Raw genomic sequence first — 72,089 nt, forward strand, 5'->3', positions numbered from 1 at the left:
TCTCCTTCCACATGGTCAGAGTCATTCTAGTTTGGCCTCAGCCATCAAGCCCTATCCAGCTATCCCTCCTATGCTGCTTCCCCAGTCACCGCTCTTCCATAGCTCACATCACTACAGGTTTCTCTGCTATCGCTGGGCTGGCTCTTCTGTGCTGCATTTCTCAATCTGCCTGGGTCTGTGACACTTCTATATGCGCTGCAGGGCACAAAAAACTTTCCCCTATCAATGGAGCGGATCTACTGGGCGTGACACAATATTCGTGTCACCAGGCAAGACCCCACTCCCAGCCTCATAGAGGCTACTCCAATATGGTGCCGTGTGCCTCCACCTGCACCCCTCCTTGCTCTTGGCTCAGGCTGGCAGGCACTGGCAAGCACCTTCTTCTCCTGGCACTTTGGTGCCTGTCACGGCTCTCCTCTCCCCTTAGCGCTCCCCCAGCTAGGTTCTTGCTTCAGCAAATGGTATTTTGATCATATCTGACATTTTGAGCTCCGACATTTTATTTAGAAAATCCTATATTTCTTATATTTCTGAGCTCTGTCATTGGCTGCAGCAGCCTATAAGCATATCAGCAAGGAAATCCGGCGCTTCCTGCAGGGGACCTGTGGAGAGCAGTACAGATTATAAGCTCTCAATGCGCGTGCCGGCTGTTCCCTACAGCTCTGATAAGCCGCGACACTGATCAGAGCTGTTAACCTTTTAAATGCCCTGACTGATGTTTAGGCGTCCCGTACAGCCCCCCGCGATGAGAACGTGGGTTGCCGTGCAGTTGTCATGGCAGCTGGAGGCCTCCTGAAAGGCCAAAGGCAGCCATTGCAGAGTGCCTATCAAGCCATGCCTGTGGCGTGGCTTGATAGAATGCTTGTCAAATTGCGACATGATCTAATGCAAAGGCATTACATCATACTGCAGGAGTGGTCAAAGCATTGCAAGTTCTTGTTTCCTCTGGAGATTTAAAAAAAAAAAATAATAAAATAAGTTAAAAACTGTTTTACTAATTATTTTTTAAAAAAAGTAAAAGTTTAAAAAAAAAACAAACCTTTCACTATATTTATAATAAAAGAATCTAAATAATAAAACAAAATAACATTTTTGGTATCGCTGTGTGCATAAAAGCACAGCGAATGTCGTCAGAAAAAAAAAATGCCAGGCCCCGTCGCCAAAAAAAAAAAATGTAACAAAAAGCTATCAAAAAGTCGTATGTACTCCCAAATGGTACCAATAGAAACTACAGGGTGTCCTGCAAAAAATGAGCCCTCGCATAACTATGTAGGTGGAAAAAAAAGGTATGGCTTTTAGAAGATGGCGGCAGAAAATAATTTAAAAAAACTAAATATCTTTGAAAAAAATAAAAGTAGTGAAGCAAAAAAGCACCTACATAAATTTGGTATCGCAGTAATCATAATAACCCATAGAATAAAGCTATCAGATCATTTTTGTTGCAGTGTGTACGCCATAAAAACAAGATGCACCCAAAATAATTTTTTAATAATTTTTCAGTACATTATATGGTACATTAAATAGTACCATTGAAAAATACAACTCGTCCCGCAAAAAACAAGTCCTCATACAGCGACGTCGATGGATAAATAAAAGAGTTATGGTTTTTTTTAAAGGGGGGAGGAAAAACCAAAAATGGGGGAAAAAGGGCCTTAAGGGGTTAGGAGGAGTACCATCTCTCCATAGGGAAAGCACTAAGAAAGTGAGTGAGGAGACTTAGGCCTCCTGCACTCAGGCGGATTTGCATTGCGAAATCTGGAGTGGAATTCCGCCTCCAGATTCTGCAGCAAGTCCAGCCCATAGCATGCTATGGCAAATCGCATTTCCTGCCCATGAGCGGAAATTGATTGTGATTTTCTGCTCGTGGGGGAGAATTCGCAGCACGCTGTGATTTTGTGCTGGTCACTCACGGACGACTTCCATTGAAGTCAATGGGAGCCGTCCGTCCCACGGCCATTCTGCAATCATAGCGATGGCGCGGTGTCCTCTGTACTGCACATGTGTGGCGGCATGTTGGCCAACACATCAGCAGCAGAGGAGAAGACAGCGGAGAGGTAAGCTGGGGTCACCGGACAGTCACCAGATTGAACTCCGCTGCAGGAATCCTGCATGCGGGGTCCAACCCACCCATGTGCAGGCGGCCTTATAAGGCCATCCATGCTCCTCTGGATAATGCAAATAAGGAAGATGGAACAATACCTCTGCAGCGCCACCTATTGGATGGCAGCATTCCTTCAAATCAATGCTTGACCCTTTAAACAGGTCAAGCATTGATTTGATTGGGAATTGAAAACCAAGCCAGAATCCATACACAGACAGCTGTTTCAGGGTTTTTGCCCCTCATTAGTGTGTAGTAGGATCCTGGCTTGGCTTAATCGCACACACTAAGGAACTCCGGTGATGAAATTTTACCCACTCACCTACTTCACATAAGCTCCAGCATGTAGCCCCAATAAAATACTCAAACACAGTCTGCATAGAACACCCACCAAAATGTGCGAGTCTTCTCCCATAAAGTTTCAGTCACCTATGTTACACTCCATGCACTACGTAACCCGACAGCCCTGCTACCCTCACAATCCACGACCCTCTCCAGGACTCTGCAGCTCACAATCACGACACCAAAACACCAGGCTCTCCATACATCCACCTTTCAAACCAGATGACTTGTTCTGTCATTAGAAAAACAGAATTCTATACTTACCTATTCCCTTCCCCCGTTAGTCTTCATACCGCATCTTCTCCCCGACGATCTGTTCCTGTCTCCTACAGTCGCCCCGGGTCACTTCAACGCAGGCCGGATGATTATTCGTCTTCCGGTGACAAAGTCTCCATTCTTTGCAGTCTCCTTCCTGCCGGCCAATGTACTCTACATCACTAGTAACGTAGCATTGATAGCCTAGTAGGGAGTGCCGAGCTACTGCCGAGTCTGCGCATGCGCAATATCTCTCTGCAATAGTATATGAACTCTTGCGGTGAGACGGCACACATGTGCCGTCTCGGCAATAGATCGGCATTCCTTCCTAGGCAGTCACCGTTATGTCACTACTGACGTAACCTACACTGACCTGCAGGAAGAAGAATACCAAGAATGGACGCTCCATAACAGGAAGAAGAGGATCTGGACGGCTTGCGGTGAGGTGACCCGGGGGACTGGAGAAGATCAGCGAGGAGAAGATGCTTGAAGAAGGCTGCCTGGGGAGATACAGGTAGGTACTGATTTCTTTAATGACAAAACCCCTTTACAGACATGTCTGCCTTCCTAAGATGTCTGATATAGAATTTGGAGCATCTGTTATTCCTCTTGAGAATGCTAAAAGTATTATGACTAAACTGACACCTGGGTGTTACCATTCTCCTTGTGACTAGTGTGCCCCTACACAGCCCCCTTTCTACCGCGCTTTGAAATGCAACGCTAGTGGCGGTACAACCTAATGTCCGTGAAATACATGGACGGATATGCGCTCCTATTCACACATAGCGTTTTTCTACTGCACTTGAAATACACAACAGAAAATGCCATGTGTGACGCAGCCTTAAGCTCATTGTCCAGGGGCACATTTTAATGCCCCGTGCGCATTGAAGACGCCCACAGGGAGACATGGGCGTCCACAGCTTAATTAAAGCATGTGGATTTGATTTGCAGACCTTCTGGTCTAGAAAACAAAATACAGCATGCTCCATTTTGCTGCGGTTCTTGCACAGACGGCTTCCATTAAAGTCAATGGAAGCTATCTGATTCACGGCCTGCCCTTGTGGACGGGCCACGGATTCCATGGGAAAGCAGTTTTTAAAAAAAAAAAAAAAAAAAATCTCTACTGTGCATGTGCGGCGGCACGACAGCCGGTGCTTCCGCACGCATCTGCAGTACAGACCCGGACAGGTAAGCACAGTCCTTGGCCACGGGCAAGGTCGGATTCCGCTGCGGTATCCAACCCACCCGTGGACATGAGGCCTAAACCCAGCTTCACATTGGTGTAAGCACACTTGCACATGCCTCAGCGCTGTGTTTTTGCGTTCTGAATGAGGCTTTTTTGTGTATTTGCGTATGTTGTTGTACTTTTTCTGCCCACAAGGCATGTTCATTCGCGCACAGCAAACACAACCGATTAAAATGGCTAATTGGTTCCAGATGTTCTTTTCCCAGTGCAATTACACAGCTTTTCACGCATCTCCTTCCATATTGCGTGCGCATTTGTGCACCCCCCATTGACTTCTATGGGAGCCTTTAGTGCACAAATATGCAGATAGAGCATGTTCTGTTTTTTGCAATTAAGAGAGATGGAGCAATACCTCTGCAGCGCCACCTATTGGGGGGCAGCATTCCTGCAAATCAATGTCAGACCCATTAGGCTGATTTCACACAAGCTACCAATCACATGTATGTGACGCCCCTGCTTTCCAATGGATTCCTTCACATGAGTGATGTTTTGTAGGCTGCTACATTGCGAGAATACAAAATTGCGGTTTGTTAAATATTGCCGCGATTTGCCCTGTTTTGTAGCCCATGTTTCCCTATGGAGTTCCTTGTTTATCACATCACATCGCACGAACTTGCGATTTTCGTGCAATGCAACTTCAACATTAAAAAAGTCCTAACTTTCTTGCTATAAAATTGTGTAATTTAATCATGCAAGAAAATCGCGGGCAGCAGCGACGCAACGCTACGTTTCCCAAGAAAAAAGCATCATTGACGCTACAAAATCGCATGTACATCGCAGCGATATTGCGGCCGCCGTGTGAATGAGGCCTAATACAGGTCTGTAGAGCAATGATTGGGAGTTGAAGAACAGACCTGTATAAAAGGTCTGATATTGACTTACAGGAATGCTGCCATCCAGTAGATGGCGCTGCAGAGGGATTGTTCCATCTTCCTTATTTGCATATATTTCCCAGAGGAGCATGCATGGCCTTATAAGTCTCCTCACTCACCTTCTTGGTGCTCTCCCTACGAACAGATGTTACCCCTCTCAACCTATATTTTTGTGCCCAAAATTCTTTTAACCCTTCAAAGTCACCAGTTTCTTATTCAAAAAAAAAGTGGCTAGCTGCGCACTTTCATGCCCAGAATATAGCTAGACTAAGCTAATATTAGTATCATCACCCTGTATGTTGGCATTGGTGGCTCAAACACATTTAACCCTTTGAAAACATGTTACGTATTCAAAACAGTAAAATACGTCTGTCTGCCAACTTTGATGCCACCTTTCATGCGCAGAATGACTTTGGGTCAGGCTGTAATATGTTATGTGGGGTATCACTGGCTGTTGGCTCACAGTCATAGATCAAAGGGTTGAATGGGTTTGGGCCACTAAATCACAATTGTGTGCCCAAAATAATGCCCATTTTGTTTTATGCCATCTTCAGCGGTGTCACCTGAGGACAACTGCCAGCACTATCACTTATTACACCTACTCTTCATTAGTGCACAAGGAAAAACAAACAAAAAGAAATGTATTGCCCATAAGAATCCAAGTTCCTCCCCGTAGCCCACTGGGCTTGGCATGGCACGGCACACTGGCACTGGGCATGCCACACCATACATCACCCCAGTGATCCAGCCACACGTCACCACCCCCTCCCCCGTAGAAGGTATTCGCCCACCGCCGCCCCCAACACTAGTACAGCGCCCCCAGCCGCAGCGGCCATCTCCCCACTACGCGCTTCGGCCTGCAGGCCGCGGACTGAATGCGAAAGGCGAGAGAGCTAGAGAGCCAGCGGAGTCACGTGACCGCGCGCAGAGCACGTGACTCCCCACGTCAGAGCTAGCAGGCGCAACTCCATTCTAGACACGACCGCCGAGTGGCGGTGTGTGAGAGCGAGAGTTTGTGTGTACGAGACGGAGCGGGGTGTGAATATGGCGGACGGGGAGGCCGAGAGGGAGAGCGGCCCCAGCTCCGGCCCCGACGTCTCCGCCGAACTGCCGCACCTGGAGGAGAGGCTGCAGGAGCTGGAGAGCCACTTACGGAGAGTGGGCGGCGCGGGAGAGGACGAGGCCTTGCAGGCGGCCAGCGACTACTGCCAGCGCTTCTGTCAGGTGAGTGCGGGGCTGCGGGAGCAGTGCGGGCGGGGACTGTGCGGCGGCGGCCGCCGGGGCTGTGTGCGCGGAGGCCCCGCAGCGGGAATGGTGGCTCCCGGACTGGGCGGGATCTCGGCTCCTTTGTGTGTTTACATACATGTGCCGCCTGTCACCTCCGCAGCCGCCCGGCTGTAGTGTGTGGGGCCGCCGCGGGAGGGCGCTGCCGCCAGGCCGTGCGGCGGGTACATGACCTCTCCGGCCCGGCGGCCGCGCTGACATCCTCCGTCTCCACGCCCCTCCTGCTGAGCTCCGCGGCCGGCCTTGGCCTGAGTGTCTTCTGCCAGCTGGGGGCGCCGGCACCGGGGATTATGAGGGGAGACTGCCGGCCTCCATCCACCCCTGCACGACTGACACCTGCTGTAGCCAGCAGCTACCTGACACTGTGCACTCTGGACGGCCTCACCTAGTGGGGCAGTCTGAGCATTGGGGAGGATTCAGCCCCATGTGTGCATGACAGCGCTGGCGCAAAGTGACCCGCCGTATGTGTGGTGCGTCGCAATGTATTTTGCGGCGGTCTCGCGTGCTTTCTATTACGGAATCCGTGGCCGCACGGAGGATCCGCGGCCTGCATTGGGAGGTATGTACTTGCGCCTTTTCACGCTTGCAGAAATGAATTACAATTTTCTGCGAGCGGAGGAAAAATTTGCAGCAAGCTCTATTTTACTACGGCCTCCGCGCGGACGGCCTCCATTGACATTGCAGGTAGGTCGCGGGGACCGCATCATCGCCTAGCAACAGCATGGGAAATACAAAGACTTAAATCTACTGCGCACGACCGCCAGCGAGCGGCTGTGGTCATCTGCAGGCAAAGAGGGTATGCGGGGTCACGAGCAGAGCCGCATTCCCCTGCGGGCTCCCACTTGTTTGTAGCCGGCATTAGGCCTCCTGCTCACGGGAGGATGTTTGCTGCAGGCGTCCGCACCGCAGATCCGCAGCAAATATCGCCCATAGCATGCTATGGGAAACTGCTTCTTCCTGCACACTGGCGGATTTGCATCGTGAAATGCGCAGTGGGGTTCCGCCTCCGGATGTCGCAGCAAATCCAGCCCGTAACATGCTATGGCAAAACGCGATTTCCTGCCCACGAGCGGAAATCGATTGTGATAGCATGCTGCAATTTCCTGCGGGCTACGCACGGCCGTCATCCATTGAAGTCAATGATAGCCGTCCGTCCTGTGGCCATTCCACAACCATCATTGCAGAACGTCCGCAGGAGCCGCATCATTGCCATTGCGACGGCACGGCGTCCTCTCAACCACACATACTCCAGTTGGCCCATTCACAGCAGAGGAGGCAGCATCATCATCTCCATAGCGACGGCGCAGCGTCCCCTGTGCCCGGCACATTGGCAGCAGAGGTGAAGACCGCCAGACAGGTAAGCCTGGCACCGGGTCAAACTCTGCTGCGGGAATCCCGCATGTGGGGTCGGACCCAGCTGTGTGCAGGCGGCATGAGGCAGCAGTCATACAGGCCAGCGCCATGTCACGCTGGTCAAAGTGCGTTTATCCCACAGATGCTTCTGGGAAATACCGATCATCACGTGTAATAGCGGATCAGACACGGTTTCCGTTGATTTCATCGCACTCAGCACATCACACGGCACGCAATGTCTTTAAAGGTCCCATCAAAACCAATGGGTGAGGCGTTCAGAGGGGACGCAAGGATAGGACATGCGGGGATTTAAAAAAAAAAAATAGATTTGTTTTTCCTCGCAGCATGGCTCTCGTGTGACCCCGTTCAAAAGAATGGCGCTCATAGTTGTGTGTCTCTCAACGCATAAACCACGTGAGTTTTGCGCTCGTGTGCATGTAGCTGAACACAAAGAGGGGGTTATAAAGAGTCTAACGTGCGCCAAATTTACCACACCAGATACTTGACTGCTGGGCACCTTTCATCTGCCTAACTGTACTGCCAGCCTCACGCCCGGCTCAGAGCCCGCAGCAGATTCCAGACGTGAAGCTGCCCAGTGACCCTGCGTACCTGTGGTTTCTATAATGCGTATGAGAGCAGCGGCTCGCCGTCGGTCATGCTCAGTACAGATTTTATTATTCCAATATTTGTATTTGTCTCGCCGTTACTATGTGATGACACAGGTGTCCGCAATGTTAATTGTGTATGGGCTGCGGGTCGGATGGCCTCCACTGACATCAATGGAAGCTGTTTGTAGCAAAATAGTGTTTGTAGCAAAATAGAGCATGTCGTAATGTTTTGATATTTTTTTCCCTCCGCTTGCGTAATACACAATGCATATTCGCAAGTGTGAGTGAAAAGTCGCTTTTACGTGCCTTTCAATGCATGAAAATTGCTTCAGATTCCGCAATAGGAATCAGGGCCATGTGCCGCCGGCCTCAGGCCGTTTTCACGCAGGCGAGAAAATCACGCAAGAATTGTGCGGCGCACGAATATGAACCCCATTCTTTTGAATGGGGTCATACACAGAAGCTTTCACTTTTCTCGCAGCATGGCCTATCTTTGTGCGCTCCCTCGGAATGCCTCTCCCCGCGTTTTCAATGGGGTCGGGAAAAGTGTCGCACGGTGCGTGAGTTGCATGCTGTGCCAGGTTTTCCCATTGAAAACAATGGGAAACACTTGCGGATCCTACTTCCCTGCAGTAAATTGCACGTTCCTGAGCGTGATATTGGGCCCAGTTTCAGAGTCCGATATCGCGCTCACCAACATGCGATTTCCCCACGGATGCAAGGTGGTGTTGCGTCGAAACCGCCTCACATCACTTTGGTAAAGTATCAAACAATTTTTCAATGGGAGACCACCCGCCCCATTGAAAACAATAGGAGATGCGATGCGAGGGCACACCCGAAGATAGGACGTGCCGCCATATATTTTCACAGTGAGATGCGGGAAAACATCACTCCTGTGTGTAGCCCACATAAGAACCGGCTTCATAGTTGTGCGTCTCTCAATCGTGGGATTTCATTACCTGTGTGAAGGCAGCCTGCACACGGGCGGATTTGCTTTGCGTAATCCGGGATGGACGACCGCCTCTGGGTTCCAAAGCAAATACTGTCCATAACACGCTATGGAAAGTGATTCTTCATGCACACAAGTGGAAACTAATAATGGTTTCTGCTCGAGAAGGAAAAATCGCATGGGGCTCCATTTTTGCGCAGATTTTGCATAGACAGCTTCCATTGACGTCAATAGAAGCCGTCTCATCCGTGGCCCTTCTGCAACTGACATTGCAGAAAGATTGCCAACTCCGCATCATCGCTAAGCGGCGTTTATAAAAAAAAAACAAAAAAAACCTGAACTTCACATGTCTGACGGCGAGCTGTGCAGACATACGCAGTACAGATGAAGAGAGAAAAAAGGTACGCACAGACGCTGCCAGTGTCGGATTCCGCATGCGGAGTCTGACTCGGTCGTGTGCAGGCGGCCTAAGACTGTATTCACACCAGCGATTATATATTTTTTTCTTCTCCCCACATGAGTGTTGTTTGATTACGAGATGGACAGAGCTTGTACAGGAAAACAACCCGTCCATTTCAGGGGGTACATTCACAAGCAATTCTTTTTTCTGTTTGTGTTTTTCAGTCGAACCAATAGTCTGAAAAATCTGCACATCGTATTATTCTTCAAGAAGCGCCCATTATTGTGTATGGGAGCGCTTAAAACAAAAACGCTGCGCACTCGCATACCACACAAGTGTGATCTATTTTTTTAAGCATTTCCGTTGCGGTTCCACACACCGATTTAGCGCTACTAGCAGGCAAGCCCTATGTTGTTTCTTCACACAGATCTGCATGTCCCCAATTCACATGGAAACGTGTCAGAATTCTGCATGCAGATTTTACCCATTGACAGGGCTGAATCAAAATGCAGTCTCACCTCACAACCTGTGGCATGTTCACATGGGGCTGGTTGGTTGCAAATTTTCCATGGAAAATCTACTGCGTTAAGGCTGGGTTCCCACGGGACGTATTCTCGGCAGAAATCTCGCAGTGAAAAAAGCGCACAATTTCCAGCTGAAAGTGCAGCTTCAAAACCAGCGGCACTGAATTGCAGGTTTTGAAGTGGCTTGGCCGTATGCTTTTCCGTTGCAGCCGACTCCTCCATAAAGAGGAGCGCGGCCACAACAGAAAAAAAATAAATGGACATGCTGCAACTGGGAAATCTGCACTGCAGCCCCAGCTTTGCTGTGACGAATTGGCCGTTCCGCGTGGGAGAGATTTTTGACAAATCTTGTCCACATGACCGGCTAATGCGGGATTAGTGGCTGCAGGCGGATTTGCCGCAGCGAAATTCCACACAGAATTTCCGTGGCATATCCGCTCTGTGTGACCCCAACCTTACAATAGCAGCAAAGACAACGAGAATTTACAAATCTTGTCCAAACGCTGCAGAAAAAATCCACACAGAATTTTTAGTCTGCAGCATGTCACTTTTATCACTGTTCTGCAGAATCCGCCGCTTCTATATAAGGCACACCACAATCCATGTTAAGCCCAATGTCCACAGGTGGGTTTGATGCGCGGAAGATCCGCAAATCAAGCAACCCATATGCCTCATGTCCACTGGGTAAATGGAATTGCGGGTTCCACAGCGGATTTTGCCCATAGGGAATCATTGCCATCCGCGGGTCCATTAAATTGATTTTTGCACCCGCGGATGGCATTTTAAAAAAATAGCGTTTTCCATGCGTGGGAGAAAAAACGAGGCATGCTCCATTTGCCGCGGATCAGCAACATTGCTATCACATTGGTAGCAATGTGTGCGGATATCTGTATGCCAAAAAATTCTATTTAAAGCAAATCCGCAGCAGATTCTGCGCGGATTGTATTTTTTGAGTGGACATGAGGCCATAGGAAACCGTGGGCATCCGCAAATTAAATAAAGCATGCAGATTTGATTTGCGGACTGTTTGGTCTGGAAAAAAAATCACAGCATGCTCAATTTCAGTGCGGATTATTGATTGAAGTCAATGGAAGCTGTCTGATCCGCAGCCTGTCTGCGCGGAAAGCAGTTTAAAAAAAACATTTGCGGTGGCGCACCAGCTGGTGCTTCCGCACACATCCACAGTGAAGAAAATGAAGACCCAGATGGGTAAGTAGAAGACTTGCAGTGTCCTCGACCGCCATTTCCGCTGCGGGCTCTCTCCTCTCACAACGGAATACAGGCGGACAAGCCACTTCAATCCTGCGCCGAATGGTGCCGGCTTTGAAGCTGCCTTTCTGCTGCGGAAATCTCGCAGAATTTCCGTGCGGTCCCGCTGTGTACATTCCACGGGATTTCTGTCCTGTGGGAACGCGGCCTTAGGTTTCCATAGGGTGTAGACGCAGTGGAATTTCCGCGTGAAAAGTCTACATCATTAGCAGAGTAGCAGTCATTGGGGCAGACGTATACAAATCTCATCCACACACTAATAAGTATGTATGATAGATTAATAATAGAGATGAGCGAACGTACTCGGATAAGCACTACTCGTCCGAGTAATGTGCCTTATCCGAGTATCGCTGTACTCGGGGCTAAAGATTCGGGACGCGCTGTGGAGCGGGGAGCTGCAGGGGAGAGCGGGGAGGAACGGAGGGGAGATCTTTCTCTTCTTCTCTCCCGCCCGCTCTGCCCCGCTCCCCGCTGCGACTCACCTGTCAGCAGCGGAGCGCCCCGAATCTTTCAGCACGAGTACAGCGGTACTCGGATAAGGCACATTACTCGGACGAGTAGTGCTTATCCGAGTACGTTCGCTCATCTCTAATTAATAACATCTGCACAGAATCCTCCTGGTAATTGATATGTGCTGCACATTTGGACTCTTGTCACTGCACCACTTTTCTATATATTTTTTTTTATGTTCAGTTTTTCATCCTGACTCTTCTGATGACACATCCACGTTATTGCTTTTTTTTTCTTTTTCGGGACGGCTTGTATTTTTCAGTAGTACCATTCTATTATAGAATAAAATGTAACTTAAAAAAAATTAGCTTTATCGCTTTCTTCTGTAGTTTTTATTGGTACTATATTGTGCTAAGTATAAGGCCGAATGCACACAGCCGGATTGGATTCCACATGGGGGCCCCGCGGTGGAATCGTATCTGTCCGGATTCTTCATAAACTGTATTGTGAATGTGCAGCCGGCGCACATGCGCAGTACAGATTATGCCGTGCCGTCGCAATGATTGCGGAAGGGCTTTGTATTGGATGGCTTCAGTTGACTTCAATTGGAAGCCGAGTCCGCGCTGAAATAGAACATGCTGCGATTTTTTTTTTTTTTTTTTTCCCTCCGTGAGTGGAAATGTACAATTGATTTCTGCTCGTGACAGACTCTGTTTTGGTGTTCTGCTTGCGGAGCCAGTCACGGCCCTGGGCTTTAGGCCTAAGAGTCAGTCTCACCCTTTTAACGGGCCTGGTAACCTGACTAAAGATATAAGCCAGAGTCTTGACCGTGTAGAAAAGACCCCTATCTGCAGACAGCTGTTTCAAGGGTCATGAGCCTCGTCAGAGAGTGCTGGTTAGATGGGTGAGACCTTTGTTAAGAATCTTGGCTGTTACTGTTTTTGAGGAGGGTGCACAATTTGCGTAGGGAATTTTATAGACCGTGGGGGGGGGGGGGGGGGTGATGCAAATTGGTTCACCTTCAAGGCAGAAAGAAGACTTTCCAGTACCATTGCAGAGTTATGGAAAGAGTTTTTCATTGTTCAGTGCAATGGCCTGACATGCCTTTAAATGAAGTTCCCCTGCCTTAACGCTGTCTGCATCCATTCACAACCTGTATAAGAAGTAGCGGAGGCTGGCCATACCTAGTATTTGACGATGGTCCGCTTCACTCATTAATGACGTTTGCAATACAAACTTTGCGTTCTATCCAGAGTAGTGTGTGTGTGTATATATTATATATATTACTGTTGGCACACCTCAATACATATTTTTCTTGTAATCTCATATTTGTAATTCCTTTCTGAATCACAGAGGCGCTGTACACTTTAATGTCAGAAGAGGGGGATGTGTCTTAAAAGATGTTTTTTATTTCTTTTTAATGCAGCCGTTTGAGATGTATTATTCTGTTCTCTCCTTTGGCCACGTTCATCCATTAATTTCTAGAATCCTTTCATGGTGCTGAGTGCAGAATTATGTGTAATGACCTAAGTCTTTATTGTATGTTCTTGGAGCCTCATGTTCACACACGTATCGGTAAACGCTGCATTTTACCAGTGTTTGTGATGCCAGCTCCACTGGCAGAGACCACATATGGGCAGCGAGTGTACCACGCATGCCTTGTATCTCACACACAGAGTGACTGTCTTTTTATTTTTGAATTCCTCGCTCTGCTTCATAGTGGGATTGCGTATGACTCGCCGCCCCCACGCAATGTATTGCATATGGACAGCGTTGTATACCCTGCCAATACAAAAATATACAGCACAAGCCGTGTGGTGGAGAAATAGAGAATGCTGCTGTCTCTCTCGGGTGCATGCATTGATGATCCATTTACTGCATGGATCACTTTACTCCGTTCACGGCGTATAACATGGCCGTGCTACGCAAGCATAGTACGTTGTGAAAACTCGCCTGTGGGCGTGAGGCATTAAAAGGTCAGCAACTTTTCAGACAACTTATGCTCATCTAAAAGCCCCATATGTGTCTCATCAAATCTGTAATATACCGTCATTAATTTTTCTTGCTTTCCCACTGTAAATCAAGACTGAAGTGCAGCCCCTCTGCAATCCACTGCTTGTTATTAGGCATTCAGCTTCTCTAGTAACTAGGAGGTTTGGATGTCCTCTTGGCTGTGGGGGAGGGGCTTCACAGGCTTATCCTCCCACACTGGCACTGAGCCTCTGACAGTATACAGAGCAATCTGTAGTCAGTGTGCACAATCTCTGCCTCTCCTGATGATTTATTTACTCAACCTGCTATGTGCAGTTGGCTTTATGTTGTAGGGATTATGTGTGTCTCCAGTTTGCTGTAGGCAAAGCAGCCCCATTTATTAGCTACTTTGCTATGTCTTGTGTGTTTACATGGTCTGTATATGTGCTGTGACCATGCAAGCACAGAAGACCTAGTAAGGCCTCTTGCAGATGGCCTGGTCGGATCCAGCTGTGAGAATTCTTAGAGTGGGATGCGAGCCGTGCCCCTGCAGTGACTACTGCGGCTCACCTGCTCCCCGGTCTCTTGCTCCGGTCTGCTATGTGCTGGCTGCCACCCAGCAGGCACATGCGCGCCCTCCCCCCAATCAATTAAAGAATTAATGTAATGTCACCTTTTTTATTTTGTTCCTACATTGTGCGGCCTGGATCTGCCCATCTGAGGGTAATGCGTCACGGTCTCGTTTCTAGGCAGCTGTTATGCAGCTGAAATATGCGCTAAGCAGCATGTTGGCTTGGTTTGTAAACTGTTATTGGCTTTGCGTTTTGCCGATAAAGCCGCTGTTTACCAGCAAGATTGTGCAGCCACTTAACAATCAATTTGAAACCGCACCAAACAGTATTTCAGTGGAGTTCTCAATCACACTGTGGCCATACCGCTCTGTGGCACTACTCTACTCTAAGCCCAGCGGTTTAGCTAAAGGCTCATGAACACTACTCCAAAAACTTTGTTTGGGGTTGCTTTGCCCAACCTCTTTTCCAGCTGCTGGGGACATTGCATATGTAACTGTCCTGCGTCGCTGGATCTCTTCACACAGGGTAAACTTAAGTGAAAATCTACATCAGAAAGCCGCATGGTTGCCGCAGGTTTCTGACATGGCTCTTCATTTAAGAAACCGTTACGTGCGATTTTCGGGGTTTTTTTTGTTTCAGCCACCGAATCCATGTTAGAAGTCATGTGGCTACTTTTACTTCCGCATATGTGTAAATAATTTTTTAGGAAATCCGGCGATTTTATAAGAGTTCTGGGTAGCACATCAAGAGTTTTGAAAAAAACTCTTAATGCTTGAAGCTCTAGAACCCATATTTACAATGTTCTCGCTGATTTTTAGATGCCGGATCAAAAAATTTCAGTTATGTTTAAAAAAATTTGGGGGAAAGCCCGCGATTTTATAAGAGTTCTGGGTAGCACCTCAAGAGTTCTGAAGAAAACTCTTAATGCTCGAAGCTCTAGAACCAATATTTACAAAGTTCTCGCTGATTTAGTAATATCATTTTTGGAAATTAGCACCGCAGAGATACATTTGTTAATTTTTTTTTGTTTAATTCGCTAGAACTACTTTTAAAATTTTTTGGGAACTCTAGAACTCTTTGGGGTGCATCCAGAACTTATGGAAAAATTAACTTTTTTGAAAGATGGGGTACTGACTTTACAGAGGTCTCATCATAGGCCCCTCAGACTCCAGCAGCTTTTCTATACATGAGACTGGTCACCACCTGATTGCATCCCAGGTCCTTTAGCCCTAAAGGTAGCTCTTCCTCTGCTCCCCTGCAGCATGCAGCTGATTTGACTGTAGGCTGGTCTGGCGCCATCTACTTCCCCTTTCCACCCAGGGCACATGATGTCCCTGGCTGCGACCTAGGCTTTGCCTGCAGCAAACTGGAGATGCATGTAATGTATGCAACATGAAAATCCCTGCACATACTAGCAACATCAGGAGAGGCAGAAATTATGTACACACTAACTGCAGATTTGAAAGCTGTAAGTGCAGGGAGCTGAGCCTGTTGAGGTATCCCTTCTCCGTAGCTAAGATGTCCTAATGTCCCAGTTACTATAGGAGCTGACTGCCTAACTACAAGCAGTGGATTGCAGAGGGGCTGCACTTCACACTTGACTTATAGTGGTAAAATAATGAAAGTATATTATAAGATTCATGAAACGCGCACATTAGCTGAGCGTAATGTGTCTGAAAGGTCAGTGTCCCTTTTAAAGGCGCTCTTGAGCGTTAGACTAAACCCTATCTTGGTTGTACAGTATGCTCTATGAAGTCTTTGAACTTGAGAGACCGGATGTTTAATGTATCCTACATCTTCATGCCTTTTAGTTCTCATATTTAATGGCTAACATTTTAAAAAATGATCAAGCAGGCCAGTTTACAAATAGGATAAATAACCCTAGACTGTGATCAGTGAGAAATTAATCCATTTAATCTGTGATGCGTGTCAGTTTTTTAAAATTGTGTCTTTTTTTTATCTTTTATTTTTGGTTTCCTAGCGCTGCTTATCAAGAATTCTCGAAAAACTGTTTTTTTTGTTTTGTTTTTTAAAACACAAAGTCTTGAATAATCCCATTTACTGTAACGGTCTGTATGCTGTTTGCAAGCGGTTGCACACACAAGTAGTAATTAGGACCGTGTGAATAAGCCCTTAGGGTCAGTTCACAGATTGCATATTTGTTGTTATCCTCACTGAAATTCTGCAATGTATTACAGTACAATGTTAGTGAATGGGATTTTATTAAACCCCATTGATTTCAGCATAAAAAAATCTGCCACTTATTCTCAACCTGCTGACTTTTGGGTGGATTTTGATGAGCGCTTACTTAAAAAATTTACTCTGTATGAATTCGCCCTCAGCATCTTAACAAAAAGTCAAATAACAGAGAGCTGACTTTTGTCTTTTATGCAATTTTTCCTTTTAGGTCATCAAAAGTTTGAAATGAACCTTACTTGAATAATGAGGTGGTTTTGGTGACCCTTGCATTACTCTGTATTCCTGCACAATCTAGGGCAAAAAGATATTGCAAATTATAGTAATGCCGAAAGGTGTTCCTTTCATTATTCCCTCGGCCCATGTAGAGCGCAACATCAGATCTAAGGTAGGAAAGGATCTCTTAAGCTCGCAAAGCAGATCTCTGCCATTAAGGGTACATGAGATGACTTTATAGAATGATGTTGAGGAGCCCCATCCACGTGGGTTGCTGGATTTCACACTTGTTTGTTTTTACAGTTATACAATTTTAAAATCAGCTGCATTTCATAAAAGGAGGGAGAGTATGAAGGACAAGATGTGTCTTTTTCTGAATCCACTCCTCATTTTTGCATCAAAAAGAACAAAATCTGCACACGTGACAGCACTCTTAAGCCACATGCACACTAGAGCTAGTTTCCGCATGTGGAATCCGCCCCTGATGTAAGGAGAATTTATGTGTTTATCAAAGAGAAGACGGTCCCAGATCCCGTGCAGAAGTCTGGGCCCAGGAGAAACACATCAATCAGCCTGAGCTATATCAGATGATTTCTGCTTTAATTTTAAGGTGGTCAAAGATTATATATTATAAATGACATCACAGCAAAAGTTTATACCTCCAAGGTGAATAAGGATATATGATAGGCTTAAAATATAAGTGATTAACATAAGTTACACCTCCTTAAGTGTATCTATTACATACAATAAGACCGTCATAAATTCAGGGAGAAGGAAGGCCTGGGAAGGCACCATACAGTCTAGTCACTTCTCCCTGTGTATGTTATACTATAAACATACATGAGTGATTTAATAGACTGTCTTATCTCCTAATCTTTCTTCCTCAGAAGACATGCAGGCCTATAGAAGAGTTTCGTTTAACCCCTTCACTGCTATATATTCCTAGTCTACAATGCAATATAGAATAATTAACTGATACATTGATCTACAATTTTCTTAACATTCCCCACTTTAGATCAATATGTCAACACAGTAAATACACATATATAATGACTCTACCTACCACAGACCCCCTGGCTACGGCCCGAAGCTTTATTACCAGGACGCCTGGGTTCACACCAATACTAAGTATATAATTATTTCATAAAAAAATATTTCATTGATGCATATATATATATGTGAAGTCATTCCACTAATTGTACCCAAAATTAGGCCCGCCCCCCCAAGAGAAGCTTGGCCTTGATTTATTATGAGATTGATGCTCCTTTCTTCATATATAAATGATTGTCCATCATGATATAAAATCTTACTTATCGAAGTGTCCATCAGTTATTAGAGCGATCCTCCGGTACAATCAGAACGCACTGGAATCAAAATGTCACACTTCAAAATCATCAAAGTAAAATGGCGCTTTCTTCGTAGAACTTTTAACCATCACTTGTCATACAGAGGTGGTCACCTGACCCAGTAAGCCATCTTGTTCTTCGTCATCTTGTATATTTTGAAACATAGTTTTGGTGATGGAAGTGTTAATAAGGTTTTGTAACAGTCCTCGAATACATGGAATACAACAACCGCAAAGTACTAGAATGGAGGCAAATACTGACATAGAGACTAATGTGGAGTATATGACTTGTGACCAGTGTCCGAACAAGTTTTCCAACCAGTCTGTGAATGGATCGTCTATGCCAGAGTTATCAGCTAGTTCATTTTATTATGCATTTAACCCTTCCAGTGCTCGAGTAACACTACCATCAGGTGCTGTGTTATTAGGAATGAAAGTACAACAATATCCTCCAATCATTTTACAAACTCCTCCTTTTTCTGCTAGTAACATATCAAGAGCCATTCTATTTTGCCATGCAATAAGTGTAAGGTGTGTCCTAGTTGTTCCGCTAGGCCCTTGATTGCATCTCTTGTATAATTAACAAATCTCTGTTGGTTATAATATATATATAATCCAGTCTACATTTTTATTCACTGTTACCCACCATGCAAGAAGAGACTCAAACCCCCTGCAGCCATCCGATTTCTCGTCCCATACTCGTCCGGTACCCCCCTTGGGACCCCGATGGGTCCGAGGAACCTTTGGGAGAGGTGTCCCTAGTTCTCCGGACACGGCCCTTGCTGTTACCCTCGGAGGTCATGAGGTATATAGGCATTATCAGTTGTACCAAGCACAATCCCGTTAGGGGCTGTACCTGGCACCTGTTCTAGGCCCGGTCACCACACAACCATCACACATCTGTGCGTGCTCTCTGTAGCTCAGGCCATATCCCAGAGACAGCGTGCCCTTACGGTTCTCCTCTCCGCACAGCATCCCTCAGGCAGTCTCCCGTAGTCTGCCTTGGTCCCATTACCAGGTAGTGCGAAGCAAGTATAACCCCAGGATCAGAGGCAACAGCAGGCATTTGGTCCCTGCTCACAGGTGGAAACAGCAAACTCAATGTATAACATGGATCACTTATCTGTGGGGGGTAGGTACAGTTAAGAAGCTTAATCACACATTTTACGTTCATCACAGCGTGAGGACTTGTCATTAACTTTTATCTATCGTGGGGTCAAGTCTTTCTACCTCATATAATTATTAACATTATCTATACACAATATTTACTGCATAACATTAAGATTTACACAACTACTACTACTCCAATCATCTGCAGTCGCTTGATCCTCCAACGTTAACCCCCCCCCCCCTCAGGAATTTCTCTTATCAAGGAGAGGTGATGGAGTAAGATAAACAGAGCTTTAGCTGTGGCTGGACTCCTTCAGCTAACTGCAGCATCCTTGTGCTATCCTTCCCGTAATAGGGACACTCAGCTCTCACATTATCAACAACTTCATTATTATTATATCTTACATGACATTATCACATTGAAAACACCATTTAACAATCAAAATCACTGCAAACCAATCACAGAACTGACATGTACACAAATAACAGCAAGAATGGACGTTCCCTGTTCACACAGGTTTATACTAAACTTCATTCCTGATCATCTTCATTACAGGTCTATTCATTTCAAGCAAGCAGAGCATGGCTAGAGTCAGTCACACTCCCCCCCCCTCCCTTTTTCTCACTGAACTCTAAAGCTAAAAGGTGGGGGTGAAACAAGCATTCCCATGTAACAGACGATTTAACCATTTGTGAGCTGACCCCATCTTATAGCACACACCTCAGGTAGACAACATATCATCAACACACAGAGGACAATGATGGAGGGTTCTGACTATTCCTATGCAGTTCAGAGAAGGCACTAATCACTGGTGTTGTGTACTACAAGTGCAAGCATTGGGATGCCAGGTAGAAGGTACAGCTATGGGATGTAAGGAGCCAAGATGGCGTCTGGGCGGCGGCCGAAGGTATTACAGCAGGTACTAAAATGGCCGCAGGCCATGACTAGCACTAAGATGGCCACCAGGGACGTGGCCTGACTAGGAGTACTATCAAGCCAGGCAAGCACTAGCCACGCCTTACCCCTTTGTGTGCAATGCCAACAAGTCCCTCATCTGACACACAACTATAATAATCTTTGTGTATAGCGCCAACATATCCCACAGCGCTTACATAGACAGGGGGGATACAGAAAGACAGAAGGACAAACATTACAGAACCACGGTTACATAGTAATCAGGCAATGCGAACAATAGGGGTGAGGGTCCGGCTCCAACGAGCTTACATACTACAAGTAATGGGGTGATACAGAAGGTAAAGGGCCTGGAGATGTGCACAGTATGGCGGGGTGGAGATGTGCACAGTATGGCGGGGTGGAGATGTGCACGGTATGGCGGGGTGGAGAGTGAGGGATGCTATACACAGACAATGGTCAGACATTTAGCCGTGTGACGGCAGAAACTGTGTGACTGCAGGAGCGGTTTATGACGGCTAGCAGGGATTGCAGTCAGTAGGTCAGGGAGCAGATCTACCAGTATGGCGCTCGTCACCCCTTCTATAGAAGTTACACTCAGAGCTCTCCCAGCATCCCCCATGTGTAGGACGGCGCCCCCTCCTGGTCTTATACTCCCTTCGGCATTGTTTAGCACAAATAATACAAGACAAAAAATTTTTTTTTTAGAGTAGTTTGTAAACCCCTAGGCTGTGAACACTGTCCATATGAGTGCCACCATCCCCCCTGTTGAGACATGACACAGGCCATGGCTCAAAACTGCTGCACATCTGAAGAACGATTTAGGTAAGATAGCTTTTTTTTTTTTTTTTAACGGAGATGTACAGCCCATCTCACTGGATCCGGTCAACTGCAGCCAGAAGTTCATCACAGATGAGTCTGGTAAGAAGCGCTGTCAGAGATGCAGAATTTGAGATCCAGGAGCTGTAGGAGTTTGTCTGTTACGATCGTGTGGGCAGGCAAAGCACGGAACCCACATGATCATGACCAAAGGGGACACATACTGGTACTACCAGGGTCACACGGGGCTCACACCGGTTTCAGGCAACTGACCCTGTGCTACAAGGGAGGATGACAGTGGCCCTACCTAAGCGGGGACATTGCCCTAATAAGGGCAGCCCAGCGGTCTTCGGATCTGGGCCCTAGCTGATCCTAGGAGCCACACACCAGAACAGGATGCATTCACATGCCACATGACAGACCCAGAATACACTGCACACAAAATGCAACCACTAGTACCAGATTGGAAGCTGAATATAAATACCAGGTATTAGTTGACATGTTGTACAATATGTTGAAACTAGCAGGCCACTTCACGGCTCCTGGTTATACTGCTAGTCCCTACACTAACCAGGAGTCCAGCAGAACCGGACACCGTTCACACTGCACGCTGCAACAGGACAAGACACACAGCAAGCTAACACAAAACTGACAGAATTTAAACGTACAAACGGACATGAACCTGATCACACTGCAACCCTCACCAGACAAGCATTCATGACGGCCCACCTGAGGGGCCATATAGACTGACCAGGGGATTGGCTAGCAGACAGCACCACACCCAGCCAGCTCAATCATTAACCCTGTGAGTGCTGTGCTGCTGGAAACACAATAGAACAACAAATCCCAGCAGCACACGTAACATTCTCATTCCCAAAGAGGACATCATTTGCTCATAGTTTTGGGACCTCCAGAATTGCTTGCCTACCTTCATCTAACAGGTTATACCCCAAATATTTAACCGTTTGCTGACCGTATTGGAGTTTCTACCTGTTTACTTTTATGGCCTTGCTCATAAATAAACCTCAAGAGTACGACTGTGTCCCCCCACAATTCTCTCCACTGTCTGCTGCTGACTACCAACATGCAGTAGTCGCTGACTACCTCTAAGAGGCTGGAACTGGGCTAAGTGTATTGACATAGCCTGGGAGACAATTGTTGGAGATTCACAGCAGCCCTGAGGTACTCTGGTGAAGGTATACCTAATTCTATCATAATATCTCATCACAACACATTTACTGGACATATTCAAGACTATATAATTTGACATTTCACAGGCTTATTTGTCTCTAGGTCTGTTATAACTGGTTCAGAGAGGGATTCCCTGTAGGTCCGGCCATTAACCCCTCTTACCAGGATATGACTATTACTACATTTAACATTGGCTACATATTGGGATGTATTAATATTCTGGTCGCTCCTGAGCCCACCAGGAAAGTAATCATCCGCCCATTCACCTGGAGATCTATCTCAGGCAGTGGAAATTGCCATGAGATCCTCCAAGTGTTGTACATCAACCCCTCCTAGTCATTTTTCCCCAAGGTCGCTGAGAACATTGTTTCTCAGGGCACTCTCGGGCAAAATCACTAGACTTCCATTATTCAAACACACATTTAAATCCCCGAGCTGCATTCTTCCTCTGCTTCTTCCTCTGTCTCTACTTTCACATCCTCTCGCTGTCCAATGACCTCTCTGACTTACTTGAACCATCATATCACATTCCTCTCCCTGTATAAAAAACCTCACTTTCTCACCCTTTTCCTTGTAACACTTTTCTGCATGTTTTGCATACTCCAAAACATCCTGCAATGATCCTGTTCTAAGGGTAACCATATGCTTCGTTATATAACCTCCTATTTCTTTCTTCACTCCACTTACAAACGCATTCTTTAACTGCTGATTATATGCAGCATTCGGATCATCTCTCTCTTCCTGATTTCCCTCTGGTGCCTCTAGTCCACTATAGATGTCAAATACTTCCTTCAGTCTGTGATAATACTGATCTACATCCTCATCATCTCTCTGAGTACATCTATTTATTTCCACCCAATTTGTCCTTCTAGCCCACCTGTTCCTACATCTTTGAATTAAATTGTTTGTTCTCTCTGTTAAATCCTGATTATCATGTGGAAGGGGTCTACCATCTCCTCCCCTCCCATTCCAATTGCCTTCTACAGAACTCCAATCTGGCCATAGAATTCTTCTATCTGCTCTCTCTATTTTTCATTCAATTGGAACTCCTCATTAACCCTTTGAATTGTTCATCAAACTGTCGGGCGTCTCTTTTTTATATGGGCGTGACAGTTTGGGGCTTCTTTTAACCAGACTTCAGCAGCGGATAATCCGTATTTCTGCTGATCTTTTAGCTGATTTTGTCCGTATTTTATCACATAATTCTTTACAACTAGGACTTTTAATTTATTTATTTATTCCACTCATCTCAATCACTCACACATTCGCTTCATGCAATATAAGACAGCAATACAAATAGTACATTATATTAGTAGGCGGCCGCCCTCTTCATATTCTTAGTTACTCTATAACACAATATCAAAGAGAAAGTAATAGAAAGATAAGAAGTAAAGTTCCTGGACACCCCTGTGTCCCATGACGTCATCTAACCACTTTTTACGTGTCGCACGGAGTTAATTCTTTCCTGTAGCCTTCTCACAATGGCTATGGTCTCACATAGACTACTGCTATTGCCCCTTTGGCAACCCATTCGTCTATACTTCTCATTTACCTTACACATTTCACATAGACTACTGCTATTGTCCCTTCGTCTATGATTGCCTCTCATTTACAATACACATTGTAAATTCTACTAACACTAAAGTATACAGAAGAAGAAGAAGAGAGAAGAGAAGTTTAACCATTGCTATACTTACTACACGTTATCTGGGAGGCTTCCAAATTCTCCGGCTAGTTCGGAAAAACGTCACTGTTTCAGACAGGATGCCCGACTGGCCTCTAATTACGTCTAAGCAAGACGGAGGTCTTTTAATGATCGGAGAGTACTTCAGACCCACCTTTTCACAGCCAGGCTTTCCTCTCCCTCTGCAGTGAGTGATTCCGGCTCGAAGGACCAAAAATGTAAGGAGAATTTATGTGTTTATCAAAGAGAAGACGGTCCCAGATCCCGTGCAGAAGTCTGGGCCCAGGAGAAACACATCAATCAGCCTGAGCTATATCAGATGATTTCTGCTTTAATTTTAAGGTGGTCAAAGATTATATATTATAAATGACATCACAGCAAAAGTTTATACCTCCAAGGTGAATAAGGATATATGATAGGCTTAAAATATAAGTGATTAACATAAGTTACACCTCCTTAAGTGTATCTATTACATACAATAAGACCGTCATAAATTCAGGGAGAAGGAAGGCCTGGGAAGGCACCATACAGTCTAGTCACTTCTCCCTGTGTATGTTATACTATAAACATACATGAGTGATTTAATAGACTGTCTTATCTCCTAATCTTTCTTCCTCAGAAGACATGCAGGCCTATAGAAGAGTTTCGTTTAACCCCTTCACTGCTATATATTCCTAGTCTACAATGCAATATAGAATAATTAACTGATACATTGATCTACAATTTTCTTAACACCTGACCGTGGCTGGTGACCCTGCGTACCTGTTGTCGGTTTTTCTCTCTGTAATGCGGATGGTCTGGCCGTCACACATGCGCAGTACAGATTTTCCCGCACCGTTGCTAGGTGATGATGCAGGTCCCCGCCACCGTTCCGCAGTGCTATTCCGCAGGTTGGATGGCTTCCATTGACTTCAATGGAAGCTGACCGTGTGGGGCCCGCAGAAAAATGGAGCATGCCGCGATTAAATTTTTTTTCCCCTCCACAAGCGTAAATCGCAATTGCATGAAAAATCACTTTGCCATAGCGTGCTATGGGCAGTATTTGCTGCGGATTCCATAATTCAAACCTGCCCGTGCGCAGGTGGTCTTGTGCTTCTTGAGAGCTCAAATGTTGTATCCTTTCTGGACAGTTGAGGGCCTCTTGGATCATGCCCTGTGAGGCAAGCACTAATATTTGGTCAAGTTGTCCAGTGTTGCTGTTCTCAAAGTATTTTAGTAAGAAGTCGCTGTCAGGTCAGCAGAAAAATGTAGACATGTGCTGATAATGTAGAGTAATTGGAGGGAATGCTTTTATTTTTTGTCCTCTGGTTTTATTTACCTTAGAGTGAAGAATAAGGCCTACTGCCCACGGCCGTGACGGGCTCCGCAAGAGGAATTCCGCAGCGGAGTCAGTCACGGCCCCCCTTCCCCCCAGAGACCCCATACTCCCCGTGTGACGCGGGCTTTGGTGGTCGGGGAAGTGTTTTCACGCTATCTTCCGCTGTGCTACAGCGGAAGATAGTGTGACGGACGGCTTCCATTGAATGCAATGGAAGCCGTGCACGTGTACGCCCATGGCAAATAGAACATACCGCGGGTGATTACGGGTGCTTTCACGGGGCGGAATTCTACACCGTGAGCATTGCGCTTTTGGGTTCAATAGAATCTAATAGCTGCGGGGCAACACCCGTGGGAATTGGGTCTAAGGTAGACATGGTTAGGTCAGGCTAATTTGGCCTAAAATTCAGATCTCAAAATACTTTTCACCAAATTTTTCTTTCTATTTTTAAACCTGAATTCCTTGTGTATATATTTTTTTTTTCTAGAAGATACTTTTTTGCGTAAGAAATTGCAGTTCATGAAAATTCCTTAAAGGGGTTGTCCCGCGAAAGCAAGTGGGGTTATACACTTCTGTATGGCCATATTAATGCACTTTGTAATATACATCGTGCATTAAATATGAGCCATACAGAAGTTATTCACTTACCTGCTCTGTTGCTGGCGTCCCCGTCTCCATGGTTCCGTCTAACTTCGGTGTCTTCTTGCTTTTTTAGACGCGCTTGCGCAGATGTGTCTTCTCCCTTCGGCTCCGCTCGGCAGCATCGGTGTTTTGGCTCCGCCCCCTTGTACGCGTCATCGCGTAGCTCCGCCCCATGACGTGTGCCGGTTCCAGCCTCCTATTGCCCATCCTATTCGGATTGTACTTCCATTTGTAACGGGTCTTCAATGACTGCGATGTCTCGTATGCGTAATATGCAGTAAATGGAACCCATTGATTTCAATGGGTTCGTTCACATGAGCGTATTTTTCTCGCACGATGTACAAGCACGTGAAAAAATGGCGGTATGACCTTCTGGGGAGTATTCCACACTGCAATAAGCCATTGAAGTGAATGAGCGAGCACAAATACGCAGCGAGTACGCAGGAAGCCTGATCATTTGTACAGCATTTCAATGAGACTGTCTGCATATCTGCGCATGCAAAAAAAAACGTAGGGCATTTGTGCACTTAAAAACACGCCAGAGCAGGTGAAAAACACAGGTGTAAGCGATTTTTAGGTCATGCAAATACATATCGCATTTGCACAACTGAAATACGCTTATGTCAATAAGAATGAGCCCTAATAGTGACCCCTATAGTGGCCTCAGTAGTAATAGTGGCCCCAGGGATGCTGCCCAGCCAGAGGGCAATAGTATCCCTACATTGGGTCAGGAATAGGTAATCTGGCATCATGAGGCACAGGGTTTATTGCAGAAGGTATATCTGGATACAGAATTTCATCTTTCTGTTTGCTGGAGAAACCTTTGGTATTTGTCTTGCAGAAGTAACAGTCAGTCTGGTGGTCTCTTTGTTCTCACCATACCATCGGAATGGCGAATGGCATCTACTCTTGCCTTTTCAGCCCCTGTGTGAGAGGAGTGTTACATGACACACAGATGATGTGCAGTGCCACTTCTTATCTTGGTCACCAAGCTTTATTCCCAAATACTTGTGATAGGCACTCTTTACTAAGCATGTTCTTTTCCTCCTCTGTGTCTTTGTTGTGAACTGTCCCCAGACATAGCAGAAATTGTTTGGGTTGTTTACACCACTCAGCTATATTGTTATTACATTTTGAAAGATAGTCCCAGTCTAACCAATGAGCTGTAAAAACACAGTTCATTAATTACATCTTACTGGTGGATGATCCGCAGTGTTTACGCCACGTGGAAACATACCCTATATGTTACATTAACCTACCCAAAATAGCTGCGCAATCACTTTTGTTCTTTTTATTAGCTAAGGTTAATGGCGAGCCTACTGGATTAATTGTATAGGCATATTTCCAAAAAATAAAGTACAATGGCAATTGGATTACATTATTCCCCATAATTGGAAAACCTTACGTGGCAAAAAAAATGCATATCATATTTGAATTTAGCGTACTAAGGTTACTATGAGCCGCCTATCTGCTTATAGGTTACAAAAATTGTGTTGCACAGTGTAATCAGTCAGTGTAAATGCAGCCGAATGATCAATTGTTTGCTTTTTGTTCATGTAGACATAAAAAATAATTGTCTCGTTCACTAATAATTCGGTTTGAATATGGATGGTTCAGTCGTCGTCACTTATATAGGGAATGTGAACGAATGAATGTATCTGCTGCATAAACGGGCCACCCAACCAAACTCTGACATCGTTCACTTATTGAAACAATAAATCATTTGGCGTAAACTGCCCCCAACTTACTAGCTGCCAGAAGCCGAGGGGAAACTGGTGAAACCACCTGACTTGCATCACTGAGGGACATCTGCAATATACTGAAGACTACTTTTAACAGAGCAGCAGTGGTGGGGTTGGGAGGAAATGGCAATTACTGTATATACTCGAGAATAAGCCTAGTTTTTCAGCACATTTTTGTTGTAACCCCCCCCCCCCCCCCCCGGTTTATACTCTAGTCAGGGAAGGATTAAAAAATACTTGCCTCCAAGCCAGTGTCTGTCTCTGGCGGTGGTGCGGCAGACTGCTTGAATTCTCTCCGCTGACATCCCACGCCGTCCTCTTTGCTCGGCTTTGTCATCCCCCCCCCGCCGTCAGTACTGTGTAAGTAAGAGCTGTGATTGGATTGAACGTCAGCCAATCACAGCCGTTGCTTGATCATTCCCAGCCAATCAAGCTGCTTTAGAATTCTCCCCGCTGTCATATCCCCCGTCAGCGCTGTGTAAAGAAGCACTGTGATTGGATTGAGCGCCAGCTGTGATTGGCTGGTGCTCAATCCAATCACAGCGCTTACTTACACAGCACTGACAGAGCCAAGCAGAGAGGACGGTAGGGGATGACAGCGGGGAGAATTAAAGCAGCTTGTCACACAGATGCCAGTTTTTTACCTATTGTATACTTGAGCATAGCTCAGCTTATACTCGAGTCAATAAGTTTTCCCAGCTTTTTGTGGTAAAACTTATTGTCTCGGCTTATACTCGGGTCGGCTAATACTCGAGTATATATGGTATGTTGAAAAATGTCACCATTTGCAGACTTCTGGGTGAATCTGATTACAATCTGAAGCCCTGTGTTTGTTAGCAGCCAAACTTTGTCTCCTCCTACGTGGTCCTTTCCTGTGATTATACTGTGAACCAGGAGGCAGTGCGGGAATCAAGCATAGCGCTCATTGGCCGAATTTGAGCCAGTCCTTGCTATGCTTGATTCCTGGCTCATCAGAGTATAGTACACCAGTCCACTTTCCAGCATCCTATACACCATTTGTTTTCCCCGACTCCCCTCGTCCCAATATTAGCCCTTCTCACAGGGTGCCGAACTAATATCAATTTCATGATTCTGACAAAAGTCAAAGTTTTGCCTTGTTAAAATGGCAACTTAATCTAATCCAAGACCTGGGACAGGAACAAAAATTGTCGATATATTGTCTCATTTTACTAGTGGGATTTAAACAAAAAAAAAAAACTGGGTCCTGCTTAAAATTAAAAAAACAAACAAAAAAAAATGCTCACCTCCTCTGGAGCCCTGGAACACAGCTAAGAGTTACTAGCGTTAATGGTGGTGACTTCTAAGTTGTCGGCCGGCACAAACATGTGACCACTGCAGCCAATCGGAGACTGCAGTGTCACATTCCCAAAAACCCCTGGTATCATGGCATCAAGGATATGAGCGCTGATGCCAGGTGATGCTGCAGCGAACAAGTGTTTTCGCCGTCCAACTACCCAGAAGTCACCGCTGATACCGTCGTCGACTTGTCAGCTGCATCCTGGGGCTCCAAGAGAGAAGTGTATACGCTTGTTTTTTATTTTACGCAGTGTCCAGCTGGAGGACAGAGCTTTGTTCTAATGACAAAACGCCTTTAAATAAGCGATTGGTTAGATTTGTATTCTATGTATCTGCATTGTTCTAAAAGTTTGCTCTTGTTCAAACAGACTCTCCTGGAGTATGCTGAAAAATGGAAGGCATCTGAAGATTCCCTGCCCTTATTGGAAGTGTATACAGTGGCCATTCAAAGTTACTCGAATGCCAGACCGTATCTCACCTCACAGTGTGAAAATGTCAGCTTGGTGCTTGAGCGGCTAGCGTTGTAAGTATTTAATTGCTAATAAACTGTTATTCTTGTATTACAATTAAAGGGGTTTTCTTCGATTTAAAAAAATAAATAAAATCTTTTTGAGATTGCGGTTTGTGCGGAATGTTTTTTGAAAAAGCCAAATCTCTTAAATGACCTCGTGCTTTAGCATGGCCACCCATTCCCTGCTGCCCCAGTTCTGAAAGCAACTGTAGCAGTCGGATGTTATTCACTGTACACATGACATCGCTTGGCCATTCACTAGCTTTGGCAATTGGCTGCTATTCATGGTAGTATAACAGTCAAGACCAGTAATTGGCTGAGTGATCATTTGTACATTAAACACATGACCACTGCACAGCTTCTGGGACCAGAGTGGCTACACTGGACTTGGAGGCCATTTAAGAGGTGTGTATTGCTTTTTGTAAAACCTGCACAGAAATCTGGTATGCTGCGGGCTTTCAGAACTTCAAAATGTTCGTTCTGTTGCAGAAATGTCACAATACAAAGGTTGAAATCTGCAGTAAAATCTATACATAAGCAAAAAGTTGTAGTTGAGCATCTCCTTTGTTTCGACATATCCTTAAAGGGGTTTTCCAGGGAGAATACTATTAAAGGTCCATCCTCAGGCCTCCCTCACACAGGTGTTTTTGTACAGCGTTGAGCGCTGCCTTTTCAGCGCTGCGCTAAATGCTGTACAATGGTCCCATTAATTTCAATGGGGCTGTTCACACGAGCGTCAAAACACAGCGTCGTCAACGCTGCCCTTTGACAGCAATGCATGTTCTATTTTTGGCCGTTTTCAGCTCTGCGTCGCACAAGCAAGCGCTAGCTACACTCCCTAAAAATAAAATTAAATACCTAGCTAGTGCCGTCCGGGTCCCTCCCGCTGCTTTCCAGAGCTCCAGACAGGCTTCTGGGCACTTGTCATCGCCAACAGAGCATCTTTTGCTAGGTGACGGGTTTGAGGACCCTGCCTCCAGCAAGATATTGCTCTGATTAGCTGAACCGCTGTGGGTTAAGCCAATCTCTTGCTTCCTGTGGGCTGCTTGGTAGGCTGCCTGTCAGAATGCAGTATGATGTAATGCTATGCCATTACATCATACTGCAGGAGCGATCAAAGTATCGCTGGTTGTGGTCCTCTAGGAGGACTAAAAGAAAGTGTAAAAATAAAAACAAAGTTTTATTTTAAAAAAAAAACAGGTAAGTTTTTAAAAAATGCCATATTTGCAATAAGAAAATCTAAATAATAAAGCAAAAATACGTGTTTGGTATCGCTGCATCTGTAAAAGTTCGATCTATCAACGTGCTCAGTGATCTTCCTCCATCCTATATATCAGTGAACAGTGCAATAGTCATTCCTGCGCACCGCCACTCCATTCACACGAAGCATTCAGAGTCCTTAGATCTCTGAATTGCTAGGGTCTCAGCTATATTTATAACCTATGCTATGGATAGGGGATAAATTTCTTTAACGCCACAGGACATAAGTTTACATCCTATCCTGGCTGCGGTGTACTTAACGCAAGAGGACGTAAACTCATGTCATGTGGATGGTGCGGGATCAAAAGCTGAGCCAGTGCCATCCTGCAGCTGGAGTCAGCTGTAACCGATAGCCTGCAATAGTGGGATACATAAGAACAGTGATTGCCCGCTGTTAGCCCTCTACATGCTGCAACCTATGTAGATTGCAGCATGTAAAGGGTTCACAGAGGGAGTGCGCTCCCTCTGTGACATCATCAGACCTCCGTGACGTAATCGCAGGAAGCCGGTGAGTTGCCATAGCAACAGGACATCATATACTGGTGTCCTGGCTTACCATTGCGTATGATCGCTATTGAAGTTCTGCAATGCATTATCGTAGTGACCATAGCTGGTATAGTTTAAGTCACCTACAGGAATAGAAAAAAATGTAAAATAAAAAGTATAAAAAATATATCAAAGCCTTTTTGCACATTTTCTCCTTTTTGTATAAATATTTTAAAAATACCACATATTTGGTATCATTGTATGTGTAATGACCTGTACAATAAATGGAACCCACTGTTTATCCTGTATGGCAAAAACCATAAAGGAAAACTGCTTATTTTGTGCGCTTTGCCTGCCAAACGCAGTAAAAGTGGTTAAAAAAAAAAATGGTACAAATAAAAACTACATGCAAAAGTCATGCCCTCATAGAGCTCCCTCAATGAAAAATAAAAGTCAGGGTATTTTGAATGCAACAATGTAAAAATATTTCCAAAAAAAAAAGTTTTTATTGTGGAAAAAGCTAAAAAAAAGTAATATTTTTGGTATCGTCTTAATCGAACTGACCGACAGGAAAGTATCGTGTCGTTTATGCTGTATGAGAACACTGTAAAAAAAAAATGGCTGAATTAATGTTTTCTTCCCTACTATTAAACTTTTTTTTTTTTTTAACAATTATATGTACATAAAATGGTACCAATATAAATTACAGTTCACCACACAGAAAAACAAGCCCTCATACAGCCATCTTGACGAAAAAATACCAAAATAGACCATGTTTTTAGGCCATGTGTAAACCACGCTACTGACATGCAGAAAATCTGCGGTGAATGAGCTGCTCCGTTCACCTGTCAGCGCTGCTGCAGCTCCCACAGGGGCCTGTGGTCAGCACCATGGACAGCGCCGTAGCACAGGGTTGACAGGCGAGTTGGCACTCTCTGTCCTAGCTTTTTTAGCAGTGCAGCTTCTGTAGCAGCGTGTAAACCATGCTGGTGTGAACGAGGCCTTAAGAGGTTAATGGAAAATCCCTTTGTCTCATAGATTTAGACACAGAATATCTAATTCTTGAATGAATTTGTTCACTACACAAAAGTAAAATGAATAGAAAATAAATTCTGGCCAGCAGTCTTACAAGTGGTCCAATGTAATATAGATGCTGGTACAAAGCAATCAAGAAATTGACCCTAATAATTTTGCTTTGTAGAAGCTGTGTTGAACTCCTGTTATGTTTGCCACAAGAATTACCCAGTGATCACTGGGAAAGATTCCAAGGCGCAATAAAGGTAAGCCTGTTTCTCTATGTTAAATAGTATGCCTAGGATCCATCAAACATCTGCTACTCTATATAGTCTGTATAGCAGGGCACCTCACGTATATTGGGAATTCCTTGCATGTTAAGTGTACTTTGGCTCATTCTTTTTATGCTCTGCTTTTTTTCTACATTGGTTGTGCAGATCACTGATTTCTAACTGGTGTCTTGTGAGATTTTGGCCCACATGGCTTCAGTCATCTAGGCCCTTCTCTTGTATGAGGTTTGGCCTATTAGTTTTTACTAATTCCAAAACTTAACAGCTTCTTCTATTCCTGGGCGTTTTCAGATAAGAGCCGTAGGTTTTATACTTCTCCAGCATAGTTCAGACCCCTCAGACATACTTCACCCCATTTCTTCATTTAGCACGGTACGTAGCTGGGCATTCCTCAGGATTATTAGCCTCCAGACATGGTGGTGATGGAAGAACAAAGATAAACTAGTCAGCAGTATTAATTCAGGTTTTGTATCATGAACTAAAATTAATTGGTAAGGCAGCTTTCACATCTGCGTTTTTAGCCCTTCATAAATGGATCTTGGTTGGTTGTGTTTATTTTTTTTTCGTGTGTTTTCAACAAAAAAAACTCATCTAACTGAAGCAAACTGATCTGGTGTTTTGACAGATTTGTTAAACGTATCCATCAAAAATATGCAGAGTTTGTGTTGGCATGGATTTTACTGGGTCTGTTTTTCTGCTGATGGAACTGGAAAACAAAATGCCTAAGGTCGTCTGCACAATACTGGGACAGATTCCGCATGCAGGAGCCTGCAGCGGAATCTGGCTCTGACCGCAGCCAATGACCCCACATACCTTTGTCTTCTATACTGCGGATGACAATGGACATTCGCTGTCTGTCATGCGTAGTACAGGTTTAAAAAATTATTTGTTTTTCCTGCACCATCACTAGGTGATGACGGGGGTACCCGTGGCCTGTCCACAATGTCAATTACATGTGTTTTTTGTTGTTTTTGTTTTATCATGTTAGTTTTTCTTTACTTTTTCGATTTGTGTTCCGGAAACCATGGCTCTAGTTTTCTCTTGGGACTGGAGGGAACCATTATATTAACTGCTTGTTGCTCTTCTGTACTGAGGCCCCTCTGATCCACTGGTTCTGGGCCCCATTTTCAGTTGTCCAAGATGACTGGCATAGTCTTCAAACTACTAATCACTAGAGTGCATTGGTTGTGTTAGACTATCAATGCACAATATCTGTCTCTGATTGGCCAGCACTGTGCTCATGATCAGTACTGGCCAATCAAAGAGCAGTGCATATCGTGCATTACGTAGCTAGAAAATGGCAGTGGCTGAAAAGAGGATCCTGAACCAGGTAATTGGAGGTACAATGGCAGGGAAGAATGACAGCAAAGGGCATTCTCTCTATTGAAAAGGCTTGTCACTTGAAATAATTTTAGGTACATCAGTGGCAATTTTTGTCACCATCTGGAGCCCTGTTAAGTGTCCCCTTAGAGCAGTAATAGGGGTCTCCTGCAGTGATGCCACAGAGGTGGTAATGGTAGTGCCATTTATTGCCCCCACAGAATGCTAACGGTGACCCTACAGACTGGTAAGAATTGGTCCCATTTAGTACCCCCACAAAGTAGTAATCTTGTTCTCTGACCTTCAGTTTTATTATGTATTCTCTCTGCCTCTTCAAACGACGCATCGGACATTGTACCTGTCTCTGCCTTCATTCCCTGACTCTTCCATTGAGGTGCCTCAGAAACTAAAGCGGAGGAGTCGGGGAAGGAAGGAGGTTGTAGGCCGCTCACACTGCCTCGTACCGCGGTGCACCGCCTGAAGATGTAGATAGGAGTATCTGCTGTGATTATGGACAACACGTTCGCCTTAAAGCCGCCATATTTCTGCACTGCTTTCTGGGCGGTCTCTGATGAGCACTGGCAGGTCTAGCGGGGCACACTAGGAATGTCTACTAGACCGCCTTTCGCATAGGTTAAATGTATTTTGTAGTCTTAGTTACAGCCGCAAGGCACGGCTAGTCGCAATTGGCAACAAGGCTGTAAATTCTTGTCACTAAATGCGAATTATAGGTGGCATTGCCTCCTATTTTGGTCACCATCTGGAGCCCTGTACCAAAATTGTGGTGACGGATTTCTTCTAATGCACTTGCTTTCCTTTTTTCAAGAGGCCTAACATGAGTAAATGATGGTTGCAGGTATTTAGAGTAATAACTTGCTAACTTTTGACTAATAATTCACATTTTTTCTTGAGAGGATCTGCTAAATTTGCTTCCTCTCCTAGGCCGCACATATAAGATTGACAGAAAATGGCAGCCATGAGCTTGAGCTGTTGTACAATATGTCCCAAGAAGATGGTGTGTGGGGAGATCCAATTTTGAATAAGATTATTAATGAGGAAATCCAGGATCCTTATCTGGGTAAGTGCTGCTAGACTTCAATAAACGTTCTACTCATAGATGTTCTGTTCTTTCAACAGGAAATGTATATTGTGTTTTGCTTTGTTACCTTGTAATAGCTGATATAAAAGTGTGGCAGACTAAGCTGTGGCAGATAATTTCCTTTATCTGATTCTGTTAGATCTGACTGCATGGGACACCAAGGTCAGAAATATTATGCTCAATTAAAATGATTGCACTTGCACGCATAAAATATCATGGCTTTCCGCTCCTGTAATTCCCCCCTATTGGGTTTCATCCATGTGCTTTAAGTTGATATTTGGCCGTGCATATTCACAAACCTGTAAGGTTATAGGCAGTGCTAAAGTGCACTTGTTTATCTGATGCATAAGAAAAAGAGATTACAGTACTTGGTTTGCAGAATGTAAAATAGAGTTTAAGATATTTTAATAAAAGCTCTATGCTTGATGTAAGAGGTTTTTGTTCTGGTCTAACTGAGGATGATTAAACTAAATGAGTCCACTACTGAAGGTGATTAATTCTGGAATAAACTTAGCTGTTTATTAATTATCACTTATCTTATCAGTCGTACCAAGCCTAGACAAATACTGCTTAAGCAACCTTGACCCGGTGCTGAGCTGCGCCAGCCGTCTAACTTCCTTTCAGTGCTACCAGGTACCAATACAAGAGCAGGGAGCTATGAATGTATCTCCCACACGCTGCGGTCTATATTACTAAGCAATGGCACAAACCTTTTTACATGCGGAGCTCTGGAAATATCAGCTTTTAATTATTAGGGCATTTCACCAGGGAATCTCCCACTATCCAGGATTCAGTAGTCAAATCTGCAAATCAAGACAGTCACTGGCAATCGAAGCGTGACGTTCACACAGGGTGATGGGATTTACAGAAGGTCAATGAGAAGGCAAAGGCATTTAGTATACAAAAACTTCTAAACTTTTAGACCTTCTACGTGAAAAAGTTTTACACACTTTAATTCTCCTCAGCTAACAGATGCCTTTAAAAAACATTGAACCCCACACAAAGGGATATTGACAACCTAGCCTATCAATATTTCTTTTTTTTTTTTTATTCTTCTTGTGTGTACATGACTATGGGGAAAACCAACTTGCCTTTTCTGCTGAGATATGCTTTACAGTTGAAATCATGGCCATTGTGTGGTACTGGCGTTACGGCATATGTAAATGTAACTGCGCAATGTTAGATTTATGAACGCCGATCTGGTTTATAAAGTCAGGTCTTAAAAACTGCGGTATAACATATTTTATCACATGTACATTAGTTGTCAGCAGTGAACATTGCGCAGAAGAATAGGGGAACTTTTTGACATCAGTCATTTAAGTAATCACAAAATATTGGTAGCATCTATACATTTTTTGCGGCTTCATTATGGAGAAATCAATCACTTCAAAGGTTATGGTTTAGAACAGTGTTCCCCAACTCCAGTCCTCAAGGCACCCCAACAGGTCATGTTTTCAGGATTTCCTCAGTATTGCACAGGTGATGTAATTGTCAGTGCCTCAGACATTGCCGCAGGTGTTCTTACTATAGGATATCCTGAAAACATGACCTGTTGGTGGTCCCTGAGGACCGGAGTTGGGGACCCCTGGTTTAGAAAGATTGTCAGTCGTAAAGAGGTGGAGTTAAACTAACTGTTGATGGATTTTTTATTTATTTTATTGTCTTTTTGGAATGTTTGTGTTCAAATTTCGAATTCTGTGCATTGAAATGTATATGATTGGTACGTTTGCCATTAGCAGGACCTAGTAGTATTCCTCTTTAAATCTTGCTTGTAGCAATTTAAATGGAATTATAATGTCTAATTTTTGCCTTCCCTTTCCACAGCCAACGAGTTTCTTCATTCTGAGGGCCCATTGCTATTGGAAATGAGAATTAAGCGTCTCCTTAAACTTGGCAAAGTGTCCGCAGCAACAAATATGGCAAAGCTATGTTCAGACCACAAAGAAATGAGCGTGAAAGGACACTTCAAACAGCTGTACCTGAAGTGTCTCTGTGCAGCCTCACCAAATATCAAGCTTATAGAGGAGGTTGGTAATTTTCTTATCCCTATAAGAAACTTTATTTACTTTTTTTTTTTTTTAATGCTTTTTAAAAAACTAAGCGGTGCAGGAAATTTACGAAAGACTGGCTATACTCAAACTATCCGGGCAATCCCCAACACACCAAACTTTAGGTGTGCTCTAAAAGACCTTCATGGAGGCATACCAGATCTGCTAAACCAAACCCCTCTGTACTCCACCTGATAACATGCTCCCTGACCTACTGATTGCAATCCCTGCCAGCCGTAATCAACCTGCAGTCATAACGATTCAGCCACTATACGGCTTAAGTCTGACCATTATCTGTGTATAGCATCCCTCACTCTCCACCTCGCCATACCTTACACATCTCCAGCCGCTTTACCTTCTGTATCACCCCATTATTTGTAGTATGTAAGCTCATTGGCGCTATATAAATAAAGATTATTTTATTATTATTGCCGTATTATGCCATCCTTTAGGCACAATGTGCTGAAGTAAGATGCATCAAATTTATTAAGAGGGCTACACCATGTATTCTTGGCCAATCTGTGCTGTAAAATGGGAAAGCTACATATCTGCTGTAGATTTGTGCTATAATTACTGCAAATTTACTGGATTGGTGGGAGTACATGCCCCCCTCCACTAAGTCCCATCTACTTTTACCAAGAGGTGGGTGCAGCACAAAGGGGGAAAATGGTCATCATTTTTTCGCAAATGTGGCTTTCACCGAAACTTTTTTTTTTTTTCTTTCCCCCCCCCCCCCCCCCCCCAACCAGAATTCTGGCACAAATGCATATAGATTTTTTCCCCCTATAAGTTTAATGCAGAAGAATTAATATAAAAGTGTTACAGATGCTTTCACTTAAAATAGCTGTTACCCCACAAAAAGTCTTGCTATTTAAAGCCTAGCTTCACTTTAGGGCTGTACTTTTGACATAAGTATTATCTTTCAGCAGAGATTGATGGGCTGTTATGTTTCCTCTATACACGCCACAAACAATCTGTGTTTAAGGGGAGTGTGGTATCTACTGTTTTTTGATTAGCCAGACAGCACCAAATTTATTAGTGTCTTTTGGGCTAATAAGAGCGTTGACCTGCCCTTGCATAGCACAGCATGGTTTGATGACAAGTCTGTGTTAATTTTTTACATTACGTTTTTCTTTCTGTTAGGCCTCCTTCCTACGGACGGATTTCTGCCGCGTTGCCCGCAGCTATTAGGTTCTATTGAACCTACTAGCTCAATGCTCAGGGTGCAGAATTCCGCACCGTGCAATCTCCGGTCCTCACCCGCGGCATGCTCTATTGCAGTCAATGGAAGCCGTCCGTTCATGCTATCTTCCGCTGTAGCACAGCGGAAGATAGCGTGAAATTGCCTCTCCGCCTACTGCGCGTCATGTGATGCTGTGGGAGTGTCTTGTGACGTGGCCGGCGTGTCACATGACGCTGCGGCGCGTCATGTGGGACCCAGGATGCCGGATCCGCTGGTAAGTATGGGGTCTCAAGGGGGCGCCGTGATGGGCGGAGCCCGTCACGTCTGTGTGCAGCCGGCCTTACACAGAACAATTTATAATAAAAATGCTCTTATGTCTGCATCTCCCTTGTTATGGTACCCCCTGGTGTTTTCTTGATTCCCTCTCATCCACCTGAAGTGTCCAACGCTGCAGAATATGCATGCCCAGCAGCCCAGATCCTCCTGTATACAGGCAGTGGAGTGACTCCTGCTATTGTACAGAATGGCCAGTAAGAATTGGTGCACTAGAAGGTGTTTCTTCTTGGCACCAGTAAACACACAAAGGCTACATTCATGTAAAAAATACACCTTTACAAAAAAAAAGCAGCAAGTCCTACTTTGGTTTATATTGCAAACTGATGTAGGCCATTGAAGAGAATAAAACTGCGCAAATATGCAGAGAATATCCTCTATGATACACTGTGTATTTGCGCATGAAATCTATAAGTTTTCTTGTTTTGTTTTTTTTTGCGTGCTTAAATGCACAGTGATTAAGTGTGCAAAATTTAAAAAAAAAAAACAAGCTGGCTCAAAATACACAAAATATAGGCCGATTTTCGGTATTTACGTACCACACACAAATACGCCCGTGTGTGTGAGTCCTTAGACGGAGTCTTTATACTAAAAATCCATAGCTGTTATATAATAGATCTTTGTAGTAGCTTGGCATATAAACCAAGAGCATAAGTTTTTGTTTTTGGAGGAATATTTAAGTGCCCTTAGTTGCCGTTGTCATAATGTAGTGTTTTGTTTTGTATTTCGCTATTAATTTTTTGGTCTTGTCTAGATTGCCAAAGTAGATTGCAAGGATGCATTGGAAATGATATGCAATCTGGAGTCTGAAGGGGATGAAAAAACATCACTTATATTGTGTGCAGCCTTTCTATCCCGCCAGCTTCAGTTTGGGGAAATGTACTGTGCTTGGTGAGTATGTATAAAAAGAAAAACACTGATTTTGGGCTACACGAAGAATAGAAAGGTTCAGTTTAGAAGTCTCTGCAAACATGGTGCGCTGGACCACAATGTTGAAGTCTGTGATCAAGATATACTCCAGTGGTCAGACAGTTAAAGGGGTTATCCAGGCAAAAACTATTAATGACTTATCACCAGGATAGGTCATCAATAGTTAATTGCTTGGGACTTGGCTATCACTGAAGGGGGCCACATGTGCATTATAAGAGACGGGACTGTAGGTAGCCTATCTGTTTTCACTTCCATGAATTTCAGGTGATCGCTGGGGATCCCGTGCGGCAAGTTCCCAGCAATTAACAAATGATGACCTATCAATAGTTTGGGCCTGGAAAACCCCTTTAAGCCATATTTTATTGTTGCCATAAGTGTTTGGGAGAAATATGTTTTGTTTTGAAGGGTATCAAACCAAACATAAGGTAGTAGAAACTGACCTAACAGATAAAACATTGGTGTTAGGGTGAATACCCACTTGCGTTTTTCTTGCGCGATTTTTTTCACGCGATATCACTGCGTTTTTATTAACACGCTTGTGAATGAGACTTTCTAATGTTAAAAAGGCATCACAAGTTGGTGCTTTGCAGTTTTTGTGTGATGCATTTTTAACGTTCGAAAGTCCCATTGACAATCGTGTGGAAAAAAACACGCAAGAAAACCGGAAGTGGATGGCCCACCCTTAAATTGTTAAAGTTCTCTCTGTTATCTACCCCAATGTTTTCTGCTTAAATATTCACTTTTTATAATTCAACATTCCAAAAGCTAAATGTGCTTTTTTTTTTTTTTTTTTTGTTATTTTTGTTGCCAGATTTTAAAACTACAAATTGGTGCTATTCATGTGATTTGATTTTCTTAATGCATATATACATATGTTCTTAGGGAGTTGACACTGTTCTGGAGCAAGCTGCAGAGAAGAGTTGAACCATCTATACAAGTGTATTTAGAAATATGTCGTCAGCTATCTCAGTTAACGAAGACTGTGTATCACATCTTCTTTCTCATCAAGGTTATCCAGTCAGAGGTAAGTCTGACTTAAATGGAATGTATCACCTAAATATTTTTACTAATTAAGATTGAATGCACACGGGCACGCTCATGTGCATGAAGAATCATTTTTCCATAGCATGCTATGGAGGGTTATTGCTGTGGAACCCGGAGGTGGATGCCGCACCAAAAATCCGCCTGTGTGCATTAGGTCTAATATTAGATAGTGAAACCTTTTCAATCTTCCTAATCTGTAATTATTTGACTGTAGACATCTTTCTATTATTCTATTGTCTGTACATGGCTATGGAGGTTGGCCATCTTGCCTGAGCTGCAGTTAACAGCATTTAGAGTTATGCTTTGCTGCAGCCTCATGGGCCTTTTGCACAATAGACAAGAGCTGACCCACTGACTTTTATGTGGGACTTACTAGGCATGTTCTGTGACCTGTGAAAGGTCATTGTGCAGGGAGGGAGAGAAGACAGACTGTGATTAGATCACCTGTTATGAAAGGTGCATCCTGTATTTACCTCTATGTAGCTGTTGCCATCATTGTAATCCAGGTTGTGATAATGAGATGAGCTGAAAGTGTCTACATACTGTTATGTTGTAATTTCTGGTAAATTGTAAGATTTTAGAATTCATTTTAAATACAAATGATGATGTCAAACATAAAAAAAAAAATCACCAAAAATTCTTAAACATTTTTTCTTTAACATAAAGCTTGAGTTATACAGTCAGCTCCAGGCAAAAATCTCTTGGGTGCCTTTTGGCTTCAAAGCTTAAAAATTTAGGAGCCAAATTATCAGCGATACTCCACGCTGTGAGCACAGCGGAAGTGTAGCGGGAATACGCAGGCCGAGATACTCGCGGCGAATCCGGACAGTGAGTAGAGAGTCTATGGGGGGCACCGGGTCTGATTCCACTGCGAGTTTTCGCACTCAGAATCCGACTCGGCCGTGGGCAGGAGGCCTAAATGTGGACCAGCTGATATGTTTACAGGAAACTGCACAGATTTACTAAACATGTCCAATAATTGTCTAGACCTGACGGTCTAGGAATACAACAAATTTATCAGTGGTTCATGCTTGATGATAAATTTGACACCTCTTAGTCATTTGTAACTTTTATACGACCTATTGGTCGATGTAGTATGCACCAAAATTGTTACATTTAGACTATGCCCCATTCCAGAGAAGTCACGCTCTCCACTAAGTCATATTTGCTTGTTCTGTAGGATGCAGTGAATTATTTGTTTTGGTGCGTTTACTTTATAAATTGATATAAAACTTGTAGCAACATTGTACACCATAAGTGCGCCAAATTTGAACGTATTTTACAACTGGGTCTACCTGCAGGTTTAAAACACCTTTAAAAACTACTTATCGCTTTTAATCTAAAAATTTTGGAAGCTGAATTATATATTTTGGTTGCATTGGCAACTATTTTAGTCACCATCTGGAGCGCTGACAATAGGTCACTTTCTGGTGACACGCTCCTATTACTTGTAGTGAATACACATGGCTTATATATCCTCATTTTCAGTAAACCTATTAGAAGCTCACATCTCGGACGTGGCTTTGATGCCAAAGTAAATGGCTGGCTGAGCACAGAACTCTAATAACATCAGGGTCTTTTAGCAACTACAGAGCAGTATTCACACAGCTGAACAGGCCTCACCTGCTACCTTCACATCCAGGATGCTGAGGGAAGCGACCGACCTCCAAGCAGGAGAAGCTACTCAGTTTCTACTTTCCTCGGAGCAGAATCAAGATTGTGTGACCGGAAGCCCACAAGAAAGCTCCCCAGTTCCAGCACCTGCAGAGCAATTCACCCAAGCGAGTGAACTTCGCAGAGCTACAACGAAGCAGCAACTCTGTTCCATCAAATAGTAGGACTTTGCCTTAACCCCTTGAGTGGCGGGTTTCCTACCACCCTGTCGTGCCCACCAGGGCAGGTTTTTTAAAATGGTCTAATCATTGAATTTCAACTAGTTTTGCAGTTGCGTCTCAAGAGCCATAACTTTTTCATTTTTCCATTGACATGGCCATATAAGGGCTTGTTTTTTGCGGGACAAGTTGTGATTTTTTAAACAAGGGGGAGGAAAAAAAGAAATGGGGAAAAAAGAAAAAAGGGGCCATGTCATTAAGGGGTTACATAATGTATTAACTTCCTTCTCTGGGTCATTACGACGCACATGGATACCACATGTGTGATTGTATTTTTTATTTTTTACAAAGTAAAGGGAGACAAGTGTTTTTTTAATTTTTCTAATTTTTTTTTTTTTAATTTTTTTTTTTTTTGTCCCTTTAGGGGACTTCCACAGGGACCCATCAGGACCCCTGATCACATTCCAGGGGTCCGATGGTGACAGCCCTTTACATGCTGCAGTGACAGCCCTTTACATGCTGCAGTCACATAGACTGCAGCATGTAAAGGGTTAACACAGCAGAGATCGGAGGTTTTCTCTGATCTCTGCTGTAAGAGCTAGTACCTAGCTGTCCTCTGGCAGCTAACAACCAGCTCTCCCTGCCACAGAGACCATCGGCTTGCTTCTCACAAGCCGATGGTCTCTATGGCAACTTGTAAACAAAGCAGGACATTGCCGACATGTCGGCAATATCTTCTGCTGGTTTTTCAAAGCCCTTGCTTTGTTCTCTGTGGGTCTGTGCAGGCAGAGCACACTGTCACAGCTTGTGGCATTGTGCTCTGCAGCTCCCATAGTGATACATAGCCCGGAAATCTTCCGGGCTATGTTGCTATGAGCAGTGGAGCTCGTCACGGAACTTTTCCGGGCGTGCCACTCAAGGGGTTAAGGGGTGAACACACACGGGCGGATTTGAATTGCGGAATCCGGAGCAGGTGGCCGCCTCAAGATTCCGCAGCAAATATTGCCCACAGCATACTGTGCAAAACTGATTCTTCATGCACACGAGCAGAGACCAATTGCGTTTTCCGTTCGCTGATGAAAAATCGCAGCATGCTCCATCTCTACGCAGATTGAAGTCAATGGACGTCGTCAAATCTGCGGCCCTTCCGCAATTGACATCGCTAGGCGATGACGCGAGAAAAGCGGAAGTTTAAAAAAAAAAGTGTACTGCTCATGTCAGACAGCGAGCCATGCGGACCATCCGCAGTACAGATGAAGATTCAAGAAAGCAGGTATGCGCGGACGCCTCTGCTGCCAGGGCCAGATTCCGCAATCAGAATCCGGCTCTGCCGTGTGCATGTGGTCTAAGTCTATACAAATGCAGATTTGCAGGAATGCTACGTGTAGACCAGGTGGGACTTTTCGCAACATCGCCATTATATCTGCATGGTCACATGGCGTCTTCTTCCTCCAGCCCAACACAACAAAGGCAGAAAATGGACTCGTCTGAGGGGCAGCCTGACACAAGGTGGAGTGACCAACCATCTTTTAAGGATATGCCTTCTCAAACGGCGGATATCTTTTGACGACATCCCGGTAACTGACGCATCCATTACCGATACGGTCATGAAAGCTTTGTAGATATCCTTGCAATCTAACTTGGCCAAACTTATTCCCACTATAAATTTGGCTATTGCTGAAGCAGAGAAAAGGATGTAGACTAAATTGGCAGAATTTGCAACGTCACATAATGACCTTATTGATATACACTACGAGTTGGAATCAGAGCTTGACTGACTCAGAGCCAAGGTGGCGGTCTTGGAAGACAGGTCATACTGTAACAATGTTGAATTTCAAGGGATGCCAGAAAACATACCTGCCTCGGAACTTGAGCAATGTTTGCAAAATGTTATGAAAACATTGCTGCCAGAGTACAACCTACAGGATTTTATAGTAGACTGGGCACATAAACTCCCTTGTCCTAAGCACCTGGCGGATCTTATACCAAAAGGCATTCTAGCATGTTTCCTTTTCTTTCATGTAAAAGACTACTGGACACTGCTAGGAAAATCAGACCCTTGCCTGCGCCATACCAGGCGACATCTTTGTATACAGACTTGTCTGTTGCAATCTTGTCACAAAGGCGCCAACTACTCCTTGTGGCCATAATGCTTAGAGCCCACAAAATCCTTTTATAAGTGAGGTTTTCCTGTACGTTTTCTAATTACCCACAGCAACACCCTTGTCGCCAATCGTTGGAAGACTGATCAACCTCTTATGGCAGTGGGATTTCATTTTCTCTGCCCACTGAAGACCCTAAACAGTCTCCTGAACAGCACTCAATAGATTGGTACGTGGAGATGCCCTGTAAACAAGCTCATCGTTAACGGATAAGCATGTCCTGCTGGTCTGTAGCACGGAGCACAAACAGAAACCCCTCGAGAACCAATCGCAGCCAGCGCCTCCTGGAGCTGCTGATTTTTGAACCAGCAAACCAGGCAGCGCTGAGGGAAAATTTCTCCAAGAAAGCCTGCCGGGAGCAGACACGCGGGGAGCTGACAGCACCTGTTAAGTGATGTACTCTTTATGCAGCTAGGGCTTATTTTAGGGCTTTTACAGTAGGATTTATGCAATGCAACACATAGCAAGGCTCCATAGGGAAACGGGGGGGCTACCAAACCTCGCAAATTGCTGCAATATTTAGCAACCCGCAATTTTTATTCTTTCTCACAATGTAGCAGGCTACAAAAATCACTAATGGGAAAGAACCCATTGGAAAGCATGGGCTTCGCATACATTTAATTTGTAGCACTGTCGCATCACGAAAAATTCACTTGATTTTAATGCAGTCTCCGACTTTGGCATAGACATGAGCTCCAATTTGGAGGGAGTAGCAATGCATATTCTGAGAGAGACTGCTCCTTCTATTCGAATGCCCATAACTGCTACGTGTGGATTGACATGATTATACTCAATAAAATTTACAACTCTCCCAGGAATTGATGATGGAGACAATCGCCTGCTCTGATCATGCTGCGATTTCCCTGACTTTAGCGAAACAATACAACCAAGCGCCAACATATTCATGGTGTATTAATGACCTTGTTATCCCAATTGACACAGATGAGCAATCTGAAGAGAGACTTGTGGAAATATTTCACCCTCATCGCTCCAAAGATGTGAACCCCTATATTTTATGGAGCGCTTGTGTAAAGGGCTTGTTTATTAGGTTGGGGTATTTTTTGAAAAGGACCAGCCTTTTTGGATGAGCCAATAAAATTGCTAAAATTAAAATAATTGAAGCCCAAAATAAGCAAATGCAAACACCACAGCAAGTGGAGAAGCTCTTTCAATGCAGACAAAAAACTATGATGTAACTCAAAATTATGAGAGGAGATTAAGAAGAGTTACAGCCCGCAAAATAACAAATTTGAAAATTGTTGGCCTCTCACTTTAGAGGACAGCACCTCAAATCCCCTATTCCGTATTTACTAGGCCAGAACAATAAGGGAAACGTAAAAACCCAGTTGACATAGCAAATAGCTTTAGAGACTAGTATTTGGCCTCGTATAACTTGAAAGACGATCCCTTTGTATTCCCAAGCGGAACACACCATATCCAAGAATTCTTACAAAAAATTATTTCCCTAGCCTTTCTGAAGCCCAAAAAGAACCTCTTGACTCCCCAATCACAGTAGCGGAAGTGCTAGATCATATTGAAATCGCCAGGCTCAGTTGGACTTACTAAGGCCTACGTGTGTAAAACCTTTTCAGTTAGCAATTATGGGAGTTTTGTTCCCTAAGGAAAATCGGCAAGCCATGATAGTTACTCTTCCCAAACCGGAAGAAAGAGGTCCCACCCAAAATTTCTGCCCCTTGCGGCTCTAGCCGAAATGGGTTTTGGAGGATTCTTTATCAAAGCCATCTCTACATTATATTCAGATATTTCTGCCTGAGTATTTTTACAAACAGGGCCTTGTCAAATGACTTTTATACCACAATTGCATGCCCACCACCTCTGCTCTCACCGCTGGGTCTGTATTTACAGGATGCAGTCAGCTTGTATAGGCTGCAGCAGGCAATTGCTGAGGTCTGTAACTGTCTGCAGTAGGCTGTAACGTCCCATATACAGGCCTGCTGCAGCCTGCACACAAGGACCCGGCTGCCATAGGTGTGGTGGTGGACATGCAGGGAGCAAGGAGAGGTGAGTACAGAATCTTTTATTATTTTTAGCCATGGGGAGCAGGAGTTAAAAATAAAAAAAAAACTTGGACAATTTCTTTAACGTGAAATTGTTGTCTGAGGGTTAAGTTGCATATGTGTATTGTTGCACAGCGCATACTGATATACTGTTCTATTTAGATTGTAAAATACAATATTTTAGATTATGTATTTTGCTAGATAACATTTGCAGATTGTTTCCAGTAACTATCTTCTCTGTTGCTGTTTCAGACTGAAGCTGCAGGACTTCCAACTTGTATTGAGCTATGTGTACGAGCCCTTCGCTTAGAGTCAAGTGACAATGCCAAGGTGAAAATCTCCATCTGCAAAACAATCTCTTGTTTGTTGCCAGATGATTTGGAGGTCAAGAGAGCTTGCCAACTTACTGAATTCCTTTTGGAGCCCACTGTGGATGCATACTATGCAGTTGAGATGCTCTATAACCAACCCGACCAAAAATATGATGAGGAAAGTCTTCCTGTACCAAACTCCTTGCGCTGTGAGTTATTGCTGGTCTTGAAAACTCGCTGGCCGTTTGATCCAGAGTTTTGGGACTGGAAAACTTTGAAACGTCAGTGTCTGGCGTTAATGGGAGAAGAAGCATCTATTGTTTCTTCGATTGATGAGTTAAATGACAACGAAGCATATGATCAAGTGGATGATTTTCAGGAATTGGCTAGGGACACTATAGAAAATGGTCTTGATTGCTTTACTGACCCAATTCCTGTTCCAGAGCTTGCTGGGGAAAAGAAGAAGAAGAAACGCATTAAGAAAATACAAGATCATGGATACATATCAGCAAGATTTAGAAACTGGCAAGCTTATATGCAGTATTGTGTATTATGTGACAAAGAGTTCCTGGGTCACCGAATAATTCGACATGCTCAAAAACACTGCATAGATGGAATCTACAGTTGTCCAATCTGTGCAAAACAATATACCACTAAAGATACCTTTATTCCTCATGTAACATTACATGTCAAACAGTCTTGCAAAGAGAGACTGGAAACTATGCGGCCTCTCAAAGATTTAGTGAAACTGCCTAGGAGAAAGCAAAGTTGTAAGAATAAGAAAACTGTGCCTGTTACTAAACAAGAGCGACAAGTTAAGAAAAACACCCTTTACTCTGATGACTTCATAGTTTTTAATGACAATGACAACTCTGATGAAAATGAGGATAAAGGTAATCGGTCTGAAAACTTACCCACCGACAAGCCAGCATTAGTTAATGAGTTCCCGTGTCCTGTACAATTCTGCAACAAAGGATTCAAATATTTCAAAAATCTAATTGCACATGTGAAAGGTCATAAAGACAGCGAAGAAGCTGCACGTTTCCTTGAGATACAGAGCAAGAAAGTAGTTTGCCAGTATTGCCGTAGGCAGTTTGTCAGTTTAACTCATTTAAATGATCATTTGCAGATGCATTGTGGGAGTCAACCATACATTTGTATACAAATGAAGTGCAAGGCAAGCTTTGACACATATGCAGATTTGCTAACACACAGAAAGGCGCATCGGGATTTCAGAGCAAAGTGTATGTTTCCAAAGTGTGGAAGAATATTCTCTGCAGCTTACATGCTTTTTGACCACGAAGCACAACACTACAATACATTTACCTGCAAAATCCCTGGCTGTGGAAAGATCTACCATTCTGAACTTCAATTACAACAGCACTTGTCTGAGCATTCATCAGGTTCTCCACTGCCAGAGTCTATCAAGCCTGTGGATCTTCCTAACGTGATGAAAACCGATTCTGGCAGTAAATGTGTAAGCGTCAAAGGAAAATCACTACAGAAGTCTAATGCAGACCGAAGTTTTAATGCACTATCCTTACATTCATCAGATGTTCCCAGTTCCACTATAGCTAAAGATCCTAGTTTGCCCGTTGCATCACTGCTTGACCATAAAGATGATCCAGTGAGTTCCAGTGGACTAGAGAATTCTATGCATATGTTCAATCAACTACTTCCATCTTCTGTTGAGGCTCTCCCTAATTCAGATTTGTTAAATCGGGCTTTAACAAATGCCTCTGTGGCTCAGAATATTTTACCTAAAGCAGACATGTTGGTTCACTCTACTTTCCCAACAGATTCGAAAAATGTTAAATTGCCATCCCTTGTAGAAGGGTTTCATGACCTTTTGAGTCAAAATAAACTACTTGCCAGTGCAGATCCTGCAGATGTGGTACGAGCAATAGCAAATACAGATCTGGAAGAACAGTGTCTATCGTTGTTTCAAGATGCAAAGAATAGCAACCATGGTCAGCTAGGTAAAACTCAATCTAGTGCTATAAATTGCAAGGTGGAAGCAGACCAGCATATAAGTAACATGATGCCATTTAATGTTGCTAGCCAAACTGCCCAGCTGTGTGAAAATAATCTAGTTGTGTCTGCGTATGAAGAACGTGTAAAAACTGAAAACCTTTTGCCACTGTCACTTGAAACAAGTAATGCACTCTCGAATGTATTGCCTCCTGTCAGTGATGCCACCATGACCCCTGTACCACCAGCACCAATTGAGAGGTTCAAATGCAATGTAGAGGGATGCACACGGATTTATAATTCAGTTCAGAGCATTGGCAAACACATGAAAAGCACTCACCCTGAGCATTATAATTCTTTTAAAACTGAGCGCAAGAACAGAAAGAAGCAAAAGCCTACAATATCCAATGAAAAACCTACCTATTGTATACTTGCAGGGCCAGGAGGTCAGAATACGTCTACTTTTCAGTCCCCTTTGCAGAATGCTGTGAACACTAGTTTCTGTAACCAGTTGCAACATCTACCAAATCCCGTCTTCCCAACACATCTTGGAAACCTAGTTAATCCGTTATTAAGTCCTGTAGAAACTGTTCTGTCCCAAGCTTTACCTAAAAATGTGTCAGAAACTCTCTTGGGACCGGAAGTTGGAAATTTGAGTAATGCTGCCTTGTCATCACAATTAGATGACTTGGCAAAAGTTTTACCTATGAAATTTGAAAACGGTTCAGACCCATTCCTTCCAATGCCAACAGAAAACGATCCCCTGCCAGTCATGTCCTCGTTGAGTGGAAGTACAATGTTCTCCCAGCTTGGAGGCAGTTCAGATCATGTTTTGGCTGGCAGTGAGGGTAATAACTCTGTGTTTTTGAAAGAAGATGCTGATTCTGAAATAACATTTTCCAAACAGGTTGATGGAACTGAAATGGAAGCCAATTTTAATCTGGATAAATCTTCCTCCATGCTGTCAAATTCTGCAGATAAAAGGAATAGTGATGAAAGGGCAAACAAAAATAAAGATCGAAGACAGAAGCAAAGTCCTCGGGCTAAATGCCCCGCAATTATCAGAGATGGCAAGTTTATCTGCAGCAGGTGTTTTAGAGTATTTGATAATCCACGTTCTTTGGGTGGCCATTTGTCTAAAAGGGCTGTGTGTAAGCCCCATAATGATTATGACCTTCCTTCAGTAGATTCACCGAAAGATGGGCAGTCCTCTGTTCTGGCAAGTATGATTCTTTCATCTTGTCAAAGGCAAAAAGCACATCTACCTGCACAGGCTTATAGCCCTGAAATGACCATTAAAGATGAGCCTTTTTTGACACCTATTCAGTCTGATAGTGAGAGTACTCAGTATTTGCACAATGCATTTATACATCCTAGCATACCTAGCTATTCACCATCTAGGAATAAAATAAGTCCTGTTAAGCATGATTTTGAAACCTCAGAAAACCTAAGCACCAAAGTACTGTCTCCCCAAATCACTTCAGATGATTGCATGACCCCTAGCCATCAGATAAACACAACTGGAACATCAACTGCTGTTTCCACGGAGGTCTTGCAGACTAGCTGCAGCATTGATAGTGGACACCGTCTAGAAAACGTTAATATTAATAACTGTGCTGACAGATCTCAACTTCCTAAAGTGGAACAAATAAAGATGGAGAAAGTCTTCTGTCCTAATCTAGAAGCTACTTCAGTTGAAGGAAACCATTGCATTCCCAAACCAGTAAGCAGCACCCGAGTGTCTGTGATTAGTGGACCTCAGAGTTCAGTAACCCCCACCAGAAAAAGAAGCAGCAGTTCTAAAAGGAAGAAAAAAACGGACACTCCTGTAGCCGTAGAGGCTTCGCATGAACTGGCAAAAAATATTTTGGCAGCTGTAGGTGGAAACCTACAGATGTCTACTGAGATGCAACCAAACTTCATGACCTATGGTTCTGAGTTATTGGAAAACCTTGCAAAACATTTGAGCAGTGCTGACAAAGAGTTGTTTATGTCTTGCATCAATGAAAGCCTTAAGGCTAGCTCAGAGACGCATACAATATGCCAGCTTGCTGCAAAGCAGGAAAAATGTGATACCCTGCAATTCCCTGCATTCACTTCTGATCATAAAGGAGCTGAAAAACTAAATGTCCCTACTGACTTTAGAGAGAAAGCCTTTGAAACTATGCCGCCTGAACCCTCTGACGTTTTCTCCGTTAATGGTAACATTCAGAACATTTGTTCCTCTTTGCCACAGAGTCAGTCTAGCGTTTCAAGCAGTATGGATGATGATATAACTGGAGTCATGCATAGCATAATGTCAAACACTGCTTCCAGTCCTAATAAAATGAACATACCAATCTGCTCAGTGTCTCCGACGCAGGAAACAGGTGTTAAGTATGACGAACAAGTGTTGGAGATCATGGACTTGGTGCAGAAGCTTCAGCTTGTAGATAATGTAATGTGTGAAGAATTAGGAACCGAAGAGAAACTTCCACCTTTTGAAAAGTTACCAATAATGTCTAGTGTAATAGTTCCAAATCCAAGTGTAAGTTCATTGTCTGAACAAACGCCTGATCCATCATCACAGTTGGGTGATAAATACAATGACAAACCTTTTATTTGTCAAGAGGAGGGCTGCAACTATTGTGCAATGACTAAAGATGCTTTGTTCAAACATTATACTAAAGTACATTATTACACAGAAGAAAAGCTAGGAGAGATAAAGAAACATCAGCTTAAATTTGCTCCCTTCAGATGTGTTGTTCCTTCATGTACAAAAACATTCACTAGAAACTCAAATCTCCGTGCTCACTGTCAGTCAATGCATAATTTTACATCTGACCAAATGATACAGTTAAAAATAAAAAGGCCTTATGGTAGAAAATCTGCTAATGAAGGTATCGACGTGTCTCCTGAAATGCCAAGTGGAAGTCCAGAAATAAAAAAGAGCATTGACGATGTTCTAGGAATGATAAAATCAGAATCTCTAAACCAGATCCCAGAGATGCACCAAGAATTGTCACCTGTAAAAGCTGTAGAAGCCCCCAAGGTTGAAGAAATTAGAGAGCCACTTGACTTACCTTCTTTAGAATCACATTTTGTTACAGATGGTTCAAAAAGTAAAAAAAGGCCTAGAGTACGAAGGAAGCCGAAAGACACAGAGCTTAAGCTTAAAAAGGCAATAGAGAAAGATGCCAAACCTAACCAGGCGTCTACTACTTACAAACCCTATAAGTGTGTTCACGAGGGCTGTACAGCAGCTTTTACAATTCAGCAGAACCTAATGCTTCATTATCAAGCTTTTCACAAGTCGGATGCCTCAAAGTTCTCTCTAGAAGAAGACCCAAAAGATGATAGCAATGGACCAGTCATCAAAGAGTTTAGGTGTACAGAGACTGACTGCTCTCGAATATTTGCCAGTTTTGCAAGCTTGATACAACATTATGTGAAGCTTCATGAGATGATTGCAGACGAAATTGAAAATGTGATTTCAACTGTTAATGTAGGCCAATTTAATTGTGATCAAAGCCAGTGTGCAGCTACTTTTACCACTTGTTTAAATTATATTGAGCACCTTGAGGAAGCCCATGACTTAAAAATAAAGCATTCTAAAGTGGATGGAGAGGAAATGTACAAGTGTGATTGTGAAGGCTGTGACCGTGTATACGCAACCAGATCGAATTTGCTTCGGCATATTTATCTCAAGCACAAAGATAAACACAAGGAACATTTGATCAGACCTAGGAAAATAAGTGTAAATGATCAAGAAACTCTTGATGACAAACCACCTAAAGAAAAACACAAAGTGCCCAGAAACCGGTGTGAAAATGATAGTGAAGTTCCTAAAGCAAAAAAAAGTAAAGTCAGCAATGGAGAAAAAGAACTTAAAAAGAAAAATAGCCAAAATGAGAAAGGACCATCAATACTGAAATATGGTAGACATACATATTCCTTAAAGGATAGAGAAGCTGCCCTGGCTGAGTGCAAAAATGCTCACACAAAGCTTTATCCTTGTATGGTACGTGGTTGTACATCCATTGTTGCCACTGAAAACAGTATCGTTAGACACTACAAGTCCCACAAACTATCTAGACAATATGTTGCAAAGCACAAGAAAGCACTAGTTGTATGCAAAAGGAGTGGACGTACAAAAGCTAAGGAGGTGCCTCCGTCTCCAAAATTAGAGCCGAGAGAAGAAATTGAAAAGCCAGTGGTTAGTGAGGTTAATAATGTTAATGAGGTTGCCAGTGAAATACCATCGCCCCAACAAAAACAAGCACCTTCCACATTACTTGAAAGTAGTGACGAGTCCACAATTTCAACTTCCCAACCGAGTGAAACTGAAAAGGATGAGATGGATGAACTAACAGAACTTTTTATTTCAAAATTAAGCAATGAGGAGAACACCAGCTCGGAGAGCCAAGTAAGGACTTCATCCATTGTAGGCAGCGACTTTCAGGAGTCAAGTTCTTGTCAGTCTGAGCCGCAGCAGCCTGTAAATGTTGTTGTACAAAAAACCATTAAGCAAAAGCATGGGCCTCTTAATCGAAAAAGAAAAAATGACACACCTGATGAAATAGCGTCTGCCGAAACTAGTACTATACTTGGCTGTGAGAACAGATTGGTTTCTGATGGCTGTGAAGAGACACCATCATTTGACTTGGGTTCCTTTAAACCTATGGGATTTGAAGTGTCATTCCTTAAGTTTTTAGAAGAATCTGCTGTCAAGGAAAAGAAAACTGTAGAAACTGTTGATTCCAAGACAAACACACAGGCAGCATCCCCGCCAAGCGAAGAAAGTCCAAGGCTTTCTGTTGAGGAGGACTTTGACACCGATATCTGCTTACTCTTTTCTAACCCATCAAACTTGCCCAACATGGACAATGTAAAAATAGTTTTAAATGAGGCATTCAGTGATTACATTGAACTTATTCTTAAGCAGCTAAATGAACTAAAGCCCGTTGTGGTTCTACAACGTGTCGTTTGCTGCAATGAACTTCCTAATGCAGAAGAACAAAATACGGACTAAAATGGCAAAGCCACATCCTAGAATGGTCCTAGTATATTCAAAGCCTGTACATTTTATTGTGAACTAGAAACTATCAAGCATGCCAATAAATGTATTTTTATTAGTTTTTTTTTTTTTTGTGAAAGTGACTTATATTGGCCAAAAAAAGACAAAAAAAAATGCCATGGCTAAAGTCATGCAATGTTTTTATTCCATGTTATCCCTATGGGACTAAAGGAAAGACAGTTTATTTCGTTCTGTAAATATTATTCCAATATCACCCTATTTCTATTGATAAATTGTCATTTCCAAAATTTGACAATTTGTGTATTATGCGTGAAATTTGATTTTACCAGGTTCACTGCTCATGTTTTACATATTTGTACATATATTTGGGGGGGAGGTGGCTGTATACGGTTTTTGTTTTTTTTTCCTTTTTGTAAATATCAATGTAACACATTGCTGCCTAAGTCTAAACTATTAAATTACACATTTATATTCGGATTTTAATTTGTTAATCTAGCGATCACATTTTTTAAAACAAAATTTGTATGGGAATTATTTTGGGTTGCACATTTTATGTAATTACTTAAACAGAACATCTATTGAAAGTTTTTAATATGTAAATACTTGAAAATTTGGTTGCATTACACGTGTGTACAATGCTTATTGCTGCAAACCAGTTTGACCGTATGGTTGATACATGTACAATCAATACATTAGAAATTAAGGTTCCTTTTTACCTTCAGCTGCAGATGGATTTAATGGGCGCAGTTTACAATTAGATGTTTTTACAGTTGACACAATACCAGTCGGCAGCATCCCCTGTGAGTCTGAATAAAATTGCATCCATTTCCTTTGCTTCATTTCACCATGTAAGTGTGTTCAGTCTTGCAGTACATCAGTGTAAGTGCAAGGTTGGTGAAATTTCCATTTGAAGTGGTTTCAACACTACAATATAGTCCTTAACGGGTACTGTCATTTAGGCCATCCCTGCTTCAGAACATGGATACATATTATATTTATTTTTTTGTTACTAAACCCAATGGCTCTTGCTGAACAAACATTGGATATCTTATTGTGGTTTCACATCTGCGTTGGAGATTTCGCTTTCCTGCTCCGTTAGGGGCGCAGGAACAGGGAAGCCCCGCGGCTGGATGGAACCAAACAGCGCCAAATGGACCCCATTGACTATAATTGGGTCTGCCCAGCTTTTGGGTGGAAGAAAGCACTGCATGCAGTGCTTTTTCTTCTGGTATTTCCAGCTGAATCGGTCACATGGCCTCCAATTGGAGGTGCCGACGCAGATGTGAAACCCGCCTCATATATTTACTTCAGCTCCTATCTTGAATAAATGAGATTCTGTGGTTCTAGTCCCAACACGTAACTCTGGACTTGGAAGGTTCCCCCCACCCCACCTTAACCGATCAAATGAGTGGAAAGAAGTGGTTGCCTGTAAAGCGTATTCAGCATTTCTTTGTTGGTTAACTGGTAGACTTCAGAAAGGTCCTTTTTTTTTACAGTGTTATGCTCAGTCCTAAGATAATGGTCATATAGTAACTGTTTGCAAAAGCACAATCTGCCATGGATTGTTAGTAAAAATCAGTATCCAAAACTTAGGATTTCTGCTATGGATATTCAACTGAAACATACAGTTTTGCATGCAGAATAGTTGAGTTTTAGTGTGCTAACTTGCGGCATTTTCAGTGTTTTAAACCACACTAAAATTTACTGGCCACAGATTTTAATAATCCATGGTTTGCTCATTAACACATTTAGACCGCAATACTGACCTCACTAATGGGCTTTAAACCTGTACATTCATCTTTTTAAGGTGGTGGCTTGACTGACTTCTGACAGCCAGGCTTCTGCTTTAACGACCAGTAGTGAAGAAACCTCAGTTCCACTTCAGTTTAACCCCTTACATGCCACAATCAGTAGCAGCTGCAGCATTGAAGATGACGGCAGGGGAGGGGGGCAATGTGATCACAAAGTACAAATGGGCTCCCATGGCAACCAGAAGCCTGACAAAGGCCTCCATGTCTTCCATGTAACTCGGCCTATTAGGCCCTGCCTTCTGCAGATAGGCTGCTGTCATAGACTTAATAAAATGCACTAAATAGCTAAAATAGTACACTGTATTACTTATCTAACAATGGCATCTTCAAGACCCCTTCAGGGACTTAAATATAGTGGTAAAAAAAAATGTAAATCCAGTTTTAAAAGGAAAAACAAGCTCCCACCCACAAAAAAAATTTTAAAAGCATAAAATACCAAAAAAAATCAACACACAGGTATTATCGCATTCGCAATGACAGACAATAAAAATATTTTATTTAACACACTTAGTGAACATTATAAAAAGTTTAAAAACAATTCCTGAAGGATTTTTTTTTTGTTTGCCTCCCAAAAAACCAATACAAAAGTCACATCTACCTCAAACTGGTACCAATAAAAACTACAACTCTTCCCACAAAAACAAGCCCTCACATAGCTCCATTACTAGGAAAATAAAAATGCTATGGGTCTTGGAATGTGGTGATGCAGATTCAATTGTTAATCTTTAAAAGAGTGATTTTATTGTGCGAAAGTTAAATAAAAACTCTAGAAACTTGGCTTTGCCGTAATCCTGCAAACCCACATAAGAAAACTGTTTCTTACTGAATGGTGAATGCTGTAAAAACAAAATCCAAAAACAATGGTGCAATTTCTGAACATTTTTTTCCATTTATGCCGACCTCATTCCCCCCCCCCAAAAAAGATGTACTAAAAGTTGTACAGCACATTATATGTATCTTGGAGTGGTGCCATTTAAAAAAAAAAAAAAGCCCTCATATGGTTGTCAACGAGTCATGTCTCTTGCAATGTGATCATGAAAATCACTTTGTCCTTAAGGCATAGAATAGGCTGGTTTCCAAGGGGTTAAATTGAACCTATTAGGTTCACTACAGGCAGCATGAACCCAGGACAGGTATACACTGTGCCCCCTGTAAGTATTATTCTGAAACACTGACTCGGAACAGAGCTCTCGAGTCAGCAGCGGAACACGCCTGCCTCTCCCTATCCGTATCACATAGATTGACCGTTCTCTTCCCTTTTCTGTATAGGGAGATAACAGTTGGTCAACATGCTGCCAGTGGGGAAAAATTGGTGTAGCCCACCTCTTTGACTCGAGCTTCTTGACGAGTTGGACTTCAAAGTGTTTATTAGGGTTATAACTTTCTTTTAACAACCTCATATTCCTGTATTCTAATTCTGAGGTTGTAAAAAAAAAAGTTTATAACCCTAGTGTTCTGCCCCAGCAAAGTTTGGCCAAGCATGAACTTGGTGACTGGTCCGTTTTTAATCCATGCAGATTTTTTAGATTTGTGTAAATGGGGAATAGAACACCCCCACCCTCCCCCCGCGTTCACATGTGCTGCTAGCAAAAATGCTGCAGATTCTGTCCCGCTTCTAGATCTGAATCCTCAGTGTGTGGACATGGTCTAAAGGCTCAAGTATTTAATAAAGTATGTTAAAAACACAAATGTACTTTCGAATAGGCCATTTGATGACCAAGTATCCTTTACCAGTTATATGTTAGAACAGTAGTTAGGCATTAATAATGATGCACTTTACCCGACTCGTTTTAAAGAAAGTATTCTACAAAAGCAGCAACCAATACAACATCTTTAGTACTGTATGAAATTACGGTTACAGGGTTCTCCTTAAGCTCTTACCTGTAGTAAGTCCCAGCGGTAGTAATCTCATGTAATGCCAGGGACCAAAGAACACCCATTCTCAATTTTAACATGGAATGAAAGTTTGCATTACAACCTGTGTGTGTCGTCACTGTGTTAAGGGAACCTTATGTGAATGTCCTGGCGCATTTATAGTTGTGTGGAGAAATGTATATATTTCAGGTGATTTGTGAAGTAGCCCAGTGTTGCCTTAAATAAAAGTTACATTTTTATAGACGTAATTGTTCAGTTTTTGCATTTTTTTTTTTTTATTTCTAGCTTGCAGGCCAGGACAATGCAAAGGTAGCGTTCTTACCTAGATTACACATACAAAACAAAATTCTTTAAAATTCTATATATTTTTTTAACACTTATGGCTAAACTGGCCATACATATAAGATAGCTGTAGGCCAGTTGTCACCTAAATCTACCATAAACATTTGTGTTCAGGAAGGCCAAATGGCCATGTTGCTATAAGGGGAATTGAGATAAGGGCTTCTGCAACTTCTTCCCGCCTAAAAGGACTTTCCTTATATATATTTAGACTGGTAGAACTTTCTAGATCCACTGACAACTTTTGAATGTGTATGACAACTTTACATAGTTTCACTAAAGCTGTTTAGTATATTGTATACCAACAGGAATGCATATGCTTGACGACTTCATATACTTTGGCCATGTACTGGTTGTTCATTGCAGCAATGATAAATATATGCTTTCTATTTATTTTGTATGCATGAACGTTACTAGACTTGGGAAGTGGTTTTAGTTCATTTTCTATAGTGAGTGGTACTGTCATATCAGTGAGGTTAAATGATTCGAAAATGAAAAAATATATACAGTATGTTCAGAGAAGTGACTTATTTCCAAGCTTTTTAATTTGAAACTTCAAAGACTAAAGTTAAGTTTTCAGATGACTTTTCAGAATCAGCAGTCTTGAGTTATAGTACAGTATTTCTGACCCTATTAGGGCACTGCCTGCATTTTTATACCAGTCTTCGCCTTCTATATGCTCACTTTTCTAATTTCAGTTTTCAGAGAGAATGGAGAATGGAGACTAGCTGCTATGTCTCCCATACAAACCAGAAGTGGCGATCTTGCTCTCCGTTCTCTCTCACAGCAGCATGGAGGAAGTTATACAGAAGTAATAAATTATGTAGCTGTGCATTCCGTACTGGGGTGAGGTAGAACCCTTAGGCTAAGATCACTTTGCCAGTACTGGTTTGCATTGTTCAGCTCCATCCTCGGAGCTGAGTAGAAAAACATGAAGTGTCGGATCTGGCATGTTCCGGATCCTGACGACCTTGAACAGACTCCATTGACTATAATGGGGTCTGTTTGGCTTACACCACGCAGGGAGACCTTTTTCAGAACTCAATAGTGTCACATGCTGTTATGTTGTCCAGGATCTCAAGCCATATCTGCCAGAGCCTCCAATAAGATGTGAACCTAGGCTTCCTAGAAGCAACATTGTCTGTGTGTCTCCTGTCCATAGATTTCTGTGGGCAGCAGCTGTACCCTGATTCCTGTGTGGACAGACTTCGCTATATGTATTTTATCAGTAATTTCAGTGACTGATCAGTGTAGGGGTGAGGTGGTGAAAGACTTTTCTATAATAAAATATTACCAAGTTTCACATCTTTGCTTGTACTACTTAAAAATTAAAGTTTTTAGTTGCTGTTTAATTGAGATTTTTTTTTTTTTACTCCTGTGTTTTACATAGTTACTTAAAGGAACCCTATTGTCACCCTCTTGCCACTAAAGCTGACTCAGCTGGCAGGGGATAAAAAAAAATCATTTGTTTCTAATGCCATCTTGCTTTCTCGTGAGCCTTTATGCCACCCCAGGTGTGTTATCCTGCACCTTATGCAAATCAGCAGAGAACGGTCTAGTGGCTGAATCACCCTGATTCATAAGCTGCTGAACTAATTGCCCTCTTTCTCTGGATTAGACATGGTGTCTTGTATAACGGGGCAGCTGTAAGCGGTCTATCAAGAGAAAGGAGCAGTGTCTAGCTCTGCAGTCCATGAATCGTCTCCACTGGTTTTTACTGGTTTGCATAAGGTGCAGCGAAAACGTTAAAGCTTGATGGCCAAGAATAAGAAGGGGGTGATGGGTTCCTTTTAACTTAAACTCTACACCCTACCATAGTGGCTTCACTATTCTTGACAGGTGCATTTTTAAATCCTGACTGATCCAGTGGTTTTGTCAGATTTCTGTCAGCAGGCCATTATTGTTGACTGCAAGAGTAGCACTGCACACTGTAATGCTGACTGTCCAAAAAGCTGAACCTGCATATAACATTCCATACATTTTCTGTTATCAACTACCACTGTGCATGAAGAGAGCTGGTCAATGGTTATCTGCCAGGTGAGTAAAACTTACTCCGTGTCAAACAAAATCAAGCACCTAAAAGGAGTTGTGGGAATCAAATGAAACTTTCTATGTGTAATTATAATAATATAAACGATTACTATATTAGAGCAAAAAGATAAATTTATTTGGGGATAACTGACCACTGCAAGGGCGGCTCTAGTAACCGGTGGTAGCTTGGATAGAAGATGTGATACGGGCGGGCATGGAGGCATGCAGGTTGCATATGGCATCCTGTACCATATCGCTCCACATTTCCTGTAACTAAGCCTTTAGATTGTGCAAACTCGTAGGCTGTCGAAGTTGGCGTTCTAGATGGACCCCATACATGTTTAATTGGAAATAAATTTGGCAACTGAGCAAGCTGTAGAAGTGTGGTAATGTGGAGGCATTCCTGTGATACCCTTGTTGTGTGCGGCTGAACATTATTCTGCTGGAAAATGCCTCTTGGAAGCCGCCATGAGAGGAACACATGGGGCTGCAGGATGTCCTGAACATATCGCTGAGCTGTCATTGTCCCTCATACCACTACTAGGGGTGACCAACTGTTGAGTGGGGGCAGTGTGCCGCTCCACAGCAAAGGCAGGATTGAGGTGGTCTCCAGACACAAACACGTCTGTCTTCAGTGCCCAGACGGCCTGGATTCATCGCTGAAGACAACTCTTCCACATTGTAGCAGTCCAGATTAGTTATTCATGACACCAGTGCAAACAGGTCATGGGTGGATGTGAAAGGCAGTAAAAGTAATGGGTGTTATAAGACCAAATGTCCTTCAGCCAAGTGCCTGGAAATGATTCAAACAGTCTCAGGGGCCTGTAATGATGGAGATGTTCATGCTTCTCGTACACTCAGACAATCCATTCTGTTGAGGGCATCCTGAGTCCGGTCAGCTTGTGTGCCCTCACACACCCACTGGTCCCAACACCCCCTAACAGTCTGGTCAGAAGGGCTCAGGTGCCGGCAATTAGTGAATATGACCATCCAGCTTCTCAAACACTGCTAACTGGGTGAAATCTTTTTGAATCGTAGAGGCGTCTAGTGATCTACAACAGTGTTCCCCAACTCCAGTCCTCAGGGACCACCAACAGGTCATGTTTTCAGGATTTCCTCAGTGTTACACAGGTGATGTAATTATGGTCAGTGCCTTAGACATTGCCACGGGGGTTCTTACCATAGGAAATCCAGAAAACATGACCTGTTGGTGGTCCCTGAGGACTGGAGTTGGGGACCCCTGATCTGCAATATCTAAACAAATTGAAAAAGAGACCACTTTACACTAGTATCCTCTGAGATCCTTTTTATAGGTAAAGGGTGGCAAGACCGTTCATCTAATCATTTGCATATCTGCCTGAGATGTAACTGCATGCTGATTTTTTTCTGCAAAACGACAGGTGCTTTTTTTTTTTTTTTTTATTTATTTTTTTTTACTCCTATTGAAATTTTCTATCATGTCAGGAATATATGTGACCTAAAAACTACATAGTAACCAGACTTAAGTCTTTTATGTAGAGGAAAAAAAACCTAGTAAAAAAGGGATTTCTTAAGTGTGAGCCCTGCACTGCAAGCCAGCTGAAGGATGCTGTTCTCATTGTATTTGTAAATGTCTTGGAGCATTTCTCCTTTTGTACAGTGTCAAGCACATCTTATCAGGTTTATGTTACACCAAAAGAATTACAGATCAATCCCACTCTGGGATAAAAAGATTTAGCCCTCTTCTATTCAGTGCTTTAACTAAACCCAAATGTGCTTGGTAACTCATATGTACGGACACAAGGTGGCAGCATATACTAAGAAAACCTAACGTATTAGATCACTGTTTACATGGGCTGGTGATCATGGTGTGAGCTTGTGCTAGTTGAGTTTTTGTTTTGCCTCTTCATCTAGTAAATACTTGTGTCTATATCGGGCAACGGTTAACTGTTTCCTACATTTCATTCAATCCAATTGCACTTGTGCCGAGGAAATCCGAAACATCTGTGGCTGTAGGTACTACTTTTGCTCTGCCTCGTTCAAAGTTATACACATACATGCCGATGTCATGGGATAGCCGTATGTAAGTTCATTATGAAGTGGCATTACTTCATCTGACAACTTGGTAATGTCCCCACCTGTATACGTAGTGAAGTGTTATCTTGTGCATGAGGTTGAACGATACCAATGTGCTCGTGGAAAGGCAACATTAATTGTAACGTGTACCAAGAATGTGTTGTAGACTGTATTACCACTAGAGATGAGCGAACGTACTCGTCCGAGCTTGATATTCGTGCGAATATTAGGGTGTTCGGGATGCTCGTTACTCGTAACGAGTACCACGCGGTGTTCCGGTTACTTTCAGTTTCCTCTCTGAGACGTTAGCGCGCTTTTCTGGCCAATTGAAAGACAGGGAAGGCATTACAACTTCCCCCTGTAACGTTCAAGCCCTATACCACCCCCCTGCTGTGAGTGGCTGGGGAGATCAGATGTCACCCGAGTATAAAAATCGGCCCCTCCCGCGGCTCGCCACACATGCCTTGTGAGTTAGCTGAGGGACAGTGGTATCGTGCTGGAGCTGCTGTAGGGAGAGCGTTGGGGTTCTTGAAGCCTACACTCACTCCTAACGGTCCTTCTCAGGGCCACATCTAATAGTGTGCAGTACTGTGTTAGCACTGTATTTTTTATTTCCCCCAGTCGTCTCCACGACAGCACCAATTGAGATTGCCTCCTCCTGATAGGACAGGAACAAACTGAGAGGTTAAAAGCTCCCCCCTCTTCCCCACTTTCCTCAGTGTCTGCCTGTCCTGCCAGGAGGCAGGATCTCTGAGAGGAGCTGGTGGAGAAGCCAGCCAGGATTACTTACAGGCGGATCGGAAGGCAGTGGCTCATCCTGTCCTCCCTTCCCAGCCAGACGACTCCCGGGACGCCACATGGGGTGGTAACCCCCGGGCCAGGTTCCTCCCGCGGCGGCCCATGGGGGGTACAAAGCGGGAGCCTCAGTCCCCCTCGTCCTCCCTGCAGAAGTTACAGCGCGGCGCTCCAGGAAGCCCTCCGACGGCGGGGGGCGGGGCGCTGCGTCACGTGTCCAGCGCGATGACGTCATCGCATCTGCATCAGGAGCGGAGGGGGCGGTGCTTAGTGCAGGAGCGCGAAAATTAAAAAAAAAAATAAAAATAGGAACCTGAGAGAAGCCAGGACAAACCAGCACTACAGGTCGCAGGGTGTCTGCAGCACCGGTATAGTAATGAGTGCTCCAGCCCCAGAGACAGCTGAAACCTCAGCCTCAGCGGCCGTAAGTAGCCAGTGCGGCAAAAAATACAATGCAATTATCCAGTGTATTGTGTATGGAAAATTGCATATTTACCTGCAAAAAATACAATGCAAATATCCAGTGTATTGTGTATGGAAAATTGCATATGTACCCGCAAAAATACAATGCAAATATCCAGTGTATTGTGTATGGAAAATTGCATATTTACCCACAAAAAATACTTTATTTGTCAGGGGGATATAAAAAGACATCACCCCCAGAACAAAACTCAGAAAATGCGCGGATTGCGGGATAAAACTGCCAGCTACGTACCAGAGGCCTCTATGCAAGGCATGCGTAGCTAGGCTAGTTAAAGAGGAATCAGGAGGACGTTAGGAAGCTGGTGAAATAAGAGGTAGATCAGCCCTAACGTCACAGCTGGCGCTGCCAGCGAAACACCAGAAAAGGGCGTATGTTCCTGACGAGCCTTCCGACTCAGAGTTCCATCGGTCGGAGCAAGAGGAACAAGCGGCCGAGGAGTCCTCAGATTAGGAGGACTACAAAAAATACTTATTCCATCAGGACGACTTAATGGAATTGATTAAGTCAGTCAGGGCTACACTAAAAATGGAAGAGCCCAGAGAACCACGTACCCCACAAGATGAGATATTTGGGGGACTAGGGGAGAGGCGCAAGCATACCTTCCCTGCCCACGAGATCACCAAAATAATCCAAAAAGAGTGGAGGACGCCGCACAGTTAAAAGATCCCATGGATCGCAAAGCTGAGGGCCTTCTAAAGAAATCATGGGAGGCAGCGGCAAACAGACTTAGGCCAGGGATCGCAGCCACTTGTGTGGCGCGAACTCTGGGGGTACGGCTAGAACAGCTACAGCTACACCTAACCAATAAGACGCCGAGGGAACAGATTCTAAATTCCCTTCCGATCCTGCGTATGGCAACAAATTTCCTAGCGGACGCCGCGGCCGAAACTGTCAAACTCTCGGCGACAGCTACAGCCCGGTCTAACTCAGCCAGAAGAGTGTTATGGCTGAAATTGTGGTCAAAAATAAGCTATGCGCCCCAAAAACCCCGGAAGAAAAGCCACAGAGAGGGAAGACCTTCTTCCGGGCCCCAAGGCAACAGCCAGAGACCTACCGAGGCAGGGGCAAGACAGGCCGCTGGAGTTACCCCAAGGGGGGCAGAGGAAGGAATATCCTCTTTTACCCCCACCAGGGGGAGCCAAATCAGAGACCCTGACGCCAACCCCGTAGGGGCAAGGCTGGAGGGCTTTGTGGATCAAGGGGCCACGATTTCCGAAGACCCATGGATCCCAAAGATCTTACAGCAGGAATACCGGATAGAACTGGTGTCCCTCCCCAGAAGAAAATTCATTATCACGGGAGGCTCCAAACAGTTACACCTACTAAGGCAAACCGTTGGGGACCTGCAACAACTAAATGCAATATCCCCCGTACCGCAAAACGAGGAGACCCAGGGCCATTATTCCAGGCTCTTCCTAGCAAGGAAACCCTGTGGGAAACAGCGGATGATAGTGAACCTGAAACCTCTGAACACCTGCATCAGATACAGAAAATTCAAGATGTAGTCCATCTCAACGATAAAGTTGATTCCCAAAGGAGCCTACAGGGCATCCATCGATTTAAAGGATGCTTATTTCCACGTACCGATCCACGAGGGGTCCCGGAAATACCTAAGGCTCGCAGTGGATATGGGCAAAGGAATAGAGCACCATCAATGCAGATGCCTGCCCTTCGGGATCTCCTCAGCACCCAGAATCTTCACCAAAATTATGGCGGAGGTAGCCGCCTACCTGAGGAAGAAGTCGGTCCAAATAATAGCAGAGTCCAGAGAACTCCTAACGAAAACACCTGAGGATAGTGCTAGAACTTCCTCAATCCTTGGGACGGATCATAAACTGGGAAAAATCCAGCCTAGATCCCGACAAACAGAAAACGTTTCTGGGTATAACGCTCGACTCAGAATCGCAAGGCTCCTGCCTAACCGAGGAGAGAATACAAAAAATCCGACTGCTAGTCAAAACCTTTTTACGGAGACCATTATGCACAATTTGGGAAGCCAGGTCTCTCCTGGGGAGCTTGATTTCAGGCATTCCAGGAGTGGCATGGGCCCAGGCTCACACCAGAGCCCTGCAAGCCTCAGTCCTATCCACGTGGGACAAAAAGCGGTCCTCTCTAGGGACAAGAATGTACATTCCAAGCGCGGCGAAAACATGCCTGCGTTGGTGGGCATCCCCAGAGAACCCGCGGAGAGGGGTTCATTGGCTACAAAACCCAGCCACTCGCATCACAACGGATGCAAGCGCCTGGGGATGGGGAGCGCACATGGGGAACCAGTTCTTTCAGGGCCCATGACCTCAAAGAACAAAACAACAGTCTCCAAATCACAGGGCGATCACGGCAACCCACTTGAAGGGGACGCTAAACCAAAAGCGGCCTTTCTCAGCAGGAGGCAAATAGACCCAGGAGAATGGTCTCTCTCCCTGAAAGCATTCAGAATCCTGATCAATCAGTGGGGGACCCCACAATTGGACCTGTTCGCAACCAGGGAAAAATGCCAAAGTAAGCAATTTCTTCTCGCTCCGGCCAGGAGATCGTCCGACAGCAGTAGACGCCCTAGGCCAAGACTGGGGAGAAGGGCTGGTGTACGCCTTCCCCCCCTATACCATTAATCCCCAGAGTCTTACAATATTTCAGAACCCAGGTATGCACACTAATCCTGGTGACCCCCTTCTGGGCCAAAAGAAGCTGGTTCGGTCTTGTAGCAACTGAGCGTCCAGGACCCAGTCATCTTCCCTACCTGGACAGGTCTTCTATCGCAGGGCCCACTGAGCCATCTGAGCCTAGACAGGCTCCACTTAACAGCATGGCTCTTGAGGAATCCTCACCAAAAGAGAAGGGATTCTCAGAGAGAGGAGTAGAAACGTTAACGTCCAGCAGAAAAGACTACCCACCTTATCTACCAGAAAGTTGGAGAAGGGTCTCCTCATGGAGACAGGGAAGGGATCGCGGGGATTCTATCCCGGACATCCCTCTAATCTTAGAGTTCTTGCAGAGGGGCCTAGAGACGGGCCTCCCTCCAAGCACCCTGAAGTTCCAGGTCACAGCCCTTAGCGCCATATGTGACACAAAGTTCTCAGACAACAGATGGGTCAACAGGTTCCTAGCAGCAGCAACTAGATTACGGCCTGGGCCCATAAATCTTTTTCCAGACTGGAACCTTAACTGGGCCCTAGGGGCCATGACAACGGTACCATTCGAGCCGATCGAAGCACTACCCATAAAAATGCTTACTATTAAGACCATTTTCTTAGTAGCCATCACCTCCGCAAGACGGGCTAGCGAGCTGTAGGCCTTGTCCATTCGCCACCCGTTCCTGAAAATCTCGGCCACCGAATTAGTACTTAAAACGGACCCGGCGTTTATGCCAAAAGTAGGATCACATTTTCATAGGTCCCAGGACATAATAATCCCCTCAAATTTTAGTAAACCTAAAAACGAGGAAGAAAAAACCCTCAACTGCCTGGACGTTAGGAGAGCAGTCCTAGGCTACATAGAGGCGACAAGCCACTGGAAGCGAGACGACAACTTGTTCATCCAGTTCAGTGGCCCAAATAAAGGGAGCAAAGCAGCAAAAAGCTCCATAGCCAGGTGGATCCGCCTGGCCATCATAGAGTCCTATAAGGCCCTCGGGAAGGAAATCCCCTTAGCTCTTAAAGCCCATTCTACAAGGGCAGTAGCATCCTCATGGGCCGAACATAGCTCAGCTTCGGTCGAGCAGATATGCAAAGCCGCAGCCTGGAAGAAACCCCACATGTTTGTTAAACACTATAGGGTAAAAGTGCAGCAGGACGAGGACAGGGCCTTCGGCCGCAAAGTCCTCTCGGCAGCAATCCCACCCTCGGGTAACTTTAGTTGGTACGTCTCAATTGGTGCTGTCGTGGAGACGACTGGGGGAAAAAATGGATTATACCTACCTGATAATCAGGTTTCCAGTAGTCTCCACGACAGCACCCGTACCTTCCCTCCCTAAATTGATAGAAAAGAAACTATATAATATAAAGAAACATATATATATATATAATAAAATTTTTTTAGTTTTTTTAAATAAAATTATAAGTTGAGCTCCTACCCCGGCAATTCGTGAGAATCCACTGAGGAAAGTGGGGAAGGGGGGGGAGCTTTTAACCTCTCAGTTTGTTCCTGTCCTATCAGGAGGAGGCAATCTCAATTGGTGCTGTCGTGGAGACTACTGGAAACCTGATTATCAGGTAGGTATAATCCATTTTTTTTTTTTTTTCAAAATTGGATCTGCAGAGCATTGCGCCCTGCAATAGGGACAGAAGTGGTGGTTAGGCATGGAGAGTGTTAGCAGTGAGTGTAGGCTTCAAGAACCCCAACGGTCCTTTCTAGGGCCACATCTATCCGTGTGCAGTACTGTCCAGGCTGCTGTTAGCAGTGTTGCATTTTTTTTTTCTTTCTCAAAACCGGCTGTGCAGACCATTGCACCCGGCATTAATACTACAGGGATAGAATTATGTAGGCAGGGCCAGAAGACATACATTATTCATTGAATAGACGCAGTGTGGCTTTTCCTTTGAAAAACAAGGGAAAAAATTCTATTTCGCTTGTCTCTGACAGTCCTCAGGGCTCTGGGTACGTGTGTGCTGCGTGCAGAACGTTAAAAAAAATCAGACGCAGCCAGCTACGTTTTACTGCAGGCTTGCGCCAATTTTTTTCCTGCATGGGAAATCCCTGATCTGCTGGAGCCAATAACTTTGCATCACTGCAGTTCTCTGACACATTTGCAGGGCCACAACACAGTTATTAAACTTAGTAGTATTCATTGAATACACGCAGTGTGGCTTGTCCTTTGAAAAACAAGGGAAAAAATTCTATTTTGGCTGCAGGCTTGCGCCAATTTCTTTCCTGCCTGGGAAATCAAATCACTGGTAATACACCATGCTGAGGGGTAGGGGTAGGCCTATAGGACGTGGACGCGGGCGAGGACGCGGAGGCCCAAGTCAGGGTGTGGGCACAGGCCGAGCCAGTGTGGTGGCCAGGGGTAGAGGCAGGGCCAGACCGAATAATCCACCAACTGTTTCCCAAAGCGCCCCCTCGCGCCATGCCACCCTGCACAGGTCAAGGTGCTCTACGGTGTGGCAGTTTTTCACAGAGACGCCTGACGACCGACGAACAGTGGTGTGCAACCTTTGTCGCGCCAAGATCAGCTGGGGAGGCACCACCAACAGCATGCGCAGGCATATGATGGCCAAGCACCCCACAAGGTGGGACGATGCCCGTTCACCGCCTCCGGTTTGCACCACTGCCTCTCCCCCTGTGCCCCAACCTGCCACTGAGATCCAACCCCCCTCTGAGGACACAGGCACTACCGTCTCCTGGCCTGCACCCACACCCTCACCTCCGCTGTCCTCGGCCCCATCCAGCAATGTCTCTCAGCGTAGCGTCCAGACGTCGCTAGCGCCACAGTTTGAGCGCAAGTACGACGCCACGCACCCGCACGCTCAAGCGTTAAACGTGCACATTGCAAAATTGATCAGCCTAGAGATGCTGCCGTATAGGCTTGTGGAAACGGAGGCTTTCAAAAGCATGATGGCGGCGGCGGCCCCGCACTACTCAGTTCCCAGTCGCCACTACTTTTCCCGATGTGCCGTCCCAGGCCTGCACGACCACGTCTCCCGCAACATTGTACGCGCCCTCACCAACGCGGTTACTGCCAAGGTCCACTTAACAACAGACACGTGGACAAGCACAGGCGGGCAGGGCCACTATATCTCCCTGACGGCACATTGGGTGAATTTAGTGGAGGCTGGGACAGAGTCAGAGCCTGGGACCGCTCACGTCCTACCCACCCCCAGAATTGCGGGCCCCAGCTCGGTGGTGGTATCTGCGGCGGTGTATGCTTCCTCCACTAAAGCACCTTCCTCCTCCTCCTCCTCCAACGCAACCTCTGTCTCGCAATCAAGATGTGGCAGCAGCACGTCACCAGCAGTCGGTGTAACGCGGCGTGGCAGCACAGCGGTGGGCAAGCGTCAGCAGGCCGTGCTGAAACTACTCAGCTTAGGAGAGAAGAGGCACACGGCCCACGAACTGCTGCAGGGTCTGACAGAGCCGACCGACCGCTGGCTTGCGCCGCTGAGCCTCCAACCGGGCATGGTCGTGTGTGACAACGGCCGTAAGCTGGTGGCGGCTCTGCAGCTCGGCAGCCTCACGCACGTGCCATGCCTGGCCCATGTGTTTAATTTGGTGGTTCAGCGCTTTCTGAAAAGCTACCCCCACTTGTCATACCTGCTCGGAAAGGTGCGCCAACTCTGCGCACATTTCCGCAAATCCCACACGCACGCTGCCACCCTGCGGACACTGCAACATCGGTTTAATCTGCCAGTGCACCGACTGCTGTGCGACGTGCCCACACAGTGGAACTCTACGCTCCACATGTTGGCCAGACTCTATGAGCAGCGTAGAGCTATAGTGGAATACCAACTCCAACTTGCGCGGCCCAGTGTGAGTCAGCCTCCTCAATTATTTACAGAAGAGTGGCCCTGGTTGGCAGCCATGTGCCAGGTCCTTGGAAAATTTGAGGAGTCTACCCAGGTGGTGAGCGGTGATGCTGCAATCATTAGCGTCACCATTCCTCTGCTATGCATCTTGAGAAGTTCCCTGCAAAGCATAAAGGCAGACGCTTTGCGCTCGGAAACAGAGCCGGGGGAAGACAGTATGTCGCTGGATAGTCAGAGCACCCTCCTGTCTATATCTCAGCGCGTTCAGGAGGAGGAGGAGGAGCATGAGGAGGATGAGGAGGAGGGGGAAGAGACAGCTTGGCCCACTGCTGACGGTACCCATGCTGCTTGCCTGTCATCCTTTCAGCGTGTATGGCCTGAGGAGGAGGAGGAGGATCCTGAAAGTGATCTTCCTAGTGAGGACAGCCATGTGTTGCGTACAGGTACCCTGGCACACATGGCTGACTTCATGTTAGGATGCCTTTCTCGTGACCCTCGCGTTACACGCATTCTGGCCACTACGGATTATTGGGTGTACACACTGCTCGACCCACGGTATAAGGAGAGCCTTTGCACTCTCATTCCCGAAGAGGAAAGGGGTTCGAGAATGATGCAATACCACAGGGCGCTGGTGGACAAACTGATGGTAAACTTCCCATCCGACAGCGCTAGTGGCAGAAGGCGCAGTTCCGAGGGCCAGGTAGCAGGGGAGGCGCAGAGATCATGCAGCATGTACAGCGCAGGCAGGGGAACATTCTCCAAGGCCTTTGCCAGCTTTATGGCTCCCCAGCAAGACTGTGTCACCGCTCCCCAGTCACGGCTGAGTCGGCGGGAGCACTGTAAAAGGATTGTGAGGAAGTACGTAGCCGATCGCACGACCGTCCTCCGTGACGCCTCTGCCCCCTACAACTACTGGGTGTCGAAGCTGGACACGTGGCCTGAACTCGCGCTGTATGCCCTGGAGGTGCTTGCTTGTCCTGCGGCTAGCGTCTTGTCAGAGAGTGTGTTTAGTGTGGCTGGGGGAATCATCACGGATAAGCGTACCCACGTGTCAACCGACAGTGCCGACAGGCTTACACTCATCAAGATGAACAAAGCCTGGATTTCCCCAGACATTCTCTTCTGCACCAGTGCACAGCAGCGATACCTAAGCAATACGTATTATGCACCCGCGGATGGAAGCATCGTTCTCTCTCACCATCCAAAACGGGGACATTTCTGCTTCATCAATCTGTGTATAATATTCCTCCTCCTGAAACCTCATGTAATCACGCCGAACGGGCAATTTTTCTTAGGGCCACAAGGCTCACTCATATAATTTTTCTAAACAATTTTTATACGTTTCAATGCTCTTAAAAGCGTTGAAACTTTAACTTGAACCAATTTTTCGTTAAACTGGGCTGCCTCCAGGCCTAGTTACCACTTAAGCCACATTAACCAAAGCGATTAATAGGTTTCACCTGCCCTCTTGGTTGGCCATGGCCAATTTTTTGGATGTACATTAGTACTGTTGATACAGCAATTTTTGTGGCCCCTCGCCTACAGTGTAATCATAGCAATTTCTATGTTCTTCGCCTGCACTCATGGTACAGAAAGGTGTGTGGGGTTGGCCTACACTTTAGCTACATAAATGTAACTTGTGCCTTGTCTATACTGCAGCTACTGAAATGGAACGAAGACTGCGCTCCCACTATACTGCTGCTTCGGAATTGTTACTGGGGCCTGTCTTGAGTGCTACTATTACTGAAATGGAACGCATACTGTGCTCCCCCCCTATAATGCTGCTAGTGATATGTTAGTGGGGCCTGTCCTAATGCTACGGCTGAAATGTTACTAATTATGGGCTCTGCCTATACCGTTGCTAATGGTATGTCTCTGGGGTGTGGAAACAGAGGCTTCCCAAAGACATGATGGCGGCGAGGCCATTTCCCACCAACGCTGTTACTGTTAAGGTGCATATAACCACGGACACGTGGAGAGGATACGTAGTGCCTCCAAAACATCCCCCGCCACGGCCCACTTAATCCTGGCCACATTCCGAAAACCAACAAAATAAAACCGCGCTACTAGGTCCGCAGTCACCACCACATTACCACCAACGCGGTTACTGTTAAGGTACATATTACCAGTCTGACTGGGGCATGCAGTGTTGGCCGGAGCCCACCTGCATTAAGCACGACATTACTACCTCAGCTGTGTTGGGCAATGCAATGGGATATTTTTGTGTATCGCCGGTGGGTTCCAGGGAGCCACCCATGCTGTCGGTCCACAGGGACTTCACAATAGGGAGTTGTACCTGCCTGTGTCTATGAATTAAAAAGCCCGGTCTGACTGGGGCATGCAGACACCTTGACAGAATGAATAGTGTGTGGCACATAGGTTCCCCATTTCTATGCCCACGTGTGCAGCTCCTGATGGCGGTGGCACAGGATTCTATTTCTCATTGCTTCTGTACAGCATTGTGGGCTATCGCCCCGCCCCTTTTAAAGAGGGTCGCTGCCTAGCCGTGCCAACCTCTGCAGTGTGTGCCTGCGGTTCCTCCTCATGGCAGACGCACTTCTAAATAGACATGAGGGTGATGTGGCATGAGGGCAGCTGAAGGCTGCGCAGGGACACTTTGGTGTGCGCTGTGGGGGGGAGGGGGGGCGGTTGGGCAGCATGTAACCCAGGAGAAGTGGCAGTGGAGTGTCATGCAGGCAGTGATTGTGCTTTGTTGGAGGTAGTGT

General features: G+C 44.6%; 1 protein-coding gene across 1 annotated transcript; it reads left to right on the plus strand.

Moving 5' to 3' along the window:
* The first annotated feature begins 5,784 nt into the window (after positions 1–5,784).
* On the plus strand, positions 5,785–57,444 carry ZNF292 (zinc finger protein 292). Its single transcript, XM_066605069.1, has 8 exons — positions 5,785–6,037; positions 29,055–29,209; positions 32,145–32,223; positions 34,510–34,645; positions 36,491–36,693; positions 38,985–39,121; positions 40,043–40,184; positions 46,469–57,444. The coding sequence occupies exons 1-8, from the start codon at positions 5,858–5,860 to the stop codon at positions 53,507–53,509; spliced, it is 8,073 nt and encodes a 2,690-aa protein (XP_066461166.1). The 5' UTR covers positions 5,785–5,857; the 3' UTR covers positions 53,510–57,444.
* The last annotated feature ends 14,645 nt before the right edge of the window (positions 57,445–72,089 follow it).

This window comes from Eleutherodactylus coqui, chromosome 1, assembly GCF_035609145.1.
Source record: "Eleutherodactylus coqui strain aEleCoq1 chromosome 1, aEleCoq1.hap1, whole genome shotgun sequence".
Classification (NCBI taxonomy): domain Eukaryota; kingdom Metazoa; phylum Chordata; class Amphibia; order Anura; family Eleutherodactylidae; genus Eleutherodactylus; species Eleutherodactylus coqui.

Coding starts and splice junctions, on each gene's coding strand:
- ZNF292 (XM_066605069.1), top strand. CDS start 5,858: ATGGCGGACGGGGAGGCCGAGAGGGAGAGCGGCCCCAGCTCCGGCCCC. Junction 34,646..36,490: donor AATCCAGGATCCTTATCTGG/GTAAGTGCTGCT, acceptor CCCTTTCCACAG/CCAACGAGTTTCTTCATTCT. Junction 36,694..38,984: donor ATATCAAGCTTATAGAGGAG/GTTGGTAATTTT, acceptor GGTCTTGTCTAG/ATTGCCAAAGTAGATTGCAA.